Genomic DNA, 53378 nt, shown 5'->3' with positions numbered 1-53378 from the left:
GGGATTCTGAAGTAAACAGCCCAAGGTCAATCCCCGCTCGCGGTGTATGGATCTTCCTCCAGACTAATAACACTGCAGCAGCACCAGGCCGGCAGCACCTGCATGCTTCCCGGCCGGGGTGTAACATATGGTATGCTCCCGGGAAAAAGGCGGAGGGTACCATTTTTCGGTGCAGCAGAGGGGTGGTTATTTTTTTCCCTTTTCTTCCCCCCCCCCCCGCAGCATTCATGGCTCCCACTCCATCCGTCCCGCGGCGGAGTTTCCCCGTTTGGAAGGGGAATAGCGGCGACCGCGCCGCCCGCGCTGTCGTCCATCACTGAGGCGCTCGGCCTCCAGTGGAAGCGAGCGCGGGGAGCGGGGATAAATCACAGCCCGGCGGGTTTGGGAGAGGACGTCACGGTGGCATTCTGACAGCGCCTTATTGAATCAGTAACAGCCGCGGCTCCGCCCCTGACAGCAGATCAGCGGATAAGAGCGCAGGAACCCAAAGCAGGCGGAATTTAATCAGAGGCTGGCACTTTTCCTGCGTCGGATATCAGATGGACGTCGGTCGGGTCTGAATCAATGCTTATTAACTGGCTGGGAGATCAGACCTCCTCCAATCAGAGCCCCGACACGCGGCGTGAATGAAAGTGATCGCTGTGCAGATCTTCGGAGAGTTTGAGTCTGGTTGAATGTTTCTTTCATGTGCTCCATTTCAGTGAAATAAAATTCTGATTATCCTGAAAATCACATTTTAAAAAATTAAAGTAGGCTACATCACAACTGTGTAAATGCAATCTCCTAGGAAGAGATTTTAAGACTATAGCTAAGGTGAATGACACTATTACAATATCATGCACACTCCGTGGCCACTTCATTAGGTATGTCTGCTCTTTAAGGTTAACCAGCACTGACATGACATCTGTTCACACAGAACACATTTTCACTGGAGGCCCTGCAGTCAGGTTCTGTGCTGGATGATGTAACAGAAACAGTTGATGCAGGCAGACGTCAGGTGGAGTCAGGATAGTGCAGAAAGGACCAGATACCTTGTTGACTGAAACCCTCCCCTTCCTTGGCATTGCTTCAGCTACAAATGTAGTGAACGAACAAGTGAACACATAGTTTCAACAGCAGAAAGTTCTGGTGATTTTGTTTGCATGGTGAGTGATGTCCGAGTGATTTGCTGAGTGATGTCCCATTAGTGATGGTAAAACCATTTTTTCCTGCCAAAAGAGGGGTCTGAAGCACCCAGTGGTGTACCCAGTGGTTTGAGGCGCATAACTTTCAGTCACCAGACCTGAACCCAAATGTGCATTGTTAGGGAACATACAACAATGTGGTCCGGGCCTAATGTCCTAGAAACATTCTAAAAGAAGTGGAATGATTCAGTTTTTTGTTCGGCATGTTCTCAGCAGACCATGGGCTGAATCACTGTGCCGTGCTTTAGCAGGAATGCAGCATTCAGGAGCCCCTAGTCCTGCACATGTTCTGCACAGCCATTAAATGCCATTAAAAGGAAATGATCACAATTCCATTTTTAGAAGATTCTTACAGAGAGGCAATTGCACTGCCAATTCCAACAAGGACATTCAAAAGAACAATTAAGGCTGCCTTTCACTGGATAGGCTGTGTGCCTATTACACCCCCCCCCCCCCCCAACATAAAATACAGCAGAAAGTATATAATTTCTCTCAAGCAAATTTTTCCCAAATCTGAAGGTCAGTGGACAATGGATTCTGCTTTAATAATGAATCGAAATATGCAAAAATATGGGTAAGCATAGTCCTTTGTACACAATTATTCTAAAATAAATTACAAGGCTTGACAGAGAAATAGAGGGGAAAAAAGAATGACTCTGGCTTCAAACCTGAAAAGTAGCCAAGGTTGAGAAAACACATGGAACAGTCTTAATAAACGGGGTGGCCTGTCTTTCCCGGCAGAATAGAAATAAATAAATAAAAATAACAAATAAATCCGCGACATCTCAGCCATGACCTACTTGCAGATTATCAATGAATAAAGGGCATGAATCATGTTATTAACTTTCCCCACCTCCCCTAAATAATAGGAGACAGCTTGTTGCTATGGACCACTGCGGACACAGCAATCGGCTTCCAGCTGTTGCCGGCGAGAGCTCCAGAATTCAATAAAACCGAAATGACATGCGGGTGATAAATAAGGCTCGGGGAGAAGGAGAGATGGAGCATCTCGAGTTCGATCATTATCGCATGCAATAAAGCAGTGAAGCCGTATTATATGCAAGAGTTACCCTGTTTGGTGAGACTAATATCAGACCTTCATATCAGAGCATTGTTCATTTATTAACCGCAGGCACAATCACTGTTTTCATTTCCAATGGATTCCTTTTACTGGAAGGATGTTTAGGTGCACTGAATTATTAACATTATGGGATATTTCATTGTTGTGTAATCAAAGCTGTACTATAGAATGAAAAGAATTAGATTTAGATTTTATACAGGGATTATGCATAGTAAATGGCATGCCAAATCATGTGAATGATTAACATAATTACCTAATTACACAATTTTTTTTTCCATAGACTGCGTTGTTGCCGTTCTCGTTGTTAGTGTTAATCAGTTTAACCTTCAGGGTCCAAGTTGAACTATGCGGTTGTTCCCTGCACTTGGACCGGTACTTCTCTCTAGGGGTTTTGTCATACTTGTTCCTGGTTATGGTTATACACTTTGTTGTACGTCGCTCTGGATAAGAGCGTCTGCCAAATGCCTGTAATGTAATGATATATATATATATATATATATATATATATATAATTATCTCTATGTATGGACTGTATTTACTGATTTGTCGTTTTGTCTTGTCCTTTTTATGTGATTTGCATTTGTTGTTGGTTGTGTGTCGTTGTTCACTGTGTTCTCATTTTCTGTACAGCACTTTCAGCTTATTATTATTATTATTATTATTATTTCCACAATGGTCATGATGATGAAAGAAATGTTTTACAGAATAATTTCCATAAGCCCTTCAATCCTACTTTAAAATGAACACCGAGCAGCTCAACTGCATAAGATACATTGTTTCTCCACAAAATCAATTCAGGGTTTAAACAAACTTCAGAAAACAGTAAAGCATGCCCATTTTGGAAATAAATACTCTGGATTTGCAAAGACAAGCAAAATGCATTCTTATATAGTCTCTAAATGGATCAGTGTTTCCAAAATCCTTGAAATCCTGAGAACAACACAGCAGCATGTTCATACAATGGTATAACAACACTAGTAAAGTTACACCAGAGCAACTCCACACAAGTGTTCAACATTACTACAGGCCAAATGCAAGCTGTGGATCCATCAGTCTTTTTTCTGCAACTCAGTACTCATGAACTTTCTAGAAGAATGACAGAATGCCACCCCACCCCCGTGCTTTTGTCATCACAGGCATCGACGGCACTGTTACAAAGTCAGAGGAGAATTGCATTGCATGGCCTTAGCTAGCACAGCAAGCTCCATTGATTTTATTCTGTGCACACTGTTAATAATTTAAGCATGCAGGCATTAATTTGAACACTGTCAAGTTTAATTACGACACGTCTGATGGTGATTTGCTTACTGTATCCGCAGATGTTCTGTAAAAAAATGAGAGCAAAATAAATATGAGGCTTGTCTGGATTCCTTAAGGTTTGTCTGAAAATTAAGCAGGGAGGGGAGAGTTCTTTGGCAGCTGGATGGTAGTGTGTTCCGTGTGGAATTATCCTGAAATTGCAAGTCAAATCTGTACCAGACACATCCCCCTGTCAGATGAGTGCAATACATACAAGGTTAAATATACTTTCACCCACAGTCTTCACTCCTCTCTAAATGTGTTGCTTTATGTGGGGGCTTTGAGGGTACTTTCAGCAATAAACAGAACACTCCTCCATCTAAAGGCCTGCAAATCAATCTGTGGAACTTCAAAAAGGATTTTTGTTACATTTGGGACTTCGATTACCAGTGGATCTTATTTCTGTCTCACAGAGTATACTATGTTTGCATCAAGCAATACATCTGTTTTACGAATAAAAATAGCTTAAATTGTCTTGTTTTTTAGCCTTGGGTTACTGCTAGCTCATGTAATTAATACATGCTGCCATGGGCTGGTTGATTGCAAGACAACTTGTTATATTTGGCTAAAACAAATTATGTCCATATCATTGAATATACTGCAATGCATTATCATTATCTTTGGGTACTAGCAAGGTTATGTGGTTTACAGCTTCCCAAAGAGGCACTTTGATTGACAGCTCTGGCCTACAAAGCTGAGAACATAACACTTGGAGAAGGTGAGGTTTTCATGCACTGAGCAGAAGCAGCACGTGATGCTGAATTTCTCAAGATCTCTTCAACTATTGAACACTCATAGCAATTCAAGCAATGAATTCATAGGAATATTTTGCAGAAACATTCCTTCACATCAGTTTTGGTACATTAAAAGAGAACTCTTTAATCTGAGATTGTGCAACCGTATAACTGTTTGTGATATGAAGCCAAACAGTTTGTTATCTGTTCTTTTTAAGCCTGATATCACACCACATTGGTATCTTTTCCTTGGGGTCTTCAGAAATTTAATGTAATATACTTTTGAATGAACTGATTTCACTGTAAAATGATTCTATTTTCAAATGACTAACAGCCCCTATCTTTTTAACAAGAAAAGTACATATGGAAAAAGAGTAAATATTTTGGCAAACTTATCAGTGGTGTTTAAGCCCCTCATAGCTGACTGAATTCCGTGGTGTATGTTGACTAAACTTCTAGGGGGAATCTGGGGAACGGTCCCATAACGCAGATGGGAAGGGAAGTGTGACTAAGGGAGAACGATGTTGTAGCCAGCCTGTCTAAACTAGCCTTTGAGCATTAAAGTTTCAAATTCTGCGGTATCTTCACTTTTAGTGGAACACTCCGAAGCTCAGCTTAGCCATTTTTAAGCTTTATAGCATATTTATACCACAATATCAGGCTTTATTAATAATTTGTGTACTGCCAAATGGTATGAGGTTCAGACTTCAAAGGAGGCAGAAGGAGGTAAATATATCTGTATCACCACCGAAGCTCTTAAAGAGACAAGCACTCAAAAAAAAACATTGTGTGGGATTTTCCTACACCTACATAGCTTATATAAAGTCTACCTGAATTCACAAGAAATGTCAGCTTCTCTGGCCGCCAGTTAATAAGTAAACTGTAAAATAAAATTTGACAGAGCTATTTAAATTTGTAACAAGTATAATCATAGAAGCCAAGTCCATTTATTTACATAAGACTTAAAAGAAATACAACTGGCGTATTTAAATAACTATTTAAAAAAAATACTTAAAATAAACACACATCTTTTGATATATTCCACTTTTGCGTCTAGTAAAGTAGTTCCCTTCACAGCAAAATGTTCAGTATTAAATATGCTATGAAAGCACATTTAACTCTGATAAAGCACATTTGATACCTTGTGGACTCACATAAACTCTGTTACAGTTAACTTAACACCAATCATTCCATCATGTCGGTCAAAGGGAAAGAAATTAAAAATACTAAATAATTAAAACGAAACATTTTAAAATATCAAATCCATTGCACGGTGTCTATCTACCCTAGTAGTGTGAGAAAACATTCACAATCACCACGAGGTTACCAGCGGGTGAAAATTGGAGGTATCTGCTGAGGAGGAAGCAGGTGGGGTCAACACCAGAGACGTGAACTGAATTAACTGGAGAGCTCAAAAGGTGCTTGTGTTTCTAACAGCCTTTCATTATGCAGGGCATGTCACGGAGAGGTGAAACCCCCCCCCCCCACCCCAAACCCCCTCCCCACCACCACCACCCTCCTTTAGTGACCCTTGAGGTCTAGTGGCTGTTCTGCAAATCCCTTTTGAAGTTACATAACTTCATCATTGTTACAAATTGGGAATCAATGCTAATAGATTCAGCCAGAGGAGAAAACACTATATGGAAAAACATGAGAAAGGGACATTTTTATGGTTGTGTAACAAATGTTTGTCTGGTTCTGCTTAGAAATGTTATCCGACCCCCACACTGTTATAGCCTATATCTGTGGAGCTATTCATAAATGTGAATTATATGAAAAAAGACAGTTATTGTAGGATCAGGTACTGATTAATGTGTGTGTATTGATTTCACAGGATTGCTTTGAATTAAAGAATTGAGCTTGAAAGACTGGAAAGTCATTTGGACGGGTGTGGGAAGGGCACATATGGATTATGCAACCCCCACCGCCCCCACCCCTACCCCCAACCACCACCACCATCACTCAAGTTCCCACTCTCTCTACAGGAAAAACCATGTAATACAGTATAACACCTCAACACACGCCCTGTATTTGCATAGATTGCTTCCAATCCCAATTATATACTTGGTGTCACCCAATGGCCTTGGTAAATGGAATGTTTTGCTCACGCCTTTTCAAAATCAATCTTCACACGTGCGCTAATAGTTGCAATCATAATTTCTAGCTTTGGCTTTTCAAACACTACATCTAAAATATGGATAGGTGAGTTAATCTTCTGAAGAATATGTGCTGGCTTCATCCCCCCTGACATTTCACATTTCAGAGAAACTGAACACAGAAAGTGTGCTTTAATAAAATAGTACCACTGGCAGCTGGAGCTGCAGATGAATTTTCGAAAGCAATTGTAAAAAATAAATGACTGCTTTCATTGAAAATTGACGGGCAATCTCTGCAGTATTCTGTCCTTTTTGTCTTACATTTGTGTAGTACAAATACCACAGACAGCACTATATATACGATTACTGACCATAGAAACAAGAAACAAATCATGTAAGTACTGCAGATATATATCCAATAGCTTTGCTTTTTACATATTTTTGAATGTTTGGGGAAATTTATCATTTATAGATTATGTAAATTTTAAAAAAGGACTTTCTAACTCATCTCAGATATTTATATCACTTCTGTCAGTGTTGAGTAATGAAACGGTATGCCACACAGGCCATCCAGGTGGAAATGGAAGTGTGAGCTAACCGGATTACCAGGTCAAACAGAACACCATTTTCAATCGGTGTAGCTGCACCAGGAAAATTCAAAGAAAAAAAAACATTGTTTTGAAATAACTTATCTAATTTTATTTTACTATGAATGCTAATTTCTGTGTTTTTGTGTTTCTCTGTTTTATTTTTTATTTTTGATATCATTGATTTGTGCTGTAAAACACAATATCATTATTACCATGCTTGTAATATAGTTCTCAGGTGTCTCTGATGATTAATATAATAACAGGTTTACTGCACTTAAGAGCTGTTTCACTATCTATAGCAGGGAAAGTATACACAAAGCATGGCTATCAAGCAAGTAAATCAGTACATTACCACTATATAATATTTATTAGTTAATTAGTTCATTTGCTTTGTTAGTTAATTTGTTATTGATTTAGTGCAGTCTGATGTATTTCAGAAGCACATTCACGAGTATAGGTGCTTGGGCAACAATCCCAGTGATGTCATTTTTCTTTTTATGCGCTTACTATTAGTGTTCATTTCCTGCTTACGCTATTACAGCTACATAAATCTGTGGGGTCATCTGAGGTCTAGCATGAGCAGTTTGCATTTTAGAGAATATAGTGAAAACATATAGTAGCAGTATAGCAGGATACTAACATGACATTGTTTTTTAGAATCGTAAATATTGTAATTGTGCATTGTTAAAAATTATTCTTCAGGTAGGTAAATGAAACACTGTGTCTTCACTGTATGTGCTTTTTCAGTGCAACACTGTCTCTTTAAGAACAGTCTTTGATTTAATCCCTTGCTGTACTTAGGCTCCATGGTGTTGCCAGACATGTTCTGACTACAAATTAAACTTTCACCTCACAAAACTAGAGTTATGAGCAATGGATAGCAGAAAACGTCCGTTGTGTAATGGCTTAGAGGATTGCTTGAATTTAATTTCAAGCAATGCATCTCTTCCGTCCCGTGTTTCATGTAGACAAAAAATGAAACAAAATGAAATTAAACAAAGCTTTCTCTGTCTCTGATAACAACTGGCTGACTGACTGACAAACTGAATGAATGAATGAATGAATGAATGGATGAATGGATGAATGAATTAATGAATTTATTACTTGCACAATAATGTCCATTAATTAGAGTGATGCATGACATTAAAATAGTTGTGACTAGAAACAAATACGAGAGACTAAAGGGTAAATCACTGTTGCCTAAAATCTATAATAGAATTTCATTTTTAGAGTCCCCTTGAATTTTCCTTTGCTTACAGTTGGAAAACATAGTTTAGATAAGGCTGATGGAAGAGAATTATCTAGCTGTAAATAAAATATGTCACCTGGCGGATGACTCAAGCTCTGCAGGTTCTCAAACACACATTTGGAGGAATGCTTACTGACCTTGTCTGGCTTCAGCCCAATCTGGGGTTTTGTCCCGAACCCCACATACAGCATCTCTGCTGCACTGCAATTTACCACAGCTAAGCTGGGACTGGGAGACTTATATAATGTTCCATTTTCCACTTTGTTTCAAATGGCCATGCTCCCCCCAGGCGAACAGGGGCATTTACATGTACTACATGCACCACTGCTCAGATACGGGGAGGTGATGGTCTTTAAAATTACCCATGCACATGCAGCGCTTTAATAGGTCCAAAATCAGGCTGGAACTGGATTTGACCAAGTCTGCTAATCGCTCGTCACGAACCTACTGCTGTATGACTTGGGTATTTTAGGCAGCTAAACGGGAAAGTGATAATTGCAAACTCCTTCTTTTGATTTTTGATGTCTGTGGTCTGAATTAAATAATTAGCGTTACCTGAGAGGTGTGATAAAGATGCCTGGTGACTCAACGCTTTAAGGGTGTTCATGCATAAACCATTAACCCTCTGCTAAACACACCGGGCCTTATTCTCCTGTTGCAAACGTTGGTGGACGATGACAGCAACAAAAAAAAGAATAAATGAAGTTGCAGTGCCCCACGTGCACACCGTGGATAGAATCAGTATAAATCGCAATTTATAGCAAACCCTTTCAGATGAGCTGAGGGGCTTTGAACAGGACCCGGCTTCACTTTATTGGACACTCTCAGGAAAGAGAGCTAATGATTTACTGGCTCTCGGCTGCCCAGCCAGGCTAGTGGAAATCACGATGGAAAAAAACGAGGGGAAGTGTAACCGTTAGAAGAGGGGGAAAAAAAACACAGGCAGGGAAAAAGCTAAAAAAAGATTTGGGTCTAGACTCATTTTCACTATTCCACCGTTTCATACTAAACATGGAAGAAAGCTTTGACCTCTGTGTGGACATGCATAATATCCATTACGCAATACCAGCGATGAACGAGCAGGTTTTCAAAAGGGATGCAAATATGGACATCAGCATTTATGGAGAAAAAAAAGAGCAGGCCACATGCAAGGTGAGGGAACAGACTCCCCCTGGCTCTCACTTTCTGTGAGCAATGGCACTAAGCTTTTTATTGCTGTTATTTATGTCCCTGTGCTCACATGGGGGGTTCACGCATAACTCTACGCTAACTCTAGAATCTTATTTCAGGGGGAGTGAGATATATACAAGGTGGCCAGGCATTTTAGCTGTTAACCTGACAATGTCCCAAAAGCAGAATGGCTTTTGAGTGTCTCTAACAAGCTGCAGTGTGACACCAATGTGACTCTCTCTCTCTCTCTCTCTCTCACACACACACACATCCATCCATTATCTAAACCCGCTTATCCTGAGCAGGGTCATGGGGGGTGCTGGAGCCTATCCCAGCATGCTTTGGGCAACAGGCAGGAATACACCCTGGACAGGCCGCCAATCTATAGCAGGGCACACACACCATTCTCTCACACACTCAAACCTATGGGCAAATTTTAGGTTCTCCAATTTGCCTACCTGCATGTCTTTGGACTGTGGGAGGAAACCGGAGTATCCGGAGGAAACCCACGCAGACATGGGGAGAACATGCAAACTCCACACAGAATCCCAAGCTGAGATTCGAACCCATGTACGCTGAATTTGTCCAGTTTGAATTTTGATAATGAGGTGGGAATTCCTGCAGTCTTTGACTCTGAACTTATAATTACTATTAACAAGGAAGTACTCACAGCCAGTAAGTATAAATAAGTCACTTAGCCACGATCACAACGATACAAGAAAGAGAAAAATGTACCAGGTAAAATTAGGCACTACACAGCTTTTTGTTTTGTTTTTCATGTTGAATATTGAAAAGTGGTCATTGTTTATTGGACATTTCAGTGATGGAAAAATATCTGTCATTGATTCATTTGTTTTTAAATTGCCTCTGACAGATTTCCTTCCCCCCGAGACTTGCAGTGACCATATATCACTCACCGGGTCACCTTTTCACCAGTCGGCCTCCAGTGTGATGTCACGACGTGGTTTCCCGGGGTGACGGGGAGCTGGCTAGGGATCAGTAGATGTTCTCCTGACTCGCTGACAAAACCACCCCGCTGCTCTTCTCGCCGAACTTCACCAGCAAGCGATCAGCAACGTCTCCCTCCAGGCAACAAAACTCATCACCTCCATCCAGCTTGTTAATCTCTCTCGCTCCATGATCAAAGGCTAGCGATAATGAAAATTCAATTTAAAAGAAGCAAGAGGCTTACATAGGTACTGTGAGCATTTCTGCACATTTCACACCCCGATTTTCTGCTCAGTTTCAAATTATAAAACTGTCCTATAGCCGAAGTGTTTGTACATTCAGGAGGGTGCAGACTAATGGCATTTTGTGCGTGTGTGCATGTGTGTGCGGTACATGTTGTGTGCATGAGCATTTCATTTTCACAGATGTACTCTTCCCATAGGAATGTTCAACTAATGATCCAATATAGACAAATGATGATACTCATCAAGCACTAAGTTTAATCAGTTCATCAAAAATATTTGCTGATGCATTCACATAATTCTAAATTGGGCCTATCATTCCGGACAGATAAAGATGTCCTGCAGAATGCAGACCAGACTTTTCATTTCTCTAGAGAAGGTGAAATGCTGACCCTATCTCTATTTCAAATTACTCTGTGGCAAACAGCTGACTTGAAGACAAACCCTTTACTTGAACCACATAATGTACTGAATAAGTGTGATTCCAGTTTTTGTTTGGGTCATCAAAGATTGCCAGCTAATGAGAATTCACACAAACATCACAGAAACAAATGCTGTATACTTATAATTTTACCTGTTTAATTTCCAAATGCCCCACACTTTTTTGGCAAGTCATCATACTAGATATTACAAATCATTGCAAATAATTTATACTGAATGTGGTCATGTGCCACTTTAGGAGGACCAGATAAAAGAACGGACATAATAAAATGGAAATCAAACTAACAGCAGCATATGAAAGAGATATACATTCATATGTTCCCTTTTTAAGAAATACAGAACATGTATCACATAACTTCTTTAGACCTCTATTTTTATGTCCCACTGGATAATCCATTAAAGGTGTGAAAGAACCTTATCTAAAAATGTCAGGTTTACAGCTACAGTAGGAAGTTTCCAGAATGAGAGGCGAGTTTCCAAATTCCCTCTAAGCACATCAGTTGCTATATGCTACTCTGTGGGGAGTATTACTCTGTAAAGTGCACCTTAAAGGTAAATCATGCTCAGCGAGACTCCCCAGGCCGCATGACCGGAAAGGTCACAGTGATCATGCATAATTGAACATCTTGCATGTGCACTGGGTGTTTTATTTTTAGATCTTATTTCACATTTTAAATGCATATATAAGGGCTGTACCAATTAGCATGTTAATCAGCCCCGTTTATAAACTAACGCTTTAGTCGGCAAATAATTTTAGATAAAATCGATTGGTCTTTTTCATGTGAAATGCTAATGTTTTAAATGTGTAATGTGGTCATAGTCATCTGGGGAAAGGGAGGTATCACTAGTTAAATTAATTTATTAGTTGAATTAATCTGCATATTTATCAGGAAACGTTAAATCTGTCAATTAAATATTAATATAAATAATCCTTAGGATCCAAAGCGAGCTGCAGACATGTTTCTAACCCCCTGTCCTTGACCATGCTAATTGGCCGGCCATTTGGTGCAATCAATACAACAATTGAGTTGGTAAGTGCCTTTCTTTTCAATGCACTCCATGCCGTTGACCTGAAACCTGGAGTCCTTGTTTAACATTACTGTATATGCCACCGGTGCAGCTGACTGTGATGAGTCACTGGAAGTTTTTTGCATCATCATTTTCACTTAGCTGGCTACCAACAGAACCTACTGTATGAAAGGTTGCAGTGCCCGCAGGTAATGATTACATACTGTAAGGTAGCCATGCTACAATGCAGACAGTGCACTTTGTTTTCTTTTATCCCCTCTGAATCCAACTTATAACCAAAATATCCATCCATTTTTTTGGACAGTAATCAGCAGCTTTAATGACAAGGGTGTTGATCATTTTGTGATCCTTCCTTTTCCTGGATGGAAGCAACTGCATAAGTTAATGTAACAATTAAAAAAAGAAAAAAAACTATTTTAAGACAAAAGCACCATCAATCAATTTTGTCTAAAAAATAAAGAATTAGTTGATTAATTGGACTGATTAGTACTGTCGCGATTTCATCAAAAGACAGAACAGGTGGATCAATTCCTTGAGCCATTGCACTCGCACAGGCCAAGTAGAATGGGGAGGGAAAGTGAAATTTCCGTCTGATGCCATTTTCAGTATACCAATAAATGCCATGATAGCGCATTTCACCATGTACGGAAACAGCAACAACTTCACATAGTATAAGCAAATGAAGCATTGAATCATTCTGTAACTGCTAAATTTAAGTCTTCAAATCATTAGCAAATGATTTATATGCAGCTTTTCATTGGGTTTTTAAAAATGGTGTAGTTACAGGAGAACGGTCAGATTTGTGTACCAAATACAAGAACTATAATGACGTGTCCACCCTCGTCAAGTCTGTCTCTTAGGACATACAAACCCAATCACTGCCAAGGGTTTATTCTCCTTAAGCTTGACATCAGTTACAGGCCTTTAGTAGGCTACTGATGACATAGGATACCTCTGTGTGATCCATTTTAATACTTAAAGTTTCATGCTTTCCACCAGATTCAGAAGTCATCACAACTCTCAATACAAATTCTGGATTTATCGGCTTCCTGTCTGTCTAGGTGTCCAGCTTGCTTTACAAATATCAACATCTGATTACAGAAGCTAAAATGTATGATATAGAACATTTGTTTTACACAGAATATCTTACACCAACACTGGGCTTGCTATCCATTATATAAAACATACTGTGACACCATTTGACCCAAGATCACATTGAATTTTAATATTAGGTCATGAATAATGCTAGCTTGCAAGTTGACTTGAACTAGAATGAATGACTGGTTGCCATCTATGGATTTTAACTTTTTGCTGGAGTCGTGAAGTCATGTTTCCATATTGTATTGTAAACTCATGCTTATTATGGGATGGCAGTGGCTGTTTTCCAGATAATAGTCTGACCATCATGTGCAGAGATATGGCACCTCAAGAGATATCTTGCTTAATAACCTACCTTTCATTTCAAATGCAAAACAAAAAATAAGTGCTCTTGTTTTAATATTTAATTTAATATGAGCTTATGTATTTTTTCTCCCTTTTCTAGCATTTGAAATTCAACCAGACGAGGTGGCACAAAAGTGAAAAACCAAAGTGTTTCAGATTCCTATGTTCTGAGCTCCAACTACTGCAACTAGAACAAAAACCAGTTATTAGACAACATGCCTCTGCAATTTTTCAATGAAAAATAATATTAGTGCATAAGGAAAGATTTTTGTAGGTCATGAACATTTTTAACCATTTTGCCATTTACCATTCACCAATGTTTTAAAAACGTACTAGTTTTAAAAAATAATGCTTGTCTCAAGATTGTATTTATTTATTTAGTTTCTCGTCTCTGCGCATATAAAACAGACAGGACTTCAAACTGTTCTGTGCTGTGATGTGCTGGACCATAGCTTGCCAATGGCAGCTGTGGCCAGGAGTCAGATCGGGTAATGCACATCAGCCTCAGCACTGTCCAATATTATTTATTATCCATGAGCTCATCATTGACAGAGAAAACAGCAGTGTGTTTTTTCCCTGTTTTTTATTGTTCTGTATACGAATATTTCCCTCCTTTAAACTCACGGTGTAACAAGGTACCCTGTATGCAAAGAACATGTTGGGGACATATTCAGGAAGGGCAATTATGAAAGGTATAGAAAAGCAATTAGTTTAAGTGATGGAGAGTGCCGGGCCCCTTGCTGACTGAGGAGAACAAGGTGGTGCTGCAGTTCTGCCACTGATTGGTCGCCTAGCAACTCCCTGAACATCCCCTATAGTTCATTGTTCCAGAGAAGTGTGACAATCTGCAGTTCCATGGCTACGGCAAACCTTATCAGGACTGCAGCAGAGTCGTAGGTGGAAGATTCAGAGAGCCTGGGTTTAACACTAGGAAGCGAACCCATGACCCACCGTGCCTGCAGCCCATTACCACAGTGCCTCAGGACTTGGATAAATCAGTATTGTCAGAAACTGCCTTTTAAAACCAGTTATCTCCTGTGATCTTGCCAGACTAGATTGTCTTTACCAGAGGAGGTTCTCTTTTTTAAGAAAGGCTCATGAGAAACAAACAACTATTGCTGGAGCTTTGTCAAAAATAGATTGGCTACGGTTGTTTACGGTTGGTCAAATGATTAATCTGTCACACTCAGTAGCTGATCTGTTTTGACAGATACCGGTCACATTGGTCGTCTCTACTGAGACTCGCCATAGAATTATAGGTGTATGGAAGCATATGGCTGATTAATTAATTTCATGGAGACGCAAATTGAAAAATTATTGAAAAGATCTTTTTCCCCCTTCTTCCCCCCTATCTTGCCTATATAAGGCAATGACAAGATATTCGAAGCACAGACAATGCCAGCATGAAGTATTCTGCAGCCCAGGGCTCCTAATGAACAATGGAGGAGTAAACAAACCATAAATGAATCATCTCTTTAATTGAATTTCAAAGGACAAAACATGTTCTCCATCCCCGTTTCATATCAAATGTCTCTAGGAGCACACAGTGCAACTGTTATTTACAGGAGCTCTGTGTGGCTTGGGCGAGGCACTTCATTCCCTCCAAATCCTTCTGTCTGAATGCGTCTGAGCTCAGGTAATCTCCTGAACAAGAAGAGGGATTGGTTGCTGTTAAACTACAGAGTCTTAAAGGGATAGGGCAAGGCTTAGTGTAGAGCATGAAATATCACAAGCTTTTCATAATTGCCCCAGCTCTATTTCGCAACCCAATTAATATTTGTTTTGTTTAGTTTGGAGCAATATTTTTATGACATGTACAGGGTAGGTGGAGTCACAGTCCTCTAACACCTTCCTACAGTACCATTCTCTCCACAACTGCTTCTGGATGAAAACAATGAATGGCAGTGAAATATCTAGCTCCACAATTGTCTGAAAACATCCCATATATTGGAGCTTATTAATATTAATCATGATAATCAATAAAATATTTATTAAAGGTGCTGTAAGTTTGTTGTAAGAACACTTTTGTTCATATTTGGTTAAATTTCCTTAACATACCAACAGATATCAATGAATTAAAAGGTCTAAGAAAACAATCTGGTCTCTCTGACCGCCCCAGGCTCTGAGAATAGGCCACTCTAAATTCCACCATCCCTGAATCTTAACAACCAATCAAGACAGCTGTCTGTCCCACCTCCTGTTGTGCATTCACAGCGCTGCCAGAACAAACAGGGCGGGCGGGGCTAGGGCTACATGGATAAGAGCAGGGCAGAGGTAACATTACAAAGACCTCCAAATGATGCAAAACTCTAGTACAACCGGAGTTGTCATCTTACAATTAAAACCTTTAGAACTATATTTTTACTCATACCTAAAACAGCCAAAATTGAACATCATATTTATATGAAACGGACCTTAGCGACTTTCAATTGATTATGATAGGGTCACATATAGTTTTAAAGTTTTTAGCGTTGGATGACGAACTAGCACTGGAGTTTCGTTAGACTAACGTTATTGAGACCACAGAGACTGCTGATCGTCCACAGTCACACATAGCGATCATTTTATGTCTAGGATTTAGTGATCTGTATGTCTCACTGTCAAATTTAGTGAAAAATATCGTTTTAAAACTTTTAAAGGTACGATGACAAGGTAGCATTGGACATTTGTGTCATTAGCCAGCTTGTCACCAGTCACCAGTCACATTACATCACGTCAGCTGCTTTCACTACAAGCTGATGTATTGGGTTTCATCAGATTTTTTGTTTTTGCTTTCATTATCTGTATGTCTTAATGTCAAATTCAGATAAAATGTAGTTTTAAAGGTTTTAAAAAAGGTAGTACTGGAGTTTTGTGTCGTTTGGAGGTCTAGGTAATGTTATCGCTGCTCTGCTCCTGTCTGGGTATCTCTAGCCCCTCCTTGTTTGCTCTGGCATAAAATACATTTTACAATATTTTGCTACAAGCCACCACAAACATAGAAACTACATTAAAAACTGGAACTTTATGAATACAAATGAAAATAAATGAAATCTGCAATTGTTTAACAATGTCTAAATAGACTAGCAGAGCACATTCAAAAAGTGCAGTAATGACCATTGGCTAATACATGGACATCTTGTGTTTTCTAGTGCTATTGCATCACAATACCATTTTTTACTATAATGTCAGTTCAATCTTGAGTGAACGCAGTGATCCATTTTCTTGGAATTCACTCCTTCCGACTTTTTTGTCCTCCATACAAATAGCATTGCTAAGCAAACACTTTTTTCACTGTGATCTAGAGGTAACAGACACACAGTACTTGTTATTCTTGCAGCGTGCAATGTCGAGAAATATGAATTTCACAGGACATCACAGGTTATACAAGGTCTGTACAATTCCATAGGGGCAAAGATAAATGAATGCTGTGAATTTTAGCGAAACAAGGCTGTTCAGAGAGGCTACAGACATTAAGAGCATCTCCCACACTCAAAAGCCCAGGGATTTGTTTAGATCCTCGTGCAGGGAAATATGCTATATTATTTACTCACTTAGCCAGTGTCCTCAGACAGGGCCTCTCACACAGCTTACATTCAAACTCGTTATCCACTTATACATTTTGGATATTTCCTGAGGCAATTCGCATTAAACACAGCTGCTGACGGAGCATGAGAATCACTCGGTAAGATTTTGAAAAGGGACACTACGATATGCAACATAAGGCCTGCAAAATGAGGTCACGTTCGCACACAAAACTGTGAGGCTCGGAGTCTAATGCCAGGCTGCGGATTGTGACCTCACACCGCTGCTGCTGCACAGCTAAGCCACAGATTGATTAAAATGCAGTGGGTGTTATCCACGAGGTGGTTTCTTTATGCACCATCGTTATGCAAGCAGGAATACGAGGACCTGCTCCTGCAGTAGCTCTCTAACCTTCCCACAAATCTTCACTTTTGACATTGATTCCTCGCTCGTGCTTCCTGATAATGAACAACTGGGATAAGATTAATATATCCATAAAACATACAGTGAAGTATAGTATACATGTGAAGCGCCAGCTCTAAGGTAATGTCTATAATCAAGCAGGCGCAGCTTTATCAAGGAGTCTGTTCAGGGCACTGACCTTGTGCATACAAATAAAGGGGAGAGGTTCCTCCCCAATATGCAGAGCCCAGAATCTGAATACAAAGCACCCTTCATTAAATCAGATCTTCCCCCCATGTTCTCTTCTGTACCCAGCTCTGGTTCAATGTTAAGATGCGCCACAGAATCTGAAGGAAGTGCATGCACTGCGCCGTTCTATTTCTTGTGTGTGCGTGTGGGAGCAGCCTAACGTCCCCTCAGTCCCTGAGCTCCTCATCTGTGGGATGTAGCTCCTCATTACTCAAGCTTGGTCCTGGTAAACTGCTGCATCTGCAGGTTTCTGCTGCAGCCAGACACAGAGCCACCTGGCTCAGCTAATCATTGTTCTTGATTTAAACAATTTAACTTTGCTGCCCAACTCCGAAAGCATTAGTGTTTTAGAAGACTCGCAAGAACCACATTGGATTGTAGCCACTGGGGTTCAGTGGCCCAAAAAATTACCCACAATGGGACAATTTGAAGAGTACAATTACAGTGGAATTCAGTTTAAGAACGCTTTCTTTTTATATGCAGTACTATGTCCTGAATATACTTTTCCACATAGTAAGATTAAAAGGAAGTCTTGAATTGTGAATGAATTGCACATATACATATATATGAGCTAACCCGCCACACTGCGCTAATCAGCTTTAAAAGGGAGCAGCGCTATACCTTGACAGTTGATCACACCGAGTTAGCTGTTCAATCAGTTATTTGACGGGACGTAACCGAGTTTCTACCCTTCTCCTTGAGGGGTGTTCCGGCTGCAAAGAGGCCGGTAATTTGATCTTTCAGCTGCTTCCCATTGGCGTCCCAGAGGTGCTGTTACTCGTGATTGCATTAGACGGAGAGTAAAAGCGTGAGATCCTCCATGCTTTCTTCCTACAGCGTTGGTGGTCTGGGAGAGCTGATGGCACAAGCTCATTTGGGCAGGGTGATGGAAGCTTCGGCGCACAAATAGTTAACGGCAATGTGCCAATCGCTGTGGTTTGCTCTTACTTGTCAATTAAACCTGCTCATTCAAGCATGTAATCTATACCTCAATCATGCATGAAAACATCTATCAGAGTTTTGTTGCTTACGGAATTCACTAAAGTAAACTTAAGGACTCGGCACTCAAGGCTGACCACGGGCCATGGGTGGATAGCGATTCAAGCGCTGGAGACTAGGCATGAGGATTGGGTCTGCATATACACAAAGGAACAGAACTTCTGCACTGTTCAGAATGGCATTTTGGTACACGTGCACCAGTACAAAAAACCCCACAATTAATAGGCTACATAGCGTGTCAGTGCTACTTCTGCTTTTACTTTCAAACAAAGCAGTGATATTGCCAACCCTGCAATAGCAATTCCGCTATTACAGGGAATTGCCTTTACTGCTAACAAACCAGATACCACATCATAACATTGATACGGGCAGCAACTGATACCATGCAACAGTTATGAAAACCAATCGTGAGTGTTATGATAATGGATTGCCTATCGTAATGTCATTACCAGCTGAACTCAGCAGTACAGGCAATGTGTGTTTGAGGCTGTTTGATTACCTGTGCGGTCAGCCTGCTGGGGAATTGGTCCTCTTTAGGCACTACTGTAGAAATAAGCTCAGATTGGTCAAAAAGGAAAGAACAGCATAGTGCAAAGCACTTTTAAAAGGCAAAGTAACAGTGAAATGGTGCAGTGATGGTCTGGTTTAGAACCAGAAAGAGATCCCCTGAGATTGCTTTCATTGGCAGTGTAACAAACAGACGATTCAGCAAGATTAACAGCATATCAGTGTGTGTGTCTGGCGGGGGGGGGGGGTGTTAGTGCAGTGTATTATAAAAGTACATTCCATAAGTCAAATTATACATAGTGACTTGAGCTCTTGATAAAAGATTAAAGATTAATTAATGAAAGTGATTGCTCAGAACATAAAAGCCAATAGTACAGAGCGAGTTTGTTAAAGGAAGTTAACGCTAAAATACTTTTTAATCAACCAAAGATTTATATGTGTGAAATAAATCATCAGATGGCATACAATTTTTCTATATATGGTTGCTGGCTGAAAGAATAAATGTGTAGTCACAATCTTAAACGTCGGCATTATGAACAGGGTTTCTGCCTGTACCTTCTCAGCAGTAAGTAAACAACAATGCGTTGTTTTTTCCCCACTGGGGACTGTCCAGACTGCCCAGACCTATTTTAAAGGAGGGGGGGAAGGCCCTTTCCTGCTGAAATTGGAAGCACAGAATTGTCTAAAATGTCACTGCATTAATATTTGCCTTTATTGGAATGAAGGGGTCCATCCCAAACCTCGAAAAACAGTCCCAGACCAAGGGGCATCCAGATATTTTGGCCATGTAGTGTAGTATGTAAATCCTGCCAGTAGCCTACAACACAATTGAAGAGTGATAGTTTTAAGATAACTTGCATTAACGTCTTTAGCAAGTTGTTTGACATTGATGCTCAGTTGTTTGATCCCAAAATAGCTAACACTAGAAAAACAATGGAAGCATTCATCTAAAAACGAAATACTTAAGCGGAGCTGTTTACAGTCAAATGCAATAAAAACAATTTGGTTAGCCAAGCTAAATAGCTAGCTATATCTGCCATTGATAAGCCTATGTGGCGCTATATTGTAAAAAGCAACTGAAAACTGTAAGAGCCTGACACAGATGTTTACCAGGGAAAAGTAGCAGACTAGCAATTTTGTAATGTTTTTACAAGACAAAGCCATGTCAAGCAAGGACAGCGACATTGTTTATTCCATTTTTACAATAGGTTAATGTTCAATTTTACCTCATAAAATCTCAATGCAGCTCCAATATGTCCTATTAGCAACAATTTGTTCAGGAATTGTTGCAGGGGCAGATTCAGTAGCCTGAAATATTTAATAAAGAGAGTGTGCTAGAAATAAGGTCTAAAGCAAGGACGTCATACCCACGTACGTGCTTTATCCGTAAGCATTGCCGTTTTTTGTTCACACCAGAGCAGTGGCGGAAAATTCCGTAAATCTGGCGAAGTACCGACCTGAAAAATAGGAGGATGGTCTTACGTGTGGCAGCGGCACTTTGTAGCACGGTGAGCCCAGAGCCATAGAAAGAGGCTCTGTGTGAACCTAGGTGCCATGTATGCTTTCTGTATGACTGAAGGACATGATAAACAGAAATGCATTCTGGGAAACGTTTGGCTTTTTGTTTGTTTTAGTTGCAGTAATCCTTCTGTCTGTTTAAAAAAATTTATATACCACTGCATTTGTACTACAAGAAGGATGATGGACAACATATTATAACAAATAAGGAGCGAAATTCAATAATTGTTTGCAAAAATGGCTTAGTGAGGCAGCAACTAAAATTAGAGCAGTGTATTATTATAGAACTGCCTGATGCCTGATTCTTGTGCTGTTCAGTTTGGTTCAACACAATAACCATTTATCATGTGAGAAATAATGAAATACAAACTATTTGGCTGACTGGTGCCTGGGGTTCATAGTAGAAGATAGTGATGACACAATATCTTTCATCGACTCATATTGAGATGGTAGCATCATAGAAGCCACACAGTGCATATTCTCTGAGGGTGTCTTCAAACAAGAGGCACAGTTGGTGTAATAAACTGGTATTCAAGAGGATACCCTTGAGTAGAGAAACAATTTCAATTATTCCTTCCCCCTCATGAGCTAAATTACATCTGAGAGTAAAAGATGTACATGGAAGGTGACTCTTCACTCTACCTCTCACATCTGACACTCATCTCTACCCAAGTAGGCATGGTATTGTAGCATGACTAGCAACAGAGATCAGGCTTTGACCTATTTAAGGCCTTTTTGTTTGTTTATTTCTTAAAAACAGCTGAGCATTCCTACTGAAATAAAATAGGAGAAAGACCCAACCGGGTTGAGTGAATAAGGTTCACCAGAGCTTGGTATTGGAGCGTTCCTGGATGACATGGAAAGGTCAAAGGTTCATCCCCCTGCTACATCACACTTCAGATTGGTGGGTGGGGACAGTGCTCCTGTACTCACTGTCCAGGGGAATGAGAAAGCTTGTTCTTGTCCCCGAAAGCCCTGACCCTGGGAGTCATCTTGATTTAGACACTGGCTAATTTTATCGCTTGGTTGTAATACAAATGAAAACCTGGAAGCTCATTGCAGCACACAGGTGCACCGCTGTTCCTGTTCTCTCATTCCTCAGACCTCTTGGACACAATTCGCTGACTTGGGAGGCAAGTCAGCACTTTCAGCCAATCTAAATTTGGCTTGCCTCATTGCACTTATATAGACGGCCCCTCCGCAGGTTGTGACTCGGGGATGAATGAAGTAATCATTTATTTCCAACCCTCTTCCATAACGTCAGACAAATGTAACATTAAATGTAAGTACTGTGACTGCATGGAAACAACTGTTGATGGAATATGATCCTTGAGAGAACCTTAAGGTTAGGGGCCTGCTTCCTTTGAGTGCGCAACAGAGAACATTTTCTGTAGGTTGCATTTTAAATTCCAGCAGGTGCTTGTTTGCATACCTGATGCAATTTATGGTCATCTGTTCAGCCAAGCCCTCAGGGACTGTTTCTTCCAACGGTGCGGAGACTTGTATCTGCGACGATATGTCTCTACTCCCTCATCATTTAGCATGGCTCCCGCCCCCCACTCCACGGCATCAGTGAGACAGAATGATTGGTTCCCTGCTTGTGCTATTGATTCCATTTTAAATCACCTCGGAAAGTGAGTGCACAAATTCTCCAGTACATGCATTTTGAGGAGAGATTATCAAAGCCTTTTTCTGTGCTGTTGGAGCCTGTAATAACATGATTTGGTGCACCAGTGGCTCTGACAATATTACTGTACAAGTAATTGGTCTTGTAAGTGTTAAGTACCATTATGGGTGCTTGCATTTGCTAACAATTTTTTTTAATAGTTTTTTTTTTTTTTTTAAATGTGATTTATTACTGTAACGTGTCCACTCCTTGTTTTCTTAAAAGGACCATTTATCCTGGCTAAAAACACATCACTGAATAGCATTTTACTTGAAGCTTAGTGAAAGGCTGTTCACACTGACGCCAGAGTATAAGCGGTCCCGCTCTGAGAACACACTCTGTTCCCACAGTGCTAATAATCACGTTGCATGCGTCTATCAATCACAAACACAAAGAGGGATTATTCTCATTTTAAACTGAACAAGTGCAGAGCTGCAGATTCACGCAAGGAGATGAATGGGGTTTAACTGGCATGTAAAGCCCTGTTTATGCATGTGCAACAAAATGCCCCAAAGTCAAAGCATCCTGTAAACCCTTCTTCCTTTCTCTTTATTGTCTGCCAGGCAAGTTCCTTTTTAGACTCCATTCAAGTCAGGCCAGCTGTTATGTAACGTTACATAACTACCCTCAAACAGAAGCAGTGACCTCCCTCTAGTCAGGACAGGCAATTAGATGCATCAGTCTCGGTGCAGCAGCTAATTGGTTCTATATATAACAGCTTGAAGCATGCTGCAATCGCAGGCAGTGGCAGAACTCTGAAGGATGGATTTAGCAGTTGCATTTATTCATGGGGTGTAGTCATCTGCATCGAGGTAAAAAAAATAGAGGGACCAACTCTCTCTCCCCCCTCCCCTAGCCTAGCATCAGAGCCTGCCACCGGCGCCTTCTCCCTCGGCTGCGGTCCTTTTCGACTCATCCATATTCCCGCCCGATCCCTGGGTGGGGGAGTCAGCGGCGCATTCCCACGCGGCCTCCGCACGCAGCGGGCGACGGAGTGGGCGTGTGCGCAAAACCGCGCGCGCCGCGACCTTGAAGCGTTTCCACCGAGGGGATTTTCGGCACAGGATGACGACCGCCCCACGCGTCGCTCGCCGAACTTCCTCGAATCCTCCGTACCCGCCCACCCGCCTCCAGCAGAGGTGCCGTTCTTCGCCCGCTGCGCGATTCCTCGCGAGCTTGAGCGCTTCCGCCGTCCCGCCTCCCGCGCCCGCTAATGTGCGCGTGACAGGGCTCTGCGGCGAAACGCTTGCAGGGCTGTGTGTGCCTCGCGCTGGGGAATATCCAGCATAAACAGATTTTATAATGAGGTCCTACCAGACATCCAGATCAATACTCATTACCCAGGCTTGGCCTGAACTTATCGCTCGCCGCAATTAGCAGTTCAGCCGGGAAAATCCAAAACCAATGAATTTTGAAAAAAGAGGGGGGAGGCGGGGGGTAATTAAGTGCAACTTCCAATTCCCTCTCTTGCGCTTATTTATTTTTCCCCTATTAAGCAGCAAGTCTTTTATTCATCGCTAAGACATAAAGCCAAATTAGTTTATTTCTGCCCTGATGCGTGCATCCCTTTTCATCTCTTTTTAATGCAAGCTTTTTTTCCTGGATCCGCTCACCATATGAAGCCTGCATGCAGACAGTGAGGAGGGCACTGAGCAGCGGAACCACATATTGAATCATGGGAAAGGGCATTAAGCCTAGTATGTGCTACGCGATTTTAGCTCCAATTTAATACCTTTGATTGCTCCCTCGAGTTTGAGATGGCTGCTGGTGAAATCTGGAGCACACCCGCTTCATTCCTATCTCGGTTTAATGGCGTTAAGAAGCCAGGGTGGACAAACAACAACCCATTATTTGAAATTCTCACCACCTATACATTGCATTATTACACTGGTATCAGACCTGGGTCAAATACGTATTTGTTTTGGATTCAAATACTTTTCTGTGCTCTATTGATCTTGCCTGGTGTCATTGAGCCTGCCAATATGGCCAGATGGCGGGGTTTGCACTTTTTCAGAGTATTTTATTGGTTCCAATACACCAGACAAGATCAGTAAAGTATAGAAAAGTATTTGAATCCAAAACAAATACATCTGACCGGTATTCTATACAACGTTAAAATGTAAAGTGTAAAAATGATAAGCTCTTGGTAGACGAGTCCACTAAGCTAAGAGGTAGCATCGCACTGACACCCCAATGAAGGGACACAAAGACTTTGGTGATGGCTAAGCCCAACAAGGAATCAGCCTTTAAGCAACCATCAGATCTGTCCCGAATTAGCTTGTCGTACATTCACTCTCTCTGAGATAGCGCCTGCGATTATCTTCCTCCACACCGAGGCCAGACAGTGATTAATTACGTCCCAGCGGCTCAGAGAGGCTCGGCATCTGCTGCCGAAGGGCCCAGCACGAGTCGGAAACAATGCGCCTGGGACGGACCTGCCGCCTGATTCATGGAGAGGCCCCGCCTCTCCCTGGACGACCGCGCCCGGCCTGGCCGAGCCCGGTATCTGCCCCTAACCGCCACGCGGGAGAGGGATGGATGGGCGGGTGACCTCGTCACTGAGGGGCACATAAAGGGTGGAAAAAAAGGGAGCAAATGGCGAGACAATGGCAGGGGAAAGGATCAGTGGGTTTATGGGGCAGGACCAAGCATGGCATTGTCTTTCACATAATGGTACACACTTGAATGACAAAAGGGGCGATCCTCTTTTCTAAAAATTAGGCTATTCTGGAGACAAATTAACATCTTATTCAACAATCAGGGGTTCTATCTTTAACCTTACATCCAGTTCCTGTTTCAACTAAGCATCAAAATTTTTTTTACATATTTTACATGGCCTCCAAACCAAGATACTAAAATGAACCCCAGGAAAAGTGTTAAAATGGCTCTTGCCATTTATAAACTATTGGACTAATATTGTTAAGTATGAACAAAATATGATGGCCTAAAAGAGCATTCATCTGAGTCAATATGCATTTCTATAAAGAAACTGATATCTATAAACTGTTAGCGCTTTTGCTTATTTTTTGTTACCTCATTTAAGACAAATGGGCTTTCGCCCTAACTGAACGGAAAAAGGGTTCATTGTACAGTCACTGCCATGGGTCAAATTCATTAACAGAAAAACCCTTTTATATATGAGTAAGTGCCTTATGTTTCTGTACGTGATGCAAAACCTCATGAATGCAACATGAAATATAAATCGATGTGAAAGTAAATGCATATTTCTGCATTAAGTCATGTGGCTTATGTATGCAGACTGAATAGTCTGTGACAAGATTTCAAATTGACTCTCTCATAGCGCAGTGACATATAATGTAATGCATGAGATCTCAGAGCTCATCTAGCTATATTATTATTCTGTGGCTAATGCAGAAACAGAGAAGAATATTGTCAACAAACAGTGGTAATTAAACCTATGGGAGCCCGAAATGCATTCTCTGCATTTTGAATCTAAAAACGGTGCGATGCAAATTGGCTTTTTCTTGTCAGTAGATCATGGTACAAAAACTCAGAGATTCAGTAGCTTAAATGAGGACCCTCAGGGCTGTGTGGACTAAGGCAGAAAAGAAAATTAGGTTTAAATCCCGACAGGACAACTACTATTGTCATATTTAATATATTCCTTCGGTTAGGAACAATGAATTTCAATGTGAATGTGCTCATCCATAATTTCAAAGCATATACTGTAGTCATAACTACTTTGTGGTGCTCATTTGGCATTTGCGGTTTAGTTTATCAGTTTTATATCAGTTTTGTACTAAATTCTACCTTCAAAGTATGTGCAGGGATGAGGTAGAGTGGTAGGCTTACGAAGATATGTGGGCACTACACATTCTGGGCACTGAGGTCTTTCTTCAAGTAGCACAGAGTACTTAAAGTACTTATTTTGTGAGGGGGAAATAAAAGGCTCATTATACATTAACCCACAACTACCATCATCATGTGTGCAAGATTCTGGTCATCAACAAAATATTTTTTTAATGAATAAGATGGTATGAGTTGAATGGCAAGCTTGGCCCACACATAATTTTAAATCTTGTGTTTTAATGAGCGAAGGAATCAGTGTGAGACATGTCTCTATGGAGACCAGGAAACCAGAGCAACCTCATCAGCAAGCAGCACTAAAAAATGTAGCTTTTGCCTCTGAAAAATAAACACAATGGACATTAACCCACTAGTACCCATTTCTAATATAAGTCTTACACATCAACATTTGTCACTGTTATTTCTGGGTTTCCGCGGTTGAGCTACAAACTTGGAAAAAATAAACAAGAAGAACCAGCCAGATCTTAGCAACCTGGTTTAACATGATGTAACCAAACAATTGTCTCCTTTAAGATGAAAGTAGCGGGTGATTACATGTAAACGCACCTTGAGACCGTGAGCAGGCATGCCGAGCGGAGCTCCTTGTTTATGCGTTAGCGGGATGATAGGCCTACTTGACACCTCTCAGCACTGACCCAGGCCACGTAAATGGGTGGCGGTTAGCGCGTGACGTACCACCAGGGCTTTTCATCGAGGTTGATTTAGGTCAGTGGACCCATTACTCTGGGGCCATAGATATGAATAACAAAACTGAGCAGCTGTGCAGGCCCTACCTTCCAGACACTGCATGAATATGCATCATTATCAGAGCTCTGGTCCACACCTCTTCTCTTCTCCCTCCTCCCCCCCCCCCCCTCCCCCCGGCACAGCCTTCAGATTCCAGACGACGAGGCGGGGGGAGGGGAGAGCGCTTGCCATGGCAACCGCGGTGACAGAAGGCAGAGGGGTCCACTGCCGCGCGACCCCGTCCGAGGGATCCTGTGTGTCGGACTGAAATGGAAACACCCTCAGTGGGAGCGTAGTGAAAGGCTTTCGCAGACACTGCCTGTAAGCCCCACAGTCACGTTCAAAGGGTTAGCATTAGCATGACAAAGACATTATGCTAATGTTGAGCAGGTAGCGTTATGCATTCTTCAATCCTCAAAGGAAGAAGTCGCCACGGCCCCAAGCGTTTCATCTGCTACGCCGCGGAGTCACCCCTCAGACGTGCGATTCAAGCTCAAAGACAGAATCTTCAGAGGTGCATTGTGGGATGCCCTGTGGTGTCACGCACAGAAAAGAATCACTGATAAGCTGCTGAGAGCAATTTGTTGAGCATACTACCATAGATGGGTGTTTTTCGACTACTTGTTCTAAATATTTGACGGAGAGAGCCGAGATGCTTTTGTCATACATTGTTAGGGAAGCAAAGACAGATAATTTGTCAAATTTCACGATTTGTCGGTTCCCAGCTTGACTCTCTGGATGCGATCCGGCAACGTGCTTTTTCAGCACGGCCTCTGATGAACAAACCAAAATCCATTGCATCCCAAATTATTTTAATTACTTCCATAGCAGCTGCTGAAGCACTGGAGCGCGCAAAAAATACTGACTGAAGGGGACACGCAGCAGGCAGGCTGCCTACGATCAGGCACTGAAGCAACGGCACACCGATCAAATGAAAGCCGTTTACATTATAGAACGCAAGACGGAACAGGTGAAGAAGTGACGTTGGTATGACAGAGAGAAGGTAACCACGGTAACAAGCAAAGAGGCTGGCATCGGGGGCGATCCGCACGACAACACACGAGGAGGTGGAAGCACAGAAACGTGGTCACCTTGGTGAATCACAGCAATACATCTTGCATGGACTATCACGTCTTGTGTGCAAGCATCACGGCCTTGTGCCCCTGAGTCATCGAGCCCAGATTTCCTCAAATGAAATAGCCTATTGTAAAAATACCCAAAGTGCGCAATAGACTGCTTGCGCTCCTGAAAATCAGACCTCGACCTGTCTCCTCTTGCTTGTACATCTCCCGCTCGTTCTTCCATCGAGTGCGTCACTTCACTGGCTTTTCTGTATAGCGATGCGGTGATAAGGTTTCATCTGGCACTTCCTGGTAATTAAACGATGCTAACCGTGACGAGCCAGGCAGCACCGAAGGACAGAATGCCTTTGGGTAGGATCAACGCTGAGCAATGACATCAGCAACGTCTTCACGTGTTAAAAAATAATTTCCTTCCTGCAATGTGAAGCTGGTATTTTTCGTTTCTGACGTCCGTGCCTCTGAACTGCGCAATGGTCTCTGAGGTCAACCTGTTTGTTATTTACTGCTGTTTGTAACCGCAGCCGAAGGCAGATAGTATTGCACTGCTGGTTCCAATGAAGGAGAAAGCTACATTCTGAGCAATGAGATTCAGATTCTGACCAGTCTATGCTATCTATGCTAGGAGCCATTCCAGTCATTTTTGATAGACAAAAATCAAAATGCCGAAACAGTATTTTGGCTTCTTCTCCTAGCTGAGGCAAAACATTGAGGTAAAATGTCTCTTCAGACTTACATTGACCACACATTCATTCTCACATACGCTGATACCTCATTGCATCCTGTGACGCAACTCTGAGGGATCCCCAGATTTAAAATGTAAATCGGTTTTCTACCTTGTTGAGATTGTCCAAGTTCTGGATGCCACAGTGCAAAGGATTTTCGGCTTCAGAGATACCAGGGAAGATAAGAACCAAGACTAAAAGATTTTAGCCTCTAATTTCTGGAGAGTGTAGAAATTACAATAAAGAATCCATTATGTAGACTCCCAATGGGATTCTGGGATGGTTAAGATGGGGTCTCCCACTGTGGTTCAGAAGTACCACTGTGAACACTTGTACGCACTTCAATGAAATCGTAAATCAGCAAATGCTAACCATTCTCATACTAAATTAAACCCATATCTTAGACGGTCACTGACTGATGGATTGAGACCAAGAGAATCTACCAAACAGCATCTTCTCAGTACAGTTCATTATAATTTACACTACTACAGGGTGTCCAGCTAGTCACAGGTTACTTTCAAGTATGTTTTATGATTAAACATAATTGGTTTTGCGAAAATACAGTGAGCTGAGGGGACTATGTATGAAAAGTGTTGCAATTTCTAATTGGCGAAACCAAAATGTTTGAAAATGCCCTTTAATAAAAGCTGAGAATGTGTACCTTAACCATATGTGAATCGACTGCAAATCTAAAATTCTGGAGTACAGAGCCAAATCAAGAAGAAATATGTCTTTGTCCCAAACATTATGAAGCTAACTGTACAAATTAATAAACATAAAATATCATCATTAAACACACAATATGTTTATGCTTAATAAAACTGCTTGAAAGTATTAGCTAACCTGAAAGTTGTGAAAACTAAAAAAACAAAACTGTACAGGGAAGGATTTCACCCCAGTTCCTGAAGAGATGTTTAATTAAACATCCATACGGTCTGAAAGTCCCTGAAAGTATTAACATGTTTGGTTAGCTTCAGGAAAGGAAGACCTTGACAACCCCAAAGATGGCATTATTCTTCATTAAAGCCTAGACACGTTACCCACTGTGGTCATTTATGCTACTGAAACATTTATTGCACAGGGCAAGGCCAGAAGGGAGTTAGCCCTACGATCTTATATATTATTGATAAAATAAATCCCTGCGTCTTACTTCACATTAAATGTACTGGGTTGGCACAGCCGAAATAAAACATTAGCCAGGTTACTTGCATAGAACCAAATACTGAGATGAATACAAATACAATTTGGTTCACTATATTTAAAGTGAACATTGAAACTGTATATTAAAACTAAGATTTGAAAAATAAGTGTACGATTCATTGAGAGTAAAGCAACTAAAATGCAAAAACTTGGTATAAATCTGAATTAAAATTTTGAAGAGTTTAACTAAATATATCCTGTCTATATAAAAATAATTTCTAGTACCTGCTCATAGTGGTTGAACGTGAAGAAAAATGGTGATAATCAAAGTACACTACTGAATACAATTACCCAAATGTAAAGCACATTAGGTTTCATTTGTGAGAGAAATTTAATAGACCGAACATGGACTTCAGTTTTGTGCATGTTGAAAGTATGTGAATAGATACATTTTACGAAAAACGTAATTGCATTTTACCACGAATGCCGCTGTGAAGCTAGGAAGAAGCAAAAGCAATAGAGGGATTAAAAGGAGCCCCCATCGTGCCTGGCTTCAGTTGTGCCCAACGCCCGGCAGACGCAGTTTCAGTCAGTACCAAAATGTAAATGAGGTAATAAAACAGGATTAATGCATCATTTCTACCCGCAGACCTGCTGAAATTAATGTCAAATTAAAGTGCCTCATTCACTTGAGCGATGAAATCCAAAGTATTATTTATACCTACGCCTGCCACAAGGTTTCTGCAGCGGCTGTGTGTGTGTGTGTGCGCGTGTGTAAATATCGAGCACCTCCAAATCACACATCCCTGACCTCAATCAAAACAATCAGGTTGTCAAATATTTTCAATAAATATTCCAATGAATATATGAGATATGCGAGACACGAGACAGTGGTGACATATCTCAAAAATGAACGATCGAATCAATAGATGGCTCTAAAATTGATTAACTGAATGGTTTCCATGTGTCCAGTTTGTGCATGCTGGGGTAAATGTTTTTACATGTACACAGTCCGGCATATCAACTGTCATGTCAAGAGCATACATTTAGTTTGAATATTTGGGGGTTGAAAAGCGCAGGCTGACCTGCTTATTCCTGATCAGGGTCACGGGAGGTGGGGGCTGGACAGGATGCCAATAACACCAATTCAACATGAAAGAACACCAATACGAAGAAAGACTGAAATTCTATATAAAGGCCGAATCTTGTTTCGACTAAGCATTAATGTAAAATATGAAAAAATCACTAATATAAAATAATATACCCTGTAGGGCTGGGCCGATGTAAAAATTTTCAAACCGGGTTTGATATTAAGCCAAATACCGGACCGAACTGGTAATACTGAATTTTACCACTAGGCGTAGCACGTGACTCAGCCGCACACGAGTGGAACATAATGAGAGCCCATGAATGAGAGTGTAGCGGCTTTACCGTTGTCAAGCATAACTCCGGTTGGTAGTTCTATTTGCACCGCTGTCAAGCAAAAACCTCTGGTCGTTAATTCTATGAAAACAATGATGCTATCAAGAAAAAATAGTTCCTTCTCGTTTTATACCATACAATTAGCACCAATTTTGTCATTTTTGTCATTACATTATTTAATAAAACTGCATGAAACCATAAGTCAATCAAATTAATCTCACTAGCACTGTCTTGCTTTTTAAATGGTGTGGTCGCGCAGTGTAGGCTATACATAACTTCTTTCGAAGACCCTCTGAAACGGGTTTTGAGTGCCAGCTAGCTTTATGATAGGTTTGCCATCACTTGTCACCTAGCCAATATTAAAATTCTTGGTTTTAGGTCAGAATGGTCTCACGGCATGCTTGTTATCCCGGCTAGCTAGCTAGCTAGCTAACTATTGAATTGAATTCAAAACAGCGGTTACTACAAACGCAATCGTTCACAAACATACGGATGAAAATGTGTAATGCCTATTCTACTGTCCAAATGAGTAAAGCTAGCAACAGTAACTAGAAATGTGATTCAAGATTGCCATCAATTGTGAAATTGGACATTGGGATGTAACAACAATTCAAATGCGAAAGTTGCTGTTTAAACTGCTTTAGAATGCTGGATTTTGTAGCACATTGATTTTAGAACTGTTGAAAGGCCAAGGTGTCCCTTTATTGAGAAATAATGCCCACCCTTGGACCAATCAGAATCGAGTATTCATCCAAGCCGTTGTATAATGAAATTGGATCTCCTTGTTGCCGGCCTCAGCACTAAATTGCACACGGCCTGTCAATCTTTTTTGAAACCCAATCAACCCTAATACTCTGAATCCGAAAGTAGTGTTTAAAAGTGGCTCTACATTTTCTTTTTTTGCAATTAAAACGACCAAATTCATAGATTTATCCAGCCACTTTATCAATTTCATAAATTATCCAGATTCAATATTTACTGAAACAATGCAGTTTAAGTTCCTTTCCCAAGGGAACAACAGCACCATCAGAAATTCCAACCTGCGACCGTATGGTTTCAAGTCCAGTACCCCACTCTGCTAAATATTTGTTGGGAGAATGTATCAGCTGCCAGTCAGTGATAAAGGCATCGGCAACAGAAGGAAGGCAGGAACATTAGATAATAGAGCCGGTGTGCATGCTGGTACTGGATCACGTCACTTCTAGGTGGCCTTTTGTCTCTGTCTTAACTCTCCACAGCTGATTAGCTCACAGTTCCAGGAACTCTGCACACAGATGACTTCACCCAATTAGGGATGTTTTCTCCTGTTAGACAGAACATCATTTTCTCCAGGGAGATTTTGGCATCCTTTGCATTTGAGAAGGTTAGAACTCCAGGAAAAATGCTCACGCTTACCACTACTGTTGCAATGCCCTAATTTTACTGGAAAAAGACCAGCCTCAAACTGCTGTTAGGATAACCTCCTGCAGATTTTCAGTTTTATCAGATAAGGCCTACATTCACATGTACTTGCAAGGTTCTGTTCAATTCTCATTACCCCTTTTCCAATTCACTTTTTTCCTGCGGATGGAGAGGTGCTGATTCACATTATTAATGCTAATTCCATTTTTTTCCCTCAAGGATGAGCAAATGATATAAATGAGCACAGCTATTACAGGGGTTCAGACAATGCAGTAAGGGTAACCCCCCAACCCCCCCACATTTGCTGGTACAGCATGCAGTAATGGCATGTTGGCATAAGCACATTAACTACAACAAATTACAGAGCTGCTGTTCCGCAATAAAGTACAGAATCAATAAATATCCCTGGAATAGTGCAGTGGTTCTACTTTTTTTGCCTTGAGCAACTGATCCTCTGGCCGAATAAAAAAGCTACTTCAAAGTAGTTGGTTAGTAGGATTGTGAGCGGGCAAAAATGATCATAGGTGTGTTGTTAAGGGAGGAAACAAATTAAATCTCCCCCCACCCCCACCAAAACACACACACACACACATGCACAGACACAAGTTTGATTATTTGGGCAATTTGTGTTTGACATGTTTTCCTGCCAACAAGTAAACTTGTGAAAAGCCCTTTACTGAATTATTTGTCCTGCAGTTCCCTTGAGGCATTTGTCGGCGTCATACTCCGCTTGGTAAATGTAGTTCACCAGCTGAGAAAGTTTCCTCACATTAAGCCTCACAATGTTACTGCCCATGTCACTTACGGCTCTTCTCCAGAAATCCTCAAAGGATTTGTGAGTGAACATCCTTTGAAGCTCTTACTGAGGGAATAACTCCAAAACTGCTTACAGAAAAAGCAACAAAAGAACCTTGTTTGTACACTTTATGCTTCACTGCCATTTGCTGAGCAGTCAGTGCTTCCACCACCTTAAACTGCAAAAACGAATAAATAAAAATAAATGAAGGTTTCAACTTTATTTTTACAGCTATGTAAAGCAGCTCAGCATGACTACCAAAGACATAACATTTGGTTTTCAGTATTAATTACTGTATAGGCCTGCAGAAATTACATTTCATTATAAAGCTCCGACTCATCTGGCACTCGTGAATTTATGACAACAATGATATCATAAGAGAGCCCGTAATTAATGTTTATTAAATTGTTCATTATTAAACTTTGAGATCAATATTGCAATAAGTAAAGTCTACTTTGTGCAGCATGAGTTCATTAGAATGTAAACTGTACTGGTAAAATAAAGTCGTGTTTTCCTTCCAGTAAATAGCCCACTTCGTTAATTTAAAATGCACAGTACTATCAATGAGTGAAATTATGTGAGCCAGTTCAAAGCAAGATATGAGGAGATGACCTCAAACAGCCATGAATGTCCAAGCATTTGCAGAAGTGGCAGAACATGGGGGATGGGCAGGACCACCAACAAGCCTTTAAGTTTTAGAGTTTGAATGATAGAGGACAAGCCTCCTGAGAAAATCGATTCAGGAGAGCTGACGGAGGAAAAATGTAGAATCCAGCACGGTCTCGCACCTCCATCCATTCTGGAGATCTCAGAAGAAGATAAGGCACCAGATAAAAAGGGTAATTTCCCCCTCCTGGCCCAGGACATTGTGCGTCAAGGTCATTGTAGGAACCTTGGTCTCCCAATCGCCTCAAGTGGTGCTGGGTGTTTTGTCCCCACCTGAATGCTTCCAGATAAGCCTTTGTTGTGGGACTGACGAGAGGAAATCAGAAAGGGATGTTTGATCAATCACTCGGTGCTCGGGCATCAATGCTGCACGGCAGCTGAAGAACTGACCTGCGTGGGACATTGCTCTTGTATCATTGAGCAAAATGAATGAGAATAATTGTGAATGCTGAATTGAAACTATAGAAACAAACAGCACATAATAAATGCATTCTACCAAATACAACAGTACAGTATAGCCCCATGGTAAGTAACTGGGCTTGTAGCTGAATGGTTGTGGGTTTATTCCCAGTTGGGACTCTGCTGTTGTATATTTGAGCAGGGTTACCCAACCCAAATTGGGGTCCCTCTGGATAACAGCATCTACTAAATGTCACGATGTAATGTAATTCTACACAGGTTGCCCTGCATGAGGATGTCTACTACATAAAATGAGTCCTGGATCATCTCAGTCGTGTTCAACAACTAAGGAACCACTGGTAGACCATAGGGCTAGGCAATATGGCTATAAAATTCTCTCTCTGTATTTTCAGATTTTTGGCAATGTACGATACTTTCGCAGGAGAACACTAGCGTTTCCCACAGGTTGAGAATTTCATTAGCTATCTAAGCAATCGTTAGCTGGGTGGACGCTGATGCTTGCTAAATGCTAGCTAACATTGATCCAAATAATGCTGCTAACTTTTCAGTCTTGGTTACGGCCGAAGACACGTTATTTTGAAGAAACAATACATAACAATGGCTAAATTTTACAGATTTTTAAAAACGTTAAAAATTTTTGTTACCTGGCACAGATGCGGTCACACGATTGTCCTAATTATGTTCACGTTCAGGCACTGTCCTCCCTATTCTGCTCCAAGTACGCAGGCTACGAGAGGGAGGGGGGAAGGCTAGCTCACAACGCGAAATGAGTCGGCGGTACGTCGAGCTCATTGCTCTCGTCCTCCATGTCTGCCAAACAGGTACGTCTGCCACAAGCTGTGCAGTCAACTGGCTCGGTCTTCAAGAATATAATTTGGCCGCATAAAGAACATGCAGAGTAACCACAACGCTATATTCTTGATGTGGCCTAATTCTGTACCATCTACAAAACGATATAGAATATACGATCAATATTCAATTCATTGCCCGGCCTTATATCATTACAATAAAAATAAATAAATAAATAAATAAACACTGAATATTCATATGATCCAACAGGGAAGTCATTTTTGGCATGAACTTATGCTTCAGAGGAGCTAAACAGCGATGAAATACCAAACAGTGCCAGAAAAATGAGCAATTATGCAGAAAAATGGGTATCCTTGAACTAAGCTATGACTAAAAACATTTAAGGAAAACTTTCCACAGAAAGCTTTAAAGCAATAAATTAAACAAATCATTGAATCCCAAATTCATTTATTGAAAAAAATTACATTTGGTTATGTAAAAATTAACACCACTCCTGTTCCCTGGCTTATCCAGGGCTCACAATAACAAAACTCTCTCCTTATGTGGCACAATCAATTTCAGAAGACACTGCTACAGCATGTACAATTGTTTGAGTGTTACTTCAGTATAAAATTTAATGAACCACAAGTTTAAACATTATGGCATATAACTATTTTTAGCAAGGTGCTGTGTATATACATATGTACGCTTTTGCAATATTTAAACCGGAAGGCTAGCCACTACGATGGTGGATCATCCCCATGAATAGCTTTATACTGGGCCATCTCTTCTGGAAAAACCTTTCCCAACTCAGAAATGAGAAGACTTTTAAATTTCTGAAAAGAAAGGGGAACAAAGGGAGGAAAATTAGACTGAAGGAGCAACGATTTTAATATTTGTGCCAACTGATGTTTCCAAACAGATCTAACTGTGATATAAGTTAGGTGCACAACAGGTATGGATACATTTACAAGCTAATCACTCTGTTTAGTCATGTTTATTGGACCCTGTGTTTTCCCCTTAATTTGTATCCGACTTGATTTTTCTTAGGAAGGACCAACTTCCAATCACAAATCACAAGTTTAAATTTATCAAAACAAAACAACATCAAATAAACAAATGGAATGCACAATAATATTGCTGCTGGATTGGTATCAGTAGATAATAGGGTTTAAAAATAGTTTTGGCCCCAAAGAGAAGATTGAGGTCTATATGCGGCAACAAACACGCTCCACATGTGATAAGCTGCTGATGCCGCAAATTAACTTGAAATGTCATACTGAAAAAGTTACCTAATCATAATTAGCTGAAACCCTTTTCATTCTACTTGCAAACCTCATGCTGTTAAGATGTACAAACCCAGTAGCATTCAAGACTCGGTGCTCTGCTTAATGATAAAGTTGAAATATTGCGATATACATATAAAATGTAAAATGTCTTTTTTCCGTCATTAAGTGATGCTTTGCTACTTCGTTTATGAATACTAAAATTTGGTGACGGTTTTCATTTGTGATATAATGTAAATCACAGAGGTCTCGGCATCGCCAAAATGGTCAGGTCAAGTATCGGCTATTGATTACGGCCCTGACTGTCCATTTCGCGCCACCATAGTATGCAATTAAATGAAGGCCAGCAAGCATTTGTGCTTAAGGAACCAAACCATTTCGAGAAAACAGATGTGAGGTGATGTGTCCAACAGTGTACCTACCGTCATGGTGTCAATCTTTCCTTTCACCTGTTCATTTTTTGCCAGGGCTCTCTCCAAACACTCTTTAGTGTACAGCTGAGGGTTACGACCCTGATCAATGTATCTGTAGAAATAATCAACATATGATACAGTAACAAATTAAAGTCACGGCGGTAATGAATGGCTCGTCAGTGAAATAGCAAAAACAAAATACGTGTTAATATAGCGCACACGAAAGGAATTTCATTATCATTGCTTCAAATTTTTTTACACGCTGCGAGTACATTTTATAGCAATTAATTAGCCTTGCTGAGTAGTGGTGGCAGGCACTCAGAAATAACTTACTCGAATGCTTCCAAGGGTACATTAATATCGTGCAGTTGTTGTCGACACTTCTCAATGTCCTGCAATCCTGTGATCATGAAATTTCTGAAACGGATGAATCATTTAGTTAGCTACCTAGCTAGCACACCATCAAATCTTAGTTAAATACAAGCTTGCCAACTATGCAACTACATTATTCCCTAAAACAAGGCCATTACGTTAATTCGTTATGTGTATCTCAAACAAATACAAAGACGAGGCTCAGAAAATAAAATTAATTTACAATAATTACTACCAGTTAGCTAATCACACTCTTAGCTAGCTAACTAGCCAGTAGAAACCAAAACATGCTAACGTTACCTTTGGAAAGTTAAAGTTGTCTCAGTAGTACTCTCATGGAGTGTGAACTCATATTGCATACATAAGGAAACTAGATAAATAAAAAAAGTTAGCGAGCCACCAAGCTATCTAATGTTAACAAGCTAGACATACTTACAGTTTTTGGTTCAGCCCTGTCTGACTACTCGGTTGGAAGTCGCTGACGATGATTCCTAGCTGTCTGATATTTTCTATGAACTTCTCCAGATGCTCTTCGAGGTTATCGAAATTTTCAGCCATGTTACACTAGCTAAACATAAACTCCTACCATACACCCCTCGGGTCAATATTACTGAAGAATACGATCAAAAATCATACAATTCTACCAACTGAAACAAAGCAAACGCATACTAAGGCTGTTCACACAGCGTCCATTTCGTTGAACTGCTTTCCGGCAGAATATTATCCAATCGTAAACCATGATATACAGTTGCTCTGGTAACACTGAAAATCCGTAAACCAATTTAGTGTTCAGGTGCACCAGTTTACGGCGAATTCAGCGAAAATTCGCTTATTCTTGAAAAGGGTAATCTGCACATGAAACAATCGAATAAACGGAACAATGTAACCATAAAACTATTAAATTCCCGCAGCATCTGCAAAAAAAATATTTCCGTAAAGTAGTGTAACTTGGTACATTACAAAGAGTTATAGTTTTTCTATCAGTTTGTAAACCATATCATTTTTTGTAAATAATAATAACATAAATACTAAAAAGGAATTATCATAAGACCTTACCATGAAGATCTGATCAAATGGCACCATTTGTAAATACTTCAGTAAATATGCAACTGAAATGGGCAAAATTATTTCAAATGTAGCCTACTTTGTTGCCACAGCTTACAGTTTTTTTGTAGCCTATTGTATGATTTGTTATTATTATTTTTAATTATTCAATAATAATGCTTTAGAAACCCAGAAATTAAACTCACAAAGTACAGCATGTTTTGCAACATGTTCTGTTTAAATGTTTTTTACTCCGCAAATAAAACAATGATGTAGGCTATCAGAATACGTGGAAATAATGCACCTATAACATTTGCCTCATAAAGCAGTGGTGCCACATTTTGGTCAAGGGTCTGAAAGTCTGATGAATATAAAGTTTGATTCAATACCATGACAACACAGGCAGAAAATGCTTGGAAATTTTGCTGCACATTTGACTTCTTTGGTTCCATGCTAAATATTTTATTTCAGTTCATTTTTCATTCATGGGCCCTGGCAGCTGGTCACTACTGTTTATTTAGAATTCTAGATAATTATTTGCGTAAAATACTAATATAAACTTACTCTGAGTAATGGACTGGCCAGGGGAGTCATGGAGGGATATGATGACAGGTCAGTCTGAAATTTCCCCCCTATAACTCCTTCCTATCTGCTATGGGACATTCAGCTTCTGACAAACAAATCTATGAATCTCCCTCAATCTGTTTTTAAATCACAGGCTTACTCTCGTCTAGATCTTCAGTAAAGAATCAAACTGCCTCCCAACAGTTTTCATATCATACAATTTCCCTCATGCAGTGCCAATTATTTTGCTTCTTTGACAGTTTGATTTACTTGAACTCTTCAGGTTGAAGTGACCCTGAGGGCAGAATTCAGCGGGGTAACCATTGGTTAACATGACCACACTATCGTATCAGTTCCTGGACTGTTTTTTTTTTCTTTCCCCCATCCGCACACCATTACTCTGTGTATACCATTTATCACATATCTATTGACTGAAGCAGTGGAATAACATTTTCAGATTGAAAAGTGTGAACTGAATATGTACTGTATTCATTAATGACAACCTGGAAGGCACTAATATGGAAGAAAAGTGATACAGCAAAAAAAAAAAAGATTGACAGAAGAAGTTGGCAAGAATAAAATAGGTAATCTGATGACACACTTAATCTTCTTAATGTTGCCTAAACTGCCCGTTTTCATGTCTCAGTTATAGAACCTGCACATCTGAGTTATTTTTCTACCAAGCAATTTTCTGCCTGAGTAATGGAGTTTCATATTATGCCATGGCCGACAATCCCCATGCAATTTCGTCTTCAGTTAGCACAGCGCAGCACGTGGGGGCTCTTGGATGCAGTTTTACATAATCATTTCAATTGAACGTGGTTGCAAACCTAATCACACAAATAAAAACACATTTCCCTCTTATGTGCTTATGTAAGTACAGTAATTTTCACCCTTTGTATTTTCTTAACTATGCTACTGTGTCCCTTATTTGGTGAAAAATTAATTGTACAGCTAATTTCCACCAAAAAAACAGATCTATTCAGGGTGAGCTGCAGTGTTTACAGCTTCATATTTTATTGAACCCACTGAGGTCATGTGCCCTACTGGAGGCTCTGAATATGGAACTGTAACCCACAGGACCAGTAATCCACAAATCTGATCAGTGACCGATATGCTGCACGACAGACACCTGTCTAAACAAACCAGCAGGCTAAATATTGATGTATGTAATCCTATAAATATCAGGGACTGATACTTTAAATGTGTGGTAATGGACTGCGAGACTTCCATAAAGTGAACTATAGTAGCAATCATACTCACGATGAATAAATGAGCGTAGGCTACTAGTAATTACAAACAGATTTTTAAAAAGAATGGTAATGTCTTGAGAGATTCAAGATGAGTTTTACGTAATCTATCGGCCTTCCAATATAATACGATAGCATTGACTTCCAGCTAAGAGTGGTTTGAGTGGGGACAACAAAAACTGGCCAACCAGGTATGTAATGCTGTAGGTTATAGTCTACACTAAATATTTCCACAGCTTGCATAGTATTGTTTACTTTATTTTATTATTTTATTTTTTGGAATAAGTTGGCCTAAGCTTAACACTAACGAAACGAGACACTATATAATTATTTGTTAATTAATTGTTCTTGATGGAGTAGACTGTGGCCCTTACTTAAATCTTTAAGGCTAGGTTGATTCGGTTCTTTTAAAGATTAACGAACCCCGCGTTAGTGCGGTGAGAAGTATTAATCGGATGGCGAAATAAAAGATTCGTCAAAAGCTTTTTCAGATACGACAGCTGATCCATGAAAACCCCAGCCCACTTCGCGCATATATTACTCGGTGCGGGAGGCGTATTTATTCATTCAATCCAGGTACAGCGGAAGCTGTTTTACGTCCCGAGCGTTTGGCTGCTTCTATTTGTGTGCTCCCTTCGCTAAGGATTATCAGATTGGTTCGTTCCAAACAGCATTAGAGCTAGCGCTGCCGCAGCTGCAGTTACATCAAAGCTTTTACCTCTGCAAAGTCAGATCGACTGGAAACTCTGGATTAAACGGTCACGTATTTTTGCAGCCGATAGAGTACTGTTTCGTTACGCGCATTTTTGCGGGATACATTTAAACAGACGTCTGTACAAAAAAAAAACAGTTACCACCAAGGGTAAGTCAATCTGTCGAACATAACCTTGGACAAAGAAACGTATCGTCCATTTAAATTGAGATGTGATTATTTGCGTGAAAAGGATACGGGGACACAGGAACATTTGTGATTATATTTAAACGCAGCGAAGTGCATGAAAAATAGCTAACTGGAGGACGCGAGTATCCTATCCGCAGCCATATCCGCACAACTGCAGTCAACAACATCACCGACCTGTCAAATTTGCTGCAACGAAGAGCCGGGAATTGCACCGAATTGATTTTAGTATCGTTTGCGTAACAAAGTAATTACATAACGTAACGCATTTGACGGAATTGTTATATGATTAGCCAGCTTTATTGTGTAACTTAATTTTCTATAATGGCTTTTGTGCTTTCGTTCTGAGCTCGTTGAAACGATGCACTGAAATCGGGGGGCTTCATGCAATCGCCCAGTGGTTATCTTCAGAGGCTGCAGTAGGCAAGGTATTTTTTCGTCGGTATTAAAGCTAACACCATTCTGGAAATTTAGTGAACACGACCTGAAAGTCAAGCGGAATAATGGCCACTCTTCTACGGAAAATAGGTCTCATTCGGCTTCATGATCGAGACACGGAGGATCCGAAGCATCACCAAGGCTCCCTAAAAGGAACGAAAGGAAACCAGAAAAATAACAACATTAAGCACTGCAACACCAGCAACAACGAGAGCAACATTCTCAGCACTCCTGAAATAAAAACCAAGAAATCGGAGCAATCCAGTAAAGACAAGCCGACCGGTAAGGATAAACAGGGCAAGGACATGAAGGAAAAACAGCAAGGAGGTGGCAAGGCGACCAGTACCTCGCTACCACCGTTAGCGCCGCACAGACAGCATTGCACCCAGGTTCGGACGAGGAGATTGATGAAAGAACTGCAAGAAATCCGGAGGCTAGGTGACAACTTTATAACGGTCGAATTGGCCGACGACAACCTCTTTGACTGGAATGTGAAGTTACACCAAGTGGACAAAGACTCTGCCCTCTGGCAGGATATGAAAGAAACCAACACCGAGTATATATTGCTGAATGTGTCTTTCCCCGACAATTTCCCTTTCTCCCCACCTTTCATGCGGGTTCTCAGCCCCAGGTTGGAGAACGGCTACGTACTCGACGGAGGAGCTATTTGCATGGAGTTGTTGACACCCCGCGGATGGTCCAGTGCTTACACAGTGGAGGCGGTGATGAGACAGTTCGCAGCGAGTCTCGTAAAAGGACAGGTGAGGGTCTTTATTTTTTTCTATGCGGGTTCATGCGCATGTGTCCATAACATTATAATACGATAGGTCCTACATAAATGGTCAAATAGGTAATAAACAACCGTGCTGAAGAGTTTTTTCCCCCAATGTATACAATATCCTGCGCTTTGTGCATACTGCGTATGTTATTTTAGTCAGACTCCCAAGCATACGTGATCACACTGCATGCAGATTACCAGTGGCATAAAATGGTAGGCTATTGCAAAACCTACCGTATATGCTGCTATTTGCTAAGGCGTGCTTGCACTGCAGTGCTAAAAGAGCATGCGTAATCCAGAAAGTACATGGGTTCGTGAGTTTAATGGTGTAAAACCAGTTTTATGTATACTCGCTAGAATGTCAGTCAGTTTCACTCTATTTCACTCTATCCCTGGAAATCTGAAATTCAAACACCCACTGTGATCCAGTGGGGATTTGACATCTGTGTAGTGTGTCTCCTGGGAATTGAACCCATAACCTTCTGGAGCCATTATATTGAAGGAGGAATTGAGAGCAATTGTTAATTTCAAAAGAAAAGACTGAATTAATAGATCATTTTTGCTAATGTGCTGTGTTTTGATATGAGTTTTGAATATTTATTTCCAAAGATCGACAGACTAGTCTTCAAGGTTCCAGTTTCCCTTGGGCAATGCAAAAACTAAGCAGATGTTTTACATTTTTAGCATGATTTGTGAACATTTGAAGATTATTTAAATCCCTTTTTGTTATAAGCATCTAATCAGAGATGCTTGCGTACGTCCTCTCTTCTTCGTTCAGGTTTTGAGAATTCATACCAATGACGCCTTCAATCGTTGACCCTTGTTGTTCATTAGCTGTTGAGTGCCAAGGTATCTACTGGTCATTTTGATTTCATCCTTCAGACTCTGTCACCATGGCGACCCTGGATTCAGTTGCTGTGATCGCTGCATCAGTCAATCTGTGATATATGGTGCATGCATTTCTTAAAATGGAGACTTGTTCAGGGCGCAGACATTTTGCACCTCAAAGCATCCGTTCACTGTGGAAATTTCAGTGGTGCCGAGTTTCGTGAATCCTAGCTGCAATTAAGTGTCAATGTTCCGAGGATTCTAAGCTTCAAACTATTAGTTTTGAAGACCTGAAGGCATTGTAAAATAAGCATTTTCATTAAACAGCCTGAAGGATACATGGAGAATTAACATCATGGCCCTTGTTACAACATCAAACTCCCAGAGGGGCTGAAGATAATTATCTAGGAGTGAAAAGATTGATCTTTTACTCTCATGACAGAGATGAATGCCTGGTAAGCAATAAAAAGCCCCTTCCTTTAATACATATTTTCTCACAAGCTTTTTAATCGCCACACTTTCAAGGAGTTGGCAGTGATTTATGAAAATGCATTTTAGCTGCCATCCTTTCAACGTGCTTGCAGTTCTGTAAAAAAAAAAAAAGGCATTATTTTATCTTGATTTTTCGAATGTGTTTTAGAGGTATCCAATGCCGTTAATATGTTTGGCAAAGGGACGTCATTCTAAAGCTCTTCACACTAATCAAAAGACAGTGTCTTCCAGCACTTAATGTTCTTGACTGAATCCAACTTAACCAGGGTGATGATTTCAACACATAAGGTCATGGGAAGGAGTTCTAAAGATTATGAACATTTTTTGGATATACAGTAAATATAAGGGTCCTGAATTGCATACATAAAATGCAGTAAGGATGTGTTACTTGCCTATGGCTATAATCAATATAGTACACAAATGCTGTTGCCTAGTGTAAGAGTAGTATAAGTATTTCAAAGTGAATACTCAAAGTAGATATATTTTAAAGTATTGAGCCAATTCCTTCATATCAATGGAATTCCTGATGATTTCAAGGTTTCTTTTTAAAGCAGTGGATAGAGTGAACCCCATTTCGAATTGTATTTACTTCTCATTGATTAACACTAATAAATTATTTTTACATTCATTTTAGTGTAAGTATTGTTGGTGGTGTATTTCTCTGACTACATTGCAGTGGTACTTTAAAAATATGGTACTGTAGGAATTTCGAGATATTTTAAGCCTTTCTGGATTTCTTTCTAAGCTACAAAATGATTTGAATAGGAATAGCCTACCTTGAAGTGTTGGTTTTCTTTTTAGGAATGTGGCCGGAACATCATACTTCCACGTATCTTATTTGATGGACAGAGAAATAGGTCTAGTTTTTAACTACATATATATTATTGTGTAAAGGATTTTCAAAATCCAGTTTGTTGTCTATTTGCCTGTTCATGCATTTACAATTTTTTAAATGTTGGAAAAAAATTTAATTTATATATGTGATTGCTAGCAACCCCAGATTGTAAAACATTTAGACTAGGCTATGATTTCTTGGTTCAAAAATGTTTGCATTGTCCATATTTTGAAAACCATGGGCCCAAGATATAAAATACGGTAGCCAATAGGCCTATATTGAATATATGTTTAGTAATTGTTTTGATTGGTACAGTTATATACAATTCCATTCTCCTACTCTTTTTATCATTTTTGTCATTCCCTGTCCTGAAATCATTGTGGTAGCATCTATGAAGATTCTAAGAAACAGACATAGCCTAATCTTTGTATAAATCATTTCTTTGAAAAAGTTCATTTGAAAAGCAGTAACGGTTAAATTCTAAACAAGAAAACAAGACATTTACACCAGTGCTTTCACAAATAAACTGTACGTCATGGTACAGTAACCAGTAGCAATTCCATATTCCACTTTAGTATCCTTGTGTGAATATGTACTGCTAATGTGCCGTTGGCCAGTTGTCATTCAAGTGTCATATTTACAGTATAGTCTTTAGGACAGCTGAGCAAACAATCACAGTGTTGGTGTATTGTGGGCTTTTTTTTCCAATTCCTATAAGCTCAGGAGCATTTGCACGTTTTCTTCCCCCTGAAACTGAGCTATGTTCAATAAAGACAAATGATACCTAAAGCTTTACGTAAATAAATGAAAAAAAGTATTTTACTGTTCTGTTTTTATTTCACACACAAGCCTGATTGGATGTTGAAAGTATATTTTTAAAGAAGTCAATGGGCATTTAAAAACCAGCCCGAGGGGATGTGCTTGTTGAGCATGCAGTACACCAAGCGCATACCAAGGAGTGGCTGATTTATAATTGCTCGCTTTTGCCCAAATGACCACTTTTCCTGGGTTTTTATTTTCCGAAGGAAACTCTCCAGGAGCCTTAAACTCAATTTGGCTTTTAATCCAAAAATCACAGGCTTTGAAACATGATCTGGACACTTCCTCTTGAATGAGTAAGCTCTAAGTATTCTTTCTGGCCCATTAAACTGCAACCTGCTCTGACAGGACCTGGGGCAATAATGGGCTATTTTTGACTCTCCAGCCGTGTTCACACCAGAGCAACCATGGGTCCTTGGCATTCTTGCCTACCAGTGGATGAAAAAACATTTCCATCACAGATGGAGACATGAGAGTGTCCAGTACCTGTCTAATATACATGTTGTGAAAATTTTGAAAAGAAAGGTCAATTTAGTAATAATAATAGTAACATCAACAAGAACAACAATACAGATTGTTTGTTCTTGATTTTATAATTTGGCAATAGGAAATATAAAAGGGCAAAATGTTTATTCTGCTATTGAGGGCGATGAAATGTAAATCTCATGTGCTGCGTGACCTAGTTAAGACAGCGGAAATATTCTTGTCGAAGCTAAATAACATACACTGACAAACCAGGATTATGTAATTGCGTGTGCGAGACCTCATGAAGTGTTGCGTAGGAAATCCATTCTCGCTCACGCAAAACCAGAATGAAGTGATAACAGAAATCCATGCCGAACGCTGGGCTTTTATGTAACGTGCCTTCTCAGAACATGCAGCGTTGATTGATCTCATCGGCTCTAGCCATGGATACTTCTGTCAGTGCGACCCGTCAATGACAGTGTTGGGTTGGGTGAAATAGGATGGCGCAGGAGTGGCAAACGATAATCTGCCAGATGTCCCTTGATTAATCATCCGCTGGCCATACCGCTTTGGAGTGAGAATGCATGGAAGTCATTCTGGCCAAGGTCCTAAAATTGTGAAAAAAATTCCACAAATCGTATCTATACAAGGTGCAGCGTATCTCTATGTAGGATGAGAGAGATCCTCTTTAAACCCATGTCCTGAATGCGTCAAAAGGTTTCTGAAATGCATGTGTGGTGTACAGCTCTTCAGTAGTTTCCCAATCAGAACGATGAGGAGCCACTGACAACTTACTACTGTATTGGTCGATGCACAGCAGCCATTTTGAGCCAACCCATTTCCCTTGCATTGTGGACTTGTGAAGAGGCAGCTCAAGAACTGAAACTAGGGTGAAGGACATATATTGTGGGGCCCGAGCAAGGCAGCCACATCAAGCCAGGACAGAGCTTTCATTACCACTTGATAATGGGGAGATATTACAGAGGGACTTGGCTTAATATCTCATCTGCATCAGATGATGAAAACCTGCATTTGGAGAAATCCTTCAGGCGAAAATAAGCACCATTTCTGTCATCAAGGAATCTGCACAAATCATTTAGCACGATTTCATTAGCCTGTCTCAACTATATTTATGTCAAAATGTTATTCATAACCAAGTAGCTGACAAGCTGTTTGCAAAAGGGAAGAATCTGTTTAGTGTGTTGATTCAGTTGGTGGATCGTTGTCACCCATGGATTTATCTATGAGCATGATGGCTCTGGGTAAAGTTCCCTTCCACTGTACGAATAAGAGATGAATGCTTTGTGCTGATGTGTTTTTGAACCATGAATAAACTAAAGTGTTCATTTTAAAACAACCCAGTTAGACACCTTTTGCATCAATTTTGAAGAATTCTCCTTTTTAGTTGTATGGCCTTGTACTTGTAAAAACTGCCTTGGTTAAAGGCACCTGTGAATTTTGTAATATGCTGCTGTGTCTTTCTGTTTTGCTATTTTTATCCACCTGGTGAGCTTTCTTTTTGAGAGCAGTCAGAATCAAAACACATGCTCCAGTCGCTATGGTTTTGTTGGAAAATATATTTTCATTTGTATGCCCCCCTAGATTAGGTTATTGTAATCACATTCTGTTTCCATGTTCTGTTTCTCAGTGACCTTAAGTCCACTGCAGATATGTGAGTACTAGTTGTTCACTGTATGTATAGTTCTTAAATGTTCCCATACACTTAAACATCTCTGCACAAACAGTAGTCAATAACAAAAAGTATTTCGCTGCAAAGAAAAATAATTATCTGTCATTTTGCAGTCAATCTGAGTAGCTGATGATTTCTATTGCCTGCTCTGTGACTGCTATTTTCCAAGTCATTTTCAGACTTTCTAATGCCTCCATTTTGCCTGTCAGTTTCTTATAACAAATGACTGTGGTCCATTTGAAAAGAACATTACACTTCAGGTGATGGGTCTTTTTGCGATTTGGGGGTCTAATACGTGTGGGGCAATATTTCTGTTTGTGTGAGGGAACTATGGGGTTTGGGGGGGGGGTGTCATTATGAGATTTGTCCCTGTAAGAGGATGTCTAATCATCGTCTTTGTCTCTGAACATTATGAATAATGAGCATAAGAGCATAGTAGCACCAAATGCTATCAGAGCAACACAGCTGGCCTTAAAAAAATGTTTTTTTTAAAAACCGAACTAATTAGCTATTACTTAGAAAAACGAATTAGACTTTGAAAAGCATCAATCGGTAACATATTACAAAATTGACTGCCATTAAATCAGTTCTTTGTTAATGTTTCAAAGAAGTCAGTGGTATTTGACATCAGCTTTAGTGAAAGAATTTGCATATTGCCATGGTAAAACCCTTTTGTTTGTCCTTTGTGGCAACTGACCTAAGACACTGGGTTCGCATCTGCCCTAGATTTCAAAAGAGACTTGCCAAAAGAGTGCTATAGTTTCTATAGTTTCACTTCACAATTATGATGTCATTTCCTTTTATCATGGGGTGTAAGTGCTACCCTGCTTTTTCTGCATTTTGCAGCAAAAGCAAATTTGTGTTGCCTTACTCATTTAGCAATGAATGACCTCTGCTGTACATTGTTCCATTTTCAACTCCTATATTTCTGGCTAAAATATTAATCTCAGTACATATTGTGCTGATTCTGTCCAAATTGTTATATTTTTGAAAAATATTATTGCTTAGAGTTCGTGTGGTTCATTTTTTCTGGGAACATCACATACTGTAACCAACTGCTTGGCCAGTGAATTCTACTGATTTATTTTCTCCCCTCCCATTGGGGGAAACCGATGGACAATTTGTCTCAAATCATTAGACGAGGTGTGCTGTGGTGTTGCTATGGATACTGACTTTTTACTTTTTTCGCGAGCTTCGGCAATGGAAGCCGAACCTCAGGCCATTAATCCCTGCTGACCGTTTAACAAAACGAATGTATTTCCGGCATATCTCCAACATATACACCACTAAACATGAGAAATGAGTTGAGTTTGACAAACTCAGGGGCTCAGTTAGTGAAAGATGCAGGAACAGAACTTGTAAAGGTTAAGTACATATGTGATCACATGTTGCTTGTCTTATGGTTCTGCATGATCATAATGTGGGCATGACTCAGTTTGGTGGCGAGTGAAAAAGAGAAGGAGCGGGTCGAGTCACATGGGATTGTTCTCTCCTCCCTCACAGGGCCGAATCTGCAGGAAAGCGGGGAAATCCAAGAAAGCCTTCAGCCGCAAGGAAGCAGAGGCCACCTTCAAGAGCCTGGTGAAGACCCACGAGAAGTACGGCTGGGTGTCCCCTCCCGTTTCCGATGGCTGAGATGGAGGTCGCAACCCCTCACCCCCCCCACCCCCCCCACCCCAGCCCTGCTCCTTTCCCACCAAACTTTAAAAAGAAAAAAAAGAAGAAAAAAAAAGAAAGCTACCATCCCGTCCCCTGTGCCGCACGTCCCATTGTCGTATTCTTTTGACGTACTCTCATCTAGGTGCCTGTGGAGCACATGGTGACATTTTTAATTTATTCATGAGCAGATGTGTTTACAGGTAAACATCGCCTTTTGGCGGATCGTGTTTCAAAAACTGGATCTGGCCCTGCAGAAGTGATAGTCCTGCTGATGTCAAGACGCCCTCCTTTCAACTGACCCTTCCTCTCTTCTGCCTGATAATTCCTCCCACCAGGCCCTCTGCATTATGCGTGTTTGCCCTCCTCCTCCTCCTCCTCCTCCTCTCTCTCTCTCGCCGTGTTCCAACGCACTGCCATGAACAGCATCAGAGTTTCCATCCGCTGCTGCTCCTCTCATTTCCATGCAAATGAACTGTTAATATTTAATAGACAGGCAGTACGTTCCAGGTTCACTTCTTTTCGCAGTGCTGTTTTTCACAGTTCAATGCAACTTGAAGATTGTAATTTATGTGGAGCTGTGCTCTCTTTCTGTCTTTCTCTCTCTCTCTCTCTCTATCTCTCTCGCTCTTTCTTGTTCTCTCTGTCTTTTTGTCTCTTGTGGCTAAATTTAGACATCACTGTGTTATGTAGATGGTCATTGATTTCCAATGAGGAATTTATTTTGCTTATGCTGAAGTACTGTAATGATAAAAAAAAAATGGCAATGAACCACTCCTCTTTGTTGATATTATCATGCATTTTGGAGAAGACAAAGAATATGAAGGTCTGATGATTTAGATACCAGATGGCTGTTGATTGTGGATCCCAGTTGGTGGGATGTACGTGTATGTGTGCGTGTGGGAGTGTGTGAGCGAGAGCAGTCGAGCATGTGGGGCTTGACACAGACATGCAGATTCATGAAATCGGTCCCTTAAAAACAGTGTATGAAATTGGCTTGTTGCAGATTGGTATAAGCTCGCTTTTTTAAAATTACACTACTCAACTGAGCCAAGAAGAAATTGGCCTCAATTAGCACCTTGGAGGTGTTGTTACATGTGCTTTGTGTTTTTTTTTTCCTTGCTGTGAAATGGCACAAAAGCTGGTAGCTTTCCAGGAGAAATGGAGTCTGTAATAGGCGTACCGAGCCATGTCGTTGTTGTTTAATGGTGTTGTGCTACACTGATTCTTTCACTCTCTTCTTTTCTCTGGGTAGTTTGGTGGCGCTAGTGCACTGTTTCCTCGCCTGGCTTTCCTGTGTAAGAGCTGTGGTAGTTGATTAAAGAGAGCTGTAGAACAGATGGCTGGGTGGCAGTCGTGTTCATTTCCAATGCTAACTGCGGTACCTGCTGCCACTAACCGTAACGGACGAAGATGGATAAGACTGACCCACAGGACATCTCTGTACAACACGAATGTGAGTCGTGTGGGAATTTGATTGATGTGCCAAGAGTCTTGCATGAGAAGCCTCGGGTTTTATTAGGTGCCCCTTGGCAAGATGGCAAGATGAAGGTGTCTCTCACGCAGGTGCCCAGTTGGCTCTAGACTCTTAATTATGCATTGGGTATAACTGTGCAGACATCTACATAATAAAGACCCAATGCCTTTATTTTCCTATAATACATTGGCACAGAAAGTAGTCTTTCCATTTTGCCACACTGTCAGACAATGAGATGACAGGATATGTTGATTTTTAAGTGAACAACTTAAGTCACATCACTTTTCATATTTAACCAGCATTCAGTCAAGCCATTAAAAGATTATGAATTCATTTAGAATAAATGTAGAATAAGTATCCCTTCAGGATGTTTAAGCCCAGAGTTGTTGCTCTGTGTTCTTGGGAACTCAAATTATAACATAGCGGAAAAAACAATTTAGCATCAAGTCCTATGTGCTGTACAGTGCGATTCAATTTTGCAGAACATTTTTTGGCACAGATACCTCATTTGAAAGCCTTTCTCTGAACCTGACTTTATATCATGAAATGTGTGCAAGGTCACGCTCACTGCTAATGAATAATTGCCTTGACATAAAACATGATGTCAGCTGTTAAAATGTACAGGTGTTTATATTAAAGACTCTCTGGAGTCTAGCATAATATGCACCAATGTTCAACATTTTAAATGCAAAGAACTTTCATCTGAAATGGCTCAATTTTATTTTTTCCTTTTTTCTTTGGGCCTCTTCAATGTTCATTGACCTCAGTCCCTACTCACATGGTTCGTACCAAAGAGGGTAGGCGTCATTCCGCTATGACCTGCTCCACCTTCACTCCGCTCCTCTTAACTCCCACCTGCAGCCACAAATGGTACAGTCTGCAGCCACAGACACAACAAAACGCCATCATTACCAGCCCAGCTCAAAGGTGTCACATCAAAGATCTTCCATCCCCTTCATACGTCACATAAATCATCCTCTTTGATAATCTGAATTGCGCTGTGCCGCAATGCCTCTCAACAAGCAGATAGCAATTCAGCAATGTATCACACGCCATGTCTTTCTCCCATGTCATGTGCCTGTCTTTGTTTGACGGAACACTCGGCCTCAAACACTCAAGGAGCCTCAAACCCAGAATGCATTGCACGGATGGAATATTTGCCACAAAAGCACCTCCGGGTGTTTTGTAGTTTTGAATGTCACAACTGAAGCTGCTAATGATATTGACATTCAAGTGGAAAACATCCCCGGCATTTACATTTGTTGTCCTTTTGCCCTATACCTGAGTTGACTGGTGTGACATTAGGCAAGAGCAGTGTCTGTCGATGCGCGAGATATTGCTAAGTCCGCCAAGCCGCAGTGCGTTTTTAGATGTGCGACTCATTTTTCACTATAAAAATATGGGGGAGACGGTGAAATCCTAACCCGGGTTCTTCCCAGACAGTCATACATTGTTCTTTCACATGAACTACAAATGCTCAACGTAACAAATATGTATCTTTAGGCTACTGTGTCCTTGCATGAGAATAGTTGTACAGTATCATTTTACTGAGTTCACACAAACAGGAAATCAAAATACTGTGTGTGTGAGGGCCCCTTAGGCCATAATGTACTTTAATTTTCATGAATGATCATTTTGCAGTATCTGGTATCTAAATACAAGTCATTGCTATGGGTCTTTTCCAGATTCTGTATGGGCCGCCATTTCAAAAGTGAGTGTGCATTTCTAAGGACCTGTGCTAGGGGATGCTATAATATGATAAATTATAATAAGTCAAAATGTCAGAATAAATGGGTGTTTGCTGGTTTAGGAGCATACTTTTGTGATAGACTTTAGAATGTTAGTTCTGCAGAAACTAATTGAATTAATTGTCCAAACAAGTGAGATGATTCTGTTATCTTATATCTGCATGTGAACTGTGATTGTTAGCTAGCTATCTTGTTTTTAAAAAAAAAAAAAAATGAAGAAAAATGGGGAAAAAACTGCAGTTCCTGCTTCTACTTTTTTCTTTTTTTTCCCGTCTTGATTTCTGTCCAAAATTGTCACGTTGTGTTATTATGAATGTTTGTGTTTTAATTTATTTGTGGTTTGCCAAAATGGAGTTTTTGGAAGCATGTCACAGGTATTGTCACAGAAAAAAAAAGATATGTACCTGAACTCAGTGGAGTCTGGTGTGTGGGTGACTCGGAGCCTCTTCATTGTGTGGAATAAAGTAGACTAAGTGTGTTATACAGGCCTCACTTAAACACCGCAGGCCAGTCAGAGCAAAACCAAACATGAATGTGCAATAAAGTTAAAGGCTCATTCAACCCTGTAGAAACATATTGCATTTGTTTTATTATTAATGATGTTTTATTCTATTTAGCCGATGATTGAAAGTATTATCCCTGTTCAAGCTGTCCCGGTTCACGTTTTTATTTGGTACCTACTTCAGCAGCCTTTGCCTGTGTAAGCACAAGGTTTACATCGTTTGTCATCCTTGTTGTCCTTTTTGTCCTCCCCTTTAAACTTCTTTCAGGAGTTCTTTATCTGTTGGGTGGTGGTTTGTGGCACATTGCAGCTATGACCAGTGTCTTTCTGCGTGCACCTTAGCCTTTTAAGTTGACCCGCACTTCTCACAGATTTGTATCAAAATGGGTTTAACTAGGACTATACACCATCCTCTTCATCCTCCTCTTTTGAGTGCTGCCCCATTGCTGTTTACTGAGAGTTCTGACCCGTGTCATCTAC

General features: G+C 40.4%; 2 protein-coding genes and 1 long non-coding RNA gene across 7 annotated transcripts; 1 reads left to right on the top strand and 2 right to left on the bottom strand.

Annotated features, from left to right (window-relative positions):
* Window positions 1-204: 204 nt before the first annotated feature.
* On the bottom strand, window positions 205-20800 carry LOC135261469 (uncharacterized). Of its 4 annotated transcripts, none has more exons than XR_010331947.1 (6): window positions 20625-20800; window positions 20394-20475; window positions 19877-19984; window positions 19160-19203; window positions 10321-10551; window positions 205-722 (listed from the first exon to the last, which is right to left on the bottom strand). It is a non-coding gene; the product is annotated as an uncharacterized LOC135261469 (long non-coding RNA). The 4 variants fall into 4 exon arrangements; XR_010331948.1 differs by having other exon boundaries at window positions 19160-19200; window positions 20625-20799; XR_010331946.1 differs by lacking the exons at window positions 205-722; window positions 10321-10551 and adding an exon at window positions 14968-15150 and having other exon boundaries at window positions 20625-20791.
* A 14994-nt stretch (window positions 20801-35794) lies between these two features.
* Window positions 35795-38141, bottom strand: med10 (mediator complex subunit 10). Its single transcript, XM_064347793.1, has 4 exons — window positions 37851-38141; window positions 37376-37459; window positions 37052-37154; window positions 35795-36179 (listed from the first exon to the last, which is right to left on the bottom strand). The coding sequence occupies exons 1-4, from the start codon at window positions 37970-37972 to the stop codon at window positions 36084-36086; spliced, it is 405 nt and encodes a 134-aa protein (XP_064203863.1). The 5' UTR covers window positions 37973-38141; the 3' UTR covers window positions 35795-36083.
* A 2652-nt stretch (window positions 38142-40793) lies between these two features.
* On the top strand, window positions 40794-52968 carry ube2ql1 (ubiquitin conjugating enzyme E2 QL1). 2 transcript variants are annotated; one of them, XM_064347791.1, is made up of 3 exons: window positions 40794-41598; window positions 41699-42369; window positions 49019-52968. In XM_064347791.1, exons 2-3 carry the CDS (start codon window positions 41914-41916, stop codon window positions 49148-49150), a joined length of 588 nt encoding a protein of 195 aa, XP_064203861.1. In that variant the 5' UTR covers window positions 40794-41598; window positions 41699-41913; the 3' UTR covers window positions 49151-52968. The 2 variants fall into 2 exon arrangements, with proteins under 2 accessions (XP_064203861.1, XP_064203860.1); XM_064347790.1 differs by having other exon boundaries at window positions 40794-42369.
* The last annotated feature ends 410 nt before the right edge of the window (window positions 52969-53378 follow it).

This window comes from Anguilla rostrata, chromosome 8 (assembly GCF_018555375.3).
Source record: "Anguilla rostrata isolate EN2019 chromosome 8, ASM1855537v3, whole genome shotgun sequence".
Lineage (NCBI taxonomy): Eukaryota > Metazoa > Chordata > Actinopteri > Anguilliformes > Anguillidae > Anguilla > Anguilla rostrata.
Note: the sequence above shows the minus strand (reverse complement) of the source record. Positions and strands in the feature narration are given on the sequence as shown.

Bases quoted from the DNA above. Each gene is read 5' to 3' on its own strand.
- med10 (XM_064347793.1), bottom strand. From the start codon at position 37,972: ATGGCTGAAAATTTCGATAACCTCGAAGAGCATCTGGAGAAGTTCATA. The intron at 37,155-37,375 runs GTAAGTTATTTC...TTATTTCTACAG, and splicing joins GTACCCTTGGAAGCATTCGA to ATACATTGATCAGGGTCGTA. The intron at 36,180-37,051 runs GTAGGTACACTG...CTTTCTTTTCAG, and splicing joins GAAAGATTGACACCATGACG to AAATTTAAAAGTCTTCTCAT.
- ube2ql1 (XM_064347790.1), top strand. From the start codon at position 41,674: ATGGCCACTCTTCTACGGAAAATAGGTCTCATTCGGCTTCATGATCGA. The intron at 42,370-49,018 runs GTGAGGGTCTTT...CCTCCCTCACAG, and splicing joins CGAGTCTCGTAAAAGGACAG to GGCCGAATCTGCAGGAAAGC.